Below are 72,089 nucleotides of genomic sequence, written 5' to 3'. Positions count from 1 at the left end.
TCTCCTGTGTGGGTCAATGTATGCATTGTGAGAGAATTCTCTTTTGAGAAAGCCGAATCGCACAGGTTGCATTGGAAAGGCGTCTCTTCTGTGTGGGTCCTCATATGCTGTATGAGATATTATTTTTGTGAAAAAGCAGAATTACACAGGTTACATTGGAAAGGCTTCTCTCCTGTGTGGGTCCTCATGTGCTGTGTGAGATGCTCCTTTCGTGAGAAACAAAATTCCACTGGTCACATCGGAAAGGCTTCTCTCCTGTAGGGGTCCTCATATGCTGTGAGAGAACTTGTTTGTGGGAAACCAGAATCATACAGGTCACACTGAAAAGGCATCTCTCCTGTGTGGGTCATCATGTGATCTTTGAGGAAACACTTTTGTGTGAAAGATTTATTGCAAAGGCAACACTAGAATGACCTCTCTCCCGTGTGGGTGATCATATGAAATTTGAGGTGATTCTTTCATGAAAAAGCTGCATTGCACAGGTCACATTGGTAAGGCTTCTCTACTGTGTGGGTCTTCATAGGCTGTATGAGAGAACTCTTTTGTGAGAAAGTAGAATTGCACAGGTCACACTGGAAAGTCTCCTGTGAGGGTCACCACATGACCTCTTAAGTGACTTTTGTACCATTTGAGATCATGCATTTGTGAGAAAGCAGAATTACACAGGTCACACTTGAAAGGCTTCTCTCCAGTGGGTCATCACATGATGACTAAGATAGTTCATGATATAGATGTGCCGTAGATGTCACTCTGGATCCTCTTCATTGTGTGACACATATGGATTCTATGGATAGCTCTTCCAAAGAAATGGTGATAGTTACCCTCTTCCTGGAAAAAATGGAATCTTAAGAATGAAATTGTGTAATACACTAATATGATTGTGAATGTTGTGTACACAAACCATTTCATATCCAAGTCCCTTTGTACCTAAACAGACCCTTTGTACTTGCCATAATGTAACATAAAATAGAATAATAACAGATATGGTTCTATCATATATTGCATTCTACTTTTTCATTAGAAATGTCCTGAAAACCATCCAATAGCTACATGTGAGAATAAACACCGTGTGAGATCTAAACCTTTATTGTTACGACGTTTTGCTTGTTACAGCTTTTTCAAGTACAGACATGGCAAACACTCTGAGTATATATAGGCCAACGGGGAAGGAACTGGGAGAGGTTGGCCTATATATACTCAGAGTATTTGCCATGTCTGTACTTGAAAAAGCTGTAACAAGCGAAACGTCGTAACAATAAAGGTTTCGATCTCACACGGTGTTTATTCTCACAGTCTTGTCTGCGTTTGCCATTGTGTTTCAATAGCTACATGCATACTCTCCCCACCACAACCTGAATGACTCAAATTTTGCTCTGGCCTTTTTCATCATGTCTCATGATTTGGAAGAGAGAAATGGCCCAGTTGGCCAAAGCAGTCATATTTTAACATAACTCCACAACAATCCATGTTTGAGCTCACAAGACCAGAATCTAAATATGACTAACTCTAAGAAGGTTTATTCAGTTCATCTCATCTGACCCAAATAAGTGATGCAAGTCACATCCTTTCAGATACACTGGTAAGTGGTGTACCTGTGTTATTATTTCAGCATAATAAATGAAATTGTAGAGGAACTTTCCATATTTCATCTTGTCACATGAAGTAAAATACCTGTTGGTCCAATAGAAGAAAAATATTAGTTACACCTAAACAATCTCAACAATCAGTATGTAATCAGGAAGTAACTGCTATCAAAGGTGCAATCCCAGTAAATGTGGAAATAGCAAGAAGACAATGTATAATGTGAGAACTAGGGCTTTAACATTTTCAACCAACAGGTCATTTAATCACAGAGGCATTATATACACAAACTTGGTCATTTTCTAGGAAGCCTGTGACTCCCTAACTTGTTTTGACAATTGTGTGATAATACTGTAAAAACAAATAAAATAAATAAATAAATAAAATGAATAAGTTCTCTTTGTGGAAACAAAATTAAACACTTAGTAACTAACAATAGAATAAACATGAGAACAAGAAAAAGATTTGTAAAATGTTACAATTGGTCAGTATTATTATATGGATGTGAAACTTGGACAATTAGTAAAAAAATGCATGACATGTTGAGAAAAAGTAGTACCTTTTCTCAACATGTCCTGCATGTAGAGAGCAATCCTGGGCTCACCACAAAATACACATGCCCAACATGCTCTAAACCCATTACCTCGAGCAGACAGACAAAGGGCTCAGTTCAATGCAATATGTGCAAAAACTGGGCCCAAAGGATTGCAAAGGCTGATGACTCTAACTGCAAATGCAGTTCCCCTCCTAGACCACTACTCCACGGAGACAGCCTATTACTCCACTTGTACAACATTTGCCGACACAAACCAATACACAAACACTTGGACATGTTCTACCTGCCCTCCAGTAACCCCACTCCCACCTCCCCAACCACAGCCAGCACCCTTACCCACTCCCAATTTCCCTTTGCCCTTATCCCCAATCAGTACTCCCCTTCCTTTGTCCCCAATCTCTCCTTTCCCCCCCCCCTCTAACCCAGATCCTATACCTTCCCCATTAACACTCCAACCTCAACCCCAAACAGCAACATACAACACATACAGAACACACATAAACATATTACAACACAACACTGATGGTATTAACACGAAAAAACATGGACTCTACCACTTTCTTAAACAACACAACATACACATTGCAATTATACAAGAAACAAAACTAAGACACTCACACAAAACACCATCATTTCATAATTACACCACCATCAGACAAGACCGGACCAACGGCAATGGCGGTGGACTCATCACCTTGATCCACCACTCCATCTCTTTTGTGGACACAAGTGCCACAACCAAAATTCTCTTCCCTACCACAGATAACACTACAGAAATCCAATCCATTCGAATCCGCACAGGCAACAAATCAACACTGACAATAGTTAACATGTACATTCCCCCCCAATCATCCCCCACAGTTCCAAACACCTTCAGGCCTCAATTTAGCCAACTAGCCTCAATTCCCAACCTGATCATGGGTGGTGACTTCAACGCCAAGTCGTCTGCCTGGTATGTCGACAACCCTGACACAGACAGAGGGCTTGATATACAGACTCAGTTTGACTCATTGACTATCATGAACAACACACATAATCATACACATATCCCACACCAAGCCCTATACACTCCCTCCTCTCCTGATATCACCTTCTGCTCCCCCTGCCTAACCCCAACAACATCATGGAGAGTGGTCGGAACCCTTGGTTCTGACCACCTTCCAATCATCATCACCACCAAAACAAGATGCACCCCAGTTGGCCACAGACACACATACACCAATTACAAGAGAGCTAACTGGGAAGCTTTTACTGAAGAGACAGAACAACATTTTGAAACACTTAACAGTACACCAATCACAAACATAAACAATGCTGTGCACACTTTTAATACAATCATACAAAATGCAGACAAGAGATACATCCCTAGAGGCAACAAAAAATCACACAACCCCAACTTCACACCAGAAATCCAAGGCCTCATCAGACAACGAGACACACTTAAACACAATACCCCCACACCTATCCCTCAAAACATAGCAGACCAAATACAAACACTAAACATTGTGATTGCCAATAAAATACACAAACAAAAAACACAAAATTGGCAAAACTTTATCAATACACTTGATCACAAAACAAACACCAGCAAATTGTACAAAACACTCAACAGCATTACACTATCCAACAGTAACACAACACGCTCTCACGCAGCAATAATCACAACAACCGACAATCTACCCTCAAACAGACAACAAGCACACACTCACAAATCATTTTGCACAGACAAGCCATCTCACTTCTCACCCTGACGACCGACGCACTATTCGATGTAAGAAAGACTTTCCCACAGACTCAAACTATACACCTTTCATAGACAGTCAGACAAAACACATAATACATAATCTCAAGCACTCATCTGCCTGTGGCCCTGATAATATAAGTAACATCCACTAAAACACATTGGACCACAAGGTATACACGCACTCACAAACATTGGAAACTACAGCTATTCACACAACACTATACCCGACATCTGGAAGCATGGTAAAATAATCACCATTCCAAAACCGAACAAAGACCCAACAATCCCAACATCGCACCGCCCAATCACACTTCTCTGCACCCCCTCTAAATCATTGAACGCCTAATACTTAAACTTGTCACACCACATATTCCCCTTGCTGACTCACAACATGGTTTTAGGCCACTACACTCCACAAACACTCTTCTGATAAACCTCAAAGAATTTTAGATGGCATCAATTCAGATAGGCCCCACCACAGAACACTTCTTATAACATTAAACATTAGTAAAGCTTTTGATGCTATCCCCTGCCACAACCTAACAAATAATATATATAACACATACATGCACAAGAACACCAAAAGATGGCTGGCCAATTATCTGGCAGGTGGGAATGCTTACGTGTCATATAATGGCCAATCATCGCACATCAGAAACATTAAGAATGGAGTACCACAGGGCTCTGTTCTATCCCCCACGCTCTTTAATTTATACATGCATGACTTAGCCACACCAGACACCTCAGAAATACAAATCTCTTCCTACGCAGACGACATAACAATCACATCGTAACACAGACAAAGCTGCAGAAATAATCCAGCCATACCTTGATACACTCAACACATGGTTCATCACAAACAGACTCAAAATAGCTCCAACCAAATCTGCAGCAACACTTCTTACCAACTGGACAAAAGAACACAAATACATACCTCATCTCTACATCAACAACACTCTAATACCACACACAAACACACCGAAAATTCTTGGTGTAACATACGATACATCCATGTCTTTCAAACAACACATCACAAACATAAAAAACAAATGCACACCTAGACTTAACGCACTTAAGTCAATCGCTGGAACAACATTTGGACAAAACAAAGAAACTAATACAACAATATACAAACAATGCATACGTGATGAATTATGCGAGTCCTGCATGGGCTCCTAATCTCAGTGAGACACACCACAGCACCCTTCAAATCATACAAAACAAAGCCCTAAAAAACAATTACAGGCTGCACAAATACAACACCTACAGACCATTTACACCATGAAACAAAAGTCCTCAAAGTCAAGGACCACCTCAACATGAGAGGCACACAAACACTTGCTGCAGCCACCACAAACACATCACATCCACTACACTACATAGCAGAACACCCACACACACACCAAGAAACATTAAAACAACACCCAAAGACCTGTAACACACACAGACACTCTCTTCTCTTCCTCCACAACCACCAAATACCAGCCTCCGGAAACATATTCATAATCATATCACTCACTGCTCCATTAACACACTGAGAGACAACACACTGCTGCATGCCAGACCCCGATATCCACCCTTCTGAATCCTCTCTCCCACGAAAGGACAGAGTCCACCTAGCCAGACTGCGGTGCAGCCACCACCCAGCACTTCTAAGCTACCAGAAGAGGCTGAATAACCACATTGTGAACAGCTGCCCAGGATGTAACACTTCACCCCATACCATACAACACATAATGGAAGACTGCATTATACACAATCATGCATGCAAACAACACAACATACACTCTATAAAAGATTTGTGGGAAAACCCAGTTTCGGCTGTGGCATTCCTTGGGGAGACAGGACTGCTCGGACAGACAGTCTAAGGAACGACAACAACAACAACAATGCAGGACAGGATAAAAGCAGTAGAAATGTGATTTGGAGAAGGATGCTGAAAATTTCATGGACAGAATTTAAAACAAATGAAGAAATACTGCAGCAAATAGGAACACAGAGGGTAATAATAACAACTATCAGGAAAAGTCAGTTACATTTTGTAGGGTACGTAATGAGAAAACAACAATTAGAACATATGTGGCTAACGGGAAAAATAGAAGAAAAGAGGGCAAGAGGAAGACCATGCAGAAAATATGTAGATGGGTTAAGAGCATCTGTAGGAGAAGAAACAACAAATGCCACCTTGTTAAGAAGAGCCATGTGCAGACAGGAACGGAGCTCCATGGTGGCCAATGTCCAAGTTGACACGGCACCCCAATAACATAACATACCAAAATATTTCCCAGTCTTAATTTTCTAAAATTTGCAACCAACAATACTATTATTTTGTGATATCTATATCTGGGGTTTAAAATATTTATTGATAAGAGCTAGAGGTAAGAATTGCAGCAGTGAGACCTGACCTAATCTAGCCCCTTGGTAAATATAAATATGTCCACTCATCTCAATTTGTCCTTAAATAGTACTGAAATTACTATTAGTTTGCAGTACTTATATCTGGGGTTAAAATCACCCATAATGTTAAGAGCTTACCGACTATATAGGCAACTGCAGGTGCCAGGCTGGCAAACATCATAACATGATCTTGATAAATAAATACCGACACATTTACCCCTGTTCAGAATGCCAAATACACTACCAAACGTGAATTGAAGTGTAGCAAATACCAAAAGTAAACACACTACGCATGCACTAAGCTCCTTTACCACTATATGATTTCACTTACGAATTCACGAAGGCATACTTGTTTAGCTTGTACAAAACACAACAACGAACACAAGCTCTTCAAATAAGTGAAAGTGCTACTCAATTTTTGGCTATCACGTCATATGTAAATAAACAATGCCAGGATTTTGAAGAATAATATAGTAAAACGAGTTAAAACTAAATAATGACAATAATGGATTAACGGCAGGGAAATTCTTGTTAGGGGAAAACAAAAATACGTGTTAAAATGGAGAAAATGCACAAACATGAAAATTTAGAGAAAAGTTGAAGGAGGCGGGCGGAGTATAAACGAAGGAAACAAAACAAACGAAACGCTTATAGTCGGGTATGGTAAGAAAAAAACTGTTACATATTCTGATTTGATTTGATTTAATTCGAATTCAATCATATATACAATAAAATACAATACATGTAAGACTCATATTATACATAAGGCGTTTTTATCAGCGCATCAGAATATCAAACGCTATCAAAACTGTTTGATGTTCTTGCTTGTTTTTATCAAACGACTGGGACAGGCGTTTGATAAATACGGCAGCGAATATGCTCGGAATAGCAAACACGCACTCTGATTGGCTGGAAGGTATTGCCATTCCTATCACATTCAATAATTACAATTCTGAGGCCCTAAGGATTATGATAATTGTTTTATATGAAAAGAAGATCAAAGTAGTAACTTGTTCCTGGCATTAGAATTCAAAAGAATTGTCCATAAGACTTGAAATAAATGGTTGTGTTGTCTTGTGATACGTCAACACTGTTCAGACATATGTCTATTGCAGGACGTCCGTGTCAGTTCATGTGGTTGTGACTTCGTCTTCCAGTTATGTGAACTTGGTGTAGTTTATGCTATATTTCCGTATAATACTTGTTGAAAAATAAGAATTAAAGGATTACCTTATTGCTGTATGCTATTGACATCCGTATTAAAGCAAATATATCGGAGAAATGATATTTGTTTTGAAATTCTGCTGAGATAACACGAACATTGCGTACATCATGGACGCTCTACTGCTGTAACTGCTAAGACTACAAGAAGGCAAGTGGGAGGAGAAAGAAGACTGAGCCACGATTTTACAATTTCCTGTCTTCAATTCTGAAGAATCGTCCCCTGTCCCGGCCAGATCTGTGTGTGTTGGAGGGCACAGAAGTGGGTACTAGGAGTGTGGCGGTGTAGTGACGCAGCCACAGGCGGTCACACACTTCCCATAGTTGGCAAGAGGTGAATATGAGCTAGCCAATCAGGAGCCAGCAAATGGTTCTCGAGAGGCTAGCGACCTCTCTTGCCAACTACGCTGAGCCGCGAGCGACCCTTAAATAGGGCAGCGGCGGCCAGTCAAGGCAGAATAGTAATAGCCACGGCAGCAGCAACAACATCTCGTCCAGTCTTGTAGCAGTCCCATCGAGCCTCGCCTTCATCAGCCGCCACCGCCTCTGACGTTAGGCTCACCGTCCAGCTACGACTGATCAGATCCACTAACCAGTGGCTATTACCAAAGAGATTAGAATAAGAGACCAAAGTGAATTTCATTTTCCCTGGCTTGTTCGAACCAAACCACTACAGCAGAAATGGAGGTTGACAACCCTGTGGAAGAAGACCCAGCCACACAAGCCTCACCAGTGTTAAACATTCCAGCCACTCCAGGAGCCACTCAAGCCTCACTACTAGACCCTCAGCATGGTGAAGCCTCGCAATGTGCCCCAACTCCTCCTCAAGTATCACCACCAGATCTTCAGCCTGCTCATGCCTCACAAGCCCCACAGCCTGCTCCAGCCACACGTGAGGAGCCACCTGCAGCCCGAGGGAATGTCCCACCCCCACCCCCAAGAAGAACAAGAACCAGAAGCTTAAGACCCTCTGCAGACAGAAAGGAACTGTTATTGTGCGTGAAAGATATTAAAAATACACTGAAAACATCTAGTGATAAACAACAAAACAGTATGGCAGAACTAAAAGAACTTTTGTCTTGCATTTCGGAACGTGATAGAGAACGCCACGAAATGGACATGGAGATAAAGAGGGAGAGGTTGAATATCCTAAGATTAAAAATAATTGAATTAGAGCGCAGACAAAACAATGAGTGATTTTGTAATAAAATATAATACCAAATAAGTACATGGTGACAAATGACTATAACATAATGTTTTGACTCTCTGAAGTCCTCTTCAGGTGTGATGTGGCACATATAATTGGATGTACTGGTGCTTGCATTGAAATGGTAGAATGGTAGGTTGGAGGGAATGCAGAGGGCAATGGAGGCAGGAAGGGTGTCAGAACCGGTAACTGAAGTCACCCTTGTGGTCTCTGACTTGTCAGAAAGACTTCAGTTACCGGTTCTGACACCCTTCCTGCCTCCATTGCCCTCTGCATTCCCTCCAACCTACCATATGAACACAAGCAAAAGTACATCCAATTATATGTGCCACGTCACACTTGAAGAGGATTTCAGAGTGAGTCAAAACACTTTTACAAAATTTTAGGAGGCACAATCAATAAAAACCATGTACAATTATGTGAATTTTGTATATTTTTGTAACATATAAAGAAATGTAAAAAACAATATATTTTGGCTAATTATTGAAACCCTAAACAGTCATATTCCAGGTTGCTTTTACTTTTTCCTGTCACTCACTGTAGCATTGCCACTATTGCTTGCCTTTTTAGCACACCAGCCTGGTCTCGTGGCAGGGCAGACGACAATGAAGAACTGAAATGCTCAACAGCGTCATCCACCAGCCCTTCCCTCTCGAGGATGTTAATTTCATCAGGCTGAGTTACTGATATGTTGTGAAGAACACAGCATGCTTTTATTATTTTAGGTATCCGAAGAATATCGGCATCTACATGCTTCAATCGTCGAAACCTACCTTTTAAGAAACCAAAAGCATTTTCAATGGTAACTCTTGCTTTGGAGAGTTTAGTATTGAAGAGAATTTGTGCTTGCGATAAGTTTCCAGAGTTCTTAAATGGTACCATTACATGCTTTTGGACTCCAAAGGCAGAGTCTCCTACAATATGATATTGTGGTGATGGGAAATAATTTAGGTCACCGTTTAGGATTTTCTTATAAAGTGAAGTTGACTTTAGCACTCGGCTGTCATGTGCAGATCCCGGGAAGCCCACTTGAATGTAGGAAAAACTTTTATTAGGCAAGCAAACTGCAAGTAAAATGACACTGTGTTTTTGTGTTCTATCAACATAATCGGCCTGCGTGGGTGATGGAGCTTTGATGTTAATGTGGCATCCATCCAGAGCCCCTACCACACCGGGAATTCCTCCCATTTCTTGGAATTCATGTGCAATTTCAGAAATTTTAGGAGGAGTTGGCCACAAAAAGACATCCTTTCCTGCATTGCAAATGACATCAATCAGTCTCTGGACACAATCGAACACTGTACGTTGTGACACACCAAACATCTCTGATATTTCCCTGTACGTACTCTGCGTTCCTAAATACCAGAGTGTAACGTACAAAGCTTTTCTGGGACCCAAATAAAGGCTGGATCCTGAAGGGTTCAGACCGTATGCTTCATGTATGAAGTCCAAGATGAGGTCAAAAGATGTCCTTGTGAGGCGAAGGTTCCGGAAGAAGTCCATCTCGCTCATGTTGTCCAGGATGTCTGCCAGACCCTCCTGTTTTGGATGGTGTTCCCTACAATACAAATGCGAACCAAATTAGTATACTGTACAATTGACCTTAGTAGCAGAATGAGGTTATGCTGAATTTTACAATTAGTATTGGTCGACAATAATTACCTTTCCATGAAGTCACAAGCTTGCTGCTGCTGCTACTGCTACAGCACCCATATCTACCTCTGGCTGCATCTCTGCCACGCTTGCAACTGCCAATTAAGGCATCATAGGTCCTGATAGAAGAGACTGGTTTTCGTCATCTTCCATATAAGTATCAGAGTCGGTGCTGCTGTCCATTGTCTGGTCCCTTGGCTCAATTCTCGTAGTCTGGCTTGATGGTCCCACCACGGCTGCTGTCTGTGTTATGATCCGTACGACACTTTTTCCGAGACGGTGCGAGCGAGGGTCGTCTGGTAGCACAGTAAGTCGTGTTTACCAAAGACCAGCCGGAACATCAAATAGTGTTTGATATTCTCATGCGCTGGTAAAAACGCCTATAGTAAATACAATTGTACATCCGAGGATGACACAGAAAGTCAAAAGACTTTCACTGTGGTCCTCACAAAAAATGACATTATAACTAGGAAAAGATTGTCATAATACAAGCTAGATTGACTAGAAAAAAGACTTCAAAATTGACTAACATGAAAAATAGGACTGTACTGACTAGAAAAAAAATACATACATACATACATATACCAAGGCTTTTTCCCCCTTACCAGGGGGGTAGCCAAAAAGGACAAGGCACAAAAACATTCCCACCAATTTCATCCCTAAAAACACTCCACACCCCTCCACCCTCCCTCCCATCTCAGCACCTCCTAGATGACGGGCCATCCCTGCACCCTGTCCACTGCCCTGGGGCAGAAGCAGTGTCGCAGGACACAGCACATCCACAGCAAGGCCGCTTCATTAAAGCGGCGATCCCCCCTCTCCGTCCCCCCATATAAAGGAGAGGACGGGGAGAAATCCCTTCGGGCTGCGTCAAAAAGAAAGTTTTGCTCACACACTACCTCACCCCCACTCCCCCGTCCAATCCACCTCATGCATCACAACATTTTCCATATACAACCAATCTACATTCACCCCTGTCTTCTGTCCTCTCCCGTCCTTCCTCAACAGACATTCCCCTCTTCCCCAAAGCCCCCTTCACCCCATCCATCCATCTCATCCTAGGACGTCCCCTCATGTTCACTCCCTCCACATCTGCCTTCCATACCTCCTTTACTAGTCTTTCTTCACTCATTCTTTCCATGTGTCCAAACCATCCTAATACTCTTTCATCCACCAGAAGAACCAAGAGATAACACCGATAAGGTAAGAAAACAATGATGCATCACGTTGGCTATGTAGATCGCATACCATATGTTGCATTTAGGTAAGTTTTGTCTTCACGCTCAATATTTGCTTTTATGCAGTAAATTTGAAAAAAAATCCATGTTAGCGGCTTCCCTAGTGACCGACCTAAATAGACCAGAATCTGAAAATCCATGTGAATAAGTTCCATAAACACGACAAAGGAAACATGGAGGACTGGAAGTGAAGAGTTTATTCCTGACATTTCGTCTATTGACTTTCTCAAAGGAATGAGCATACTGGATACGTGCAGAGTTTATATACATGCTTTGCGGCTCAAGGGGGTATGCGAGCGTAGAACGCTGTGTTCTGATTGGCCCGCTGAGACAGCCAATCGTGAAGCGCTATACTCGCCGAGGATTTAGCCCAGGTGAAGCTCCCAGCCTTACTGTTGATGTTGGGACGAGTAGTGATGTAAGCAGCTTCTATGGATTTCCTGGTCTTATTATCCATACCTTTGTGCAATACCTCGGCATGGAACCAGGATGAGGGGGAGTGAGGACAGCGTCGTGTATAAGATCCCATTCACATCATGCGATAAAGCATACTATGGAGAGACGAAGAGGGGGCTTAACACAAGGATCAGGGAACACAAGGCCGACCTCCGTCACCATAGGCTCACCAACGCAATGGTGATGCATGTAAACGAATCTGGGCACCTCCCACAATGGAACCGAGCCGAGGTATTGAACAAAGGTATGGATAAGAAGACCAGGAATTCCATAGGAGCTGCTTACATAACTTGCAGTTTGTTTTCACTTGACACCCTTTGCTTTCTTCCAATTTGGCATGGTACATCGGTTATTTGCAATTTTGTTATTTGAAGAATGTTTTTCTTTTTGTAAATTCACAATTGGCTACAGAATGCAGACTATGTGTGCACTACGAAATGTGGTTGTCACATTTTTTCCCCTTGTACCTTTCAAGTCAAGTAGATAGGATAGTCCTTTCTAGTGGCTCTCTTTTAATTAATTTCTGACTTCCAATTTTTGCTCTGATCCTGTTCCTTTTTTGTTAATATTTCTACTATTCCAAGGGTCTTTTAGCAATCTTTTTTTCATCAGTATCTTCTTTGTTCATGGTGTTATTCCTTAACATTAGGTCTTTGTGGGAAACTCTATTGATTTTTTCTCTTTTCCAAGAACAATTTGATACATTAGAAAAAAACAACACTGGAATTGTATAAAATATTTAAAAATTTCAGGCCAACAAGTACTAATTGAGGGGGCGAAATTGATAACATGTTTCTTGTTTTGTTTTATTTCACTTGACTGAACAAGTACTGGTGATGGATAACCACCAAAAAGAGTACAAACGACCTCAAAATTATCAATTTGAATGATTCCATCTTACAGGTCATTGACATATTCTCAAAATAACATCTGTTTTAATTCATTATTATGAAATTATACAATTTGACAAATTCCATTTCATTGTGAAAACCTTGAGTACATTTTTTCCCTTTGTGCACTAGTTCTAAAACATGTGTGCATGCATGCTGGTGCACAGTTTAGAAGGAACACTGTTCATCGCACAAATCATACTGGAATGGATTCTCAACAGTGTGAGTCACCATGTGACTCTCGAAGAGGCCTGTGTGGATCCTCATATGCTTTGTGAGAGACTCCTTTTGTGAGAGAGATACATCACACAGGTTGTGGTGAAAGTAGAGTGTCTTCCACCACACATGGTCCACAGATACAGAGGCTCCCATTCGCCTCCAATGGCCGGAACCCTAGTAAAGGGCCGAAAAAAGGGAGGCAGAAACAGATGGGAGTTGCAGAGGTCATGGGAAGCTACCAGGTAAAATTCTTAACTAATCTAATATCAACATTAAACAATAATAATTAGAAGGATAGACCCAAGCTGCTTAATAAGAAGAAAAAAGGGACTGTTCAATAGGGATACTACAGAACTGAAATACCTACAAGGTTATCAATGGACAAAGTCAATTCGCTGCACCACCACAACTGCTGGAATGACTACTGCCACGACAACACAGTCTTCTGCTGGGACAGTTACTGCCATGACTATGCGGTCCTCTGCTGGAATTGGTACACTGCAAGTGCTGGAATGCGGATTTTCTTCACTGCATACCTGCTACACATTTCACAAGCTTTGTCAAAGATAATCTTATTGCTACACTTGCTCAATGGGTATTATCTTTACAAAACTTATCTTTATAAATACAAATGAACAACTGGGACAACTACAAATTAGACTGCAACTGGGTCAACTACAAACTGGGCCACAACTACAATAAACTGGCTAAACTATTATGAGTCAAACCCAACTGGCTACAACTAAATCTAAACAGCAACCAGGCAAATCAATGGCTGTAAATAGTTGAGGCAAAGATCGCCACATATGACTAATTAGTCATTTGTATGCATGGATTGCAAATTAATTCAGGTCAATACTCAAGCTTCATGGGATCAAACAGCTTGGGTCTTTACCAGAAGAACAATTAAAAATTTTTGTACATAGAGGACAAATTCCTTATAAATTGAATTACAAGATTGAACTTTGTTAACTTTTGAATGACCTTACAGGTAAAACAAAGGGAATGCCACGCCGGATTGTAAGTGCACAGGCATCACTTGCATAACTGTTTTTCTGCTGGCTTAATGCAAGCCATAAGAAAAGTGTGATCTTTTTATCATACAGGTCATACAGGAATGGTTTTTCTCCAATGTCCACCCTCATATTCCTTGTGAGAGAAGTCTTCTGTGAAAAATCAGAATCAAAAAGGTCACACTGGAAAGACTTCTCTCCTGTGTGAGTCTTCATATGCTGTGTGGGATAACTTTTTTATGAAAAAGCAGAGTTGCACAGGTTACTAGAAAACCTCTTCTGTATGACTCCTCATATGCTTTATGAGAGAATAATTTTTTGAGAAAGCTGCATTGCACAGGTCACACTGGAAAGGCTTCTCTCCTGTGTGGGTTCTCATATGTACTGTGAGATGACCCGCTTGTGAGAAAGCATAACTGCATAGATCACACTTGAAAGGTTTCTCTCCAGTGTGGGTCCTCATATGCACTGTGAGAGAATTCTTATGTGAGAAAGCAGAATTGCACAAAACACATCGGAAAGGCTTCTCTCCTGTGTGGGTCCTCATATGCACTGTGAGACTACTCTTTTGTGAAAAAGCTGCATTGCACAGGTCGCACTGGAAAGACTTCTCTCCTGTATGGATCCTCATATGTATTGTGAGATAACTCTTTTTTGAGAAAGCAGAATTGCACAGGTCACATTGGAAAGGCTTCTCTCCATTGTGGGTCCTCATATGGTTTGCAAGACTAAGCTTGTGTGAGAAAGCAGAACTGCACAGGACACACTGGAAAGGCTTCTCTCCTGTGTGGATCCTCATATGCACTGTGAGGTTACCTTTTTCTGAAAAAGCAGAATTGCACAGGTCACACTGGAAAGGCTTCTCTCCTGTGTGGGTCATCATATGCTTTGCAAGATGACCCTTACGTGAGAAAGCAGAATTGCATAGGCCACACTGGAAAGGCTTCTCTCCTGTGTGGGTCCTCATATGGTTTGCAAGATGAACCTTTTGTGAGAAAGCAGAACTGCACAGGTCACACTGGAAAGGCTTCTCTCCAGTGTGGGTCCTGATATGCACTGTGAATGAACTTTTTTGTGAGAAAGTAGAATCACACAGGTTGCATTGGAAAAGCTTCTCTCCTGTGTGGGTCCTCATATGAATTGTGAGAGATCTCTTTGTTGAATAAGCAGAATTACACAGGTTGCATTGGAATGGCTTTTCTCCTGTGTGGATCAACATATGAAATTTTAGAGGACCCTTTTGTGAGAAAGCAGAACTGCACCGGTCACACTGGAAAGGCTTCTCTCCTGTGTGGGTCCTAATATGCTTATTGAGAGAACTCTTTGATGAGTAAGCAGAATTACACAGGTTGCACTGGAATGGCTTTTCTCCTGTGTGGGTCCTCATATGCACTGTGAGATCACCCTTTTGTGAGAAAGAAGAGTTGCACAGGTCACACTGGAAAGGCTTCTCTCCAGCGTGGATCCTGATATGCATTGTGAGAGAACTCTTTTGTGAGAAAGCGGAATTGCACAGGTTGCATTGGAAAGGCTTCTCTCCTGTGTGGGTCCTCATATGACGTATGAGATGTTCCTTTCGTGAAAAAGGAGAATCACACATGTTACACTGGAAAGACTTCTCTCCTGTGTGGGTCCTCATATGCCGTATGAGATTCTTCTTTCGTGAGAAGGCAGAATTGCACTGGTCACACTGGAAAGGTTTCTCTTCTCCTATGTGGGTCTTCATACACTGTGTGAGAGAATCCATTTGTGAGAAATCAGAATTGCACAGGTCACTTTGGAAAGGCTTCTCTTCTGTGTGGGTCATCATGGGATCTTTGAGGATACACTTTTGTGTGATTTTTATTGCACAGACACTCTGGAATGGCTTCTCTTCAGTGTGGGTGATCATATGAAATTTGAGGCAATTCCTTCATAAGAAAGCTGCATTGCACAGGCCACATAAGCTCTCTACTGTGTGGGTCCTCATAGGCTGTGTGAGAGAACCCTTTTGTGAGAAAGTAGAACTGCACAGGTCACACTGAAAAGTCATTCTCCTGTGAGGATCACCACATGACCTCTTAAGTGACTTTTGTACCATTTGAGATCATACTTTTGCGAGAAAGCAGAATTGCACAGGTCACACTGGAAAGGCTTCTCTCTAGTGTGGGTCATTATGTGATATCTAAGATAATTCACGATATAGATGTGCCGTAGATGTCACACTGGATCCTCTTCATTGTGTGACACATATGGATTCTATGGATAGCTCTTCCAAAAGAATGGTGACAGTTACCCTCTTCCTGGAAAAAATGGAATCATAAGATTGACATATAACTCTCTGAAATTGTAATACACTGTAATAGGATTATGAATGTTGTGTACACAAACCATTTCAAATTAAAGTCCCTTTGTACCTAAACAGACCCTTTGTACTTGCCATAATGTAACATAAAATAGAAATACTAACAAATATGATGCTATTATATACTGCATTTTACTTTTTCGTTAGAAATGTCCTGAAAACCATTCTATAGCTACATGCATGCTCTCCCCACCATGACTGGAATGACTCAAATTTTGCTCTGGCCTTTTTCATCATGTCATGAGATTTGGAAGAGAGAAATGGCCCAGTTGGCCAAAGCAGTCCTATTCTAACATAACTCCACAACAATCCATGTTTGGGCTCACAAGACCAGAATCTAAATATGACCAACTCTAGGAGGGTTTATTCAGTTCATCTCATCTGACCCAAATAAGTGATGCCAGTCACATCCTTTCAGATACATTGGTAAGTGGTGTAAATGTGTTATTATTTCAGTATAACATATTAATTTAATTATAGAGGAACTTTCCATATTTTATCTTGTCACATGAAGTAAATTACTGGTTTGTGTAATAGTAAAAATATTGGATATACCTACTAAAATAATTTCAACAATCATGATGTAATAAGGAAGGAGCTATCAAAGGTGCAATTCCAGTAAATGTAGTAATAACAAAAAGAATATAATGTGAGAATTAGTGATTTTACATGTTCAACCTACAGGTCATTTAAACACAGAGGCATTAAGTACACAAACCTGTGACTCCCTTACTTGTTGTGACACTTGTGAGATAATACTGTCAAAAAAATAAAATAGAATTAAATAAGTTTTCTTTGTGGAACCTTTATTTGATATTAGTATTATCTCAATTTAGGTGTCTCTGCCTATTAATATCAATCAATGTAGAGCTGGATATTATATGAGTTTTGGTCCCTTTTGAGCATTTCCCACCTTGAAAATCTACATCTTTCTGTTTTGTGACATACTATAAGGGAAATAGAGGTAAATTTATCCATGTTGCTAAGTACCTAGAGAGAGAGACTGGAGTGTTCCCTACAAATTACCTAAAAAAATATGGTATAAAGATGATCTGAGGCAAGGATTTAACACCAGCCACAATACTCCTCTATCTACCTTGTTCTTCAGATGGAATTTTCAAATCCATCAAACCACACCAAACATTCAATTACTGCAAACCACATATCTACAGCCAAGACCTACACAAATTCTCAGAAATATCAATTATGCCCCGACAATGTTCACCAAGCAACAAAAATAAGAGAAAATAGTAGCAAGCTCATATTTTATGGTTGATATACCCCTGAGCAAGTAAATATTAGTCCTCTTTCTCTCCTAATAAAAGCTTTCATCAACTGTATTTTACAGTATTACCAGTGTTATGAGTTTTGCCATGGAAGGAAGAATTGTACAAATGGTCCCCAATTTCACCCCTATCACTTTCAGTTCCCGTGTCTCTCTGTAATTACTGGTTTAATTCTGTTTACTGTTCCCTTATATTGTTTTGTATTTGTCCTCTCACTTTTAATTTCTTTCCATCACTTAAGTATGTCTTTTAAAAGTTCTTTCTATAGAAGCAAGTAATATTTCTCAATGGGGTGAATTAAATGTAGTTAAATTTCTTCTTTGTATCTTACGATGCCTGGGATCCTCAATCCACTCACTAAGTCACTTCTGCTCTGACATCACTACCTTATCCATCCAATGATCTTTAATGTTACAAATAAGTGCCTCCCCCATGGGCGTGACTTTTCTCCCGTGTACCAATAATTTTGCTCTCCTCCATCCTTCTCCAATCAGACTGTTACAACGTCTTAAGCAATACTGCTTACACAAGCAATCTGGATATTGAAGCAGAATGGCTTAGTTTACATATTGTCACATCAGCATTAAAATCTGTACCTTAGCAGTTGTTTATAAACTTTAGACGGTGAGCGAGATTATGTAACTCCTTCGCAGCTTATGTTTTACAAACATCCTATACATAAAATGAAATTCTTGCCACCTACCCCTCTATCTACCTTACTTGTCTTCCTTTATCTACAAGCCTCTTACACCCGATGTGGTCATTGCTCTGTCCTTGACTCACACCCTACTCTTGATTGTGAATCAGAACTTCATTGCTTCCATAGCACAGAAACTTGCTTAATACATTCTCAAAAATGCAAGGAGTACTGTCTTGAACATGACATTCTTCAACTGGCTAGTCTTAGTAGTGCCAAGCAAGTTCTTCATTTTAGATAGATGGATGGTGGGGCAAAGATATATGCCTCCTCCCTCCACTCCATCAAATACAGTTATGGCACCTTCCTACCTTTCTCAACCATCAATTGTTCTCTTCCCATCCCCCAATCCTTCTACTGCTATGATAGTCCAGAACAAGTTCTCTATTTTGTAAAATCACACTGTATCATCAACAAATCCCTCCACCTCATCTTTAGCAAAGTATTCCATTGCATCTTCAAAAATAACTCTCTTCTACATCATCAGCAAAATCCTCCACAGTATTCTCAGCAACATCACAGACTCCCAAAACAGAAGTCCAGAAGTCCATCCTCACACAGATGACCTATCAAGATCCCACACTAAGGATTGTAAATCAATACAGACACCTTTTCAACAACAAAATCTGATATGCAGCAATGTGTTACCAGAATTTGTTGCTAGACCCTCTGATATCCATCCCTCCAAATCCTCTCTTCCCACAAGAGGACAGAGTCCACCAGGCCAGACTGCAGTGCTGCCACTATCCAGCACTTCTAATTTACCACAAGAGGTTGGATGACAGTATTGCAGATAATTGTCTGGGGTGTAACACTTCACCCCATACTAGACAACACGTTATGGGAAACTACACTCAATTTAATTTTGAGGAAAGTCTTTTGAGGAGTGAATATAAAGAAATTTTTTATTCACAAGAATATCATAATCAGTGCACATTGAATTTTGAGTGAACTTTATGAATTTTTTATTTTCCTACTGAGGAGGACTAAATGGAGCTCCATTCCCCAATATAAATGTAAGATTAATGTTAACAAATATGATGCACACATTGATATACATAAATATGCTTGCCAATCTTAACTTTTTTAATCTCTACCAATGTTAATATTAATTTGTGGTAGTTATATATGGAGCTCAAAATACTCACAACGATAAAAGCTAGCCAATGATAGAGTTAAAGTTTGCAGCTTTGAGACTGGCAAATATTTTACATAACTATTGCCACTACTACTATCAGTTTCCAGTACTTATATCTATGGTTAAAAACACTAAGAATGATAAGAGCTAACTGACAATGTAGGTAATTGCAGCTGCCAAGCTGGCAAACATCTTGATAAATACCCACACATTTGCCCCTGCTCAGAATGGTGAATAGAGAATACCCCAACAGACAAAACCCCAATTGGTAGGTTAGGTTACGTCCATAACCCCAATTTTCCTGTTGGGGTTTTGCCTGCTATGCAGATAGGAGTTTTATCGTTTGGGGTTTTGTCACGTATTCGCTCAAAATGCCAAATACACTACCAAATGGGAATTGAAGAGTAGCAAACCCCAAAAGTAAACGCACAACGCATGCACTAAGCTACTTTACTACTATATTATTTCACGAATTCAAGAAGGTACACTTGTTTAGGCTGTACAAAACACAGCTACGAAAACAAGCTCTTCAAATAGCTGAAGGAGTACAACTGAAGGTTTGACGGTCTATGGTGTCATATGTAAATAAACAATGCCAGGGACTTCAAGAATAATGGAGTAAAACATGAGTTACAAGTAGGTATTGGCAATGATGAATTAACGGCTGGGAATTTTTTATTCAGGAAAACAAAAATAGATGTTAATAAGGAGAAATTACACAAACTATGGAATGCAAGAGAAAAGATTAGGTAGGCGGGCGGAGTCTAAACGAAGGAAGCAAAACAAAAACAGGAAAGGAAAGTTTTACATATTCTCGCGGTCGGAATATAAACGAAGGATAACCAATCACAAACGAAACGTTTTATCTAGAACAACTCGTCCACGGAAAGTGGTCCACAAAATTACAAACCTGGACAACTAGTGGTGTGCAGGTACCGGTAAAGTTACCGGTAAAACCGGTAACAACCTTAACGATACTTTACCGGTAAAAATTCTGGTACTGTTAAGGTTCCATTAACCAAAATGCTATACCATAACATTCAGCGGCAGCAGCAGCAGCAAGGCGGCAACCAGAAAGCGGTAAGCGCGTCTCGGCTTGGTTATATATATATATATATATATATATATCCTTTACATTTTGCCTATAGTACCGGTTTCAGATTTTGCTCTTTAATCATATATGCTGTATGTTGCAGCTGATAATTACTTAGATCCATCACATCTTTAAACTTCTCTTTAGTCAGCTTGATTGGCTTCGTATACGGTTGCTGAAGAGGTACATAATATTTTTAATATTTTAAAAACATTAAACAGCTGTCATATTAAGATACTATAAGTATTATATGAAGCAATATATGATAATGCTAAAAATGCTTATCACACCTTCCTTACCTTCTCCAACTTTCATCATAAGGTGCTTATCACGCCTCTTAAAGCTGATTCACACCTCAGATGTAGTCCACTACTTCAGATGTACTCCAATTTTACTCAAAAAGTTCTTATAACACCTTCCTGACACACCCATTAGCTGGATCAGACCTGAGGTCGAGGGGTGGAGCAACAAGCTTGCCAGACTGTTAGGGCATACCCATCCCACTATTTGGAAGCTCATCGAGAGCCTCCAGGCGGAGGCATCCACCGTAGATGCCATTCTCCTTCGGGATGAGCGTGGCATCCGTCAAAACAAGCGAGGTAAGGAGTGCTACGCCGAGCTCCAGGTTCGCTTCCACAACCTGGGAGTTGACTACAAAGAGGGGAAGAAGACACTCCCCGAGCTCCTCCGTAGCATCAGCTGCACTTTACGAGGAGGACAATCCCACATCTGAGCCACAGCTTCATTGTGATATGTATTTATTTTTATCTAAATATATAGTATCTGTGATATGTATTTCATGTGACTTATTGTGATATGTAATAAAGTGATAACAACCCAAAGTGTATTATTCTTGTCATATTTTTCCTTAATTATATGGCCTAATATATCAAATTTTTGTCATATTTTCCTTTAATTGTGTGGCCTAATACAGAGAAATGTAGGTAAAATGTATAACAGATAAAATTACATATCACTAAAAAAAAGATGTCCGTGGACGAGTTGTCCACATTTCTCTGGACGAGTTGTCTAGGTTCGCAGTTTTGTGGACAAGTTGTCCGTGGACGAGTTGTCTGTTCCGTGACCTCTAATAGTGACAATTGATTGTGCTGTGCTTTTGTAATTGTATATGTATAGCGCTTTACAGTTACGGGTATAAGATAAAGTGTAGCGTTCTAGTAATTTATAATCAAAACAGTAGCCTGTTACTGTACTTCAAAGGTAGTAATATCATAATGTAACAGTAAGCTCCGTATATTTAGTTTATTTAGTGACCGCTTTTGTTTTCTTTTGTTGTTTTAGATTTTCTCTTTGCCGTTTGCATTGCCGAAGGAGGAGCGAAATGGCTTGTGAAGGTTGTGTGAACCTGGAGGACCGTCTTAGGAAGTGTGAGGAGGAAATTCGTCTTCTTAAGGTGTGCGCTCCGTGAGAAGAGTGAATCCTCCCCACAACCCAAAGAGCGTACCACCTCTTCTACTTCTGCCACTGCTGTTAGCGAGTGGCGCTCCGTAGGGTCACGTTTGTCGAGCCTGCGTTCGGTAAGCGGGTGCCATACGGAGCAACCATTGGCTCTAGCCAATCGTTTTGCTCTGCTGAAGAGGATGAGGTGGCTGAAAATCAGGAGTTCTTGGTGCTGGAGGACTCTATGGTGCGAGGCTATGACGACATCCTGCACAGGAAACGTGGAATCATTAAACTATTTCTTTAGTACCAGCCAGAAAATTACGATATTCAATACAAGGTGCATTAAAATGTTCATTTCCAAATTAGAACTCACAATGTGAAATAGAGGAGATGTCGAGCACTGATATCTTTTATCGCATCCTCAAGTATCTCCTCCACTATGTGGGCATAGTATTTTTCATTATTTCATCCAGACATTCACTGGCAGTTCGTTTTTACTTGACACCCTTTCCTTCCTTCGAATTTGAGATGGTACATCAGTTATTTACACAAGAACATAAGAATGAAGGAGACTGCAAGAGACCATAAGGCCTACACTAGGCAGCTCCATATCCATCACTACCTGTCATCCCCATCCAAAAAGTTGTCTAACCGTTTCTTAAAACAATTGATAGTTTCAGCGCTCACTACATGGTTACTAAGTCTATTCCATTCGTTGACCACCCTATTAGAAAACAAATTCTTGCCTATTTTCTTCCTAAATCTAAATTTGTCCAGTTTAAATCCATTACTGCGAGTCCTGCCCTGTTTTAATATGACCTTGTTTGCATCACCCTTGTTAAAGCCTTTAATTTACTTGAACACTTCTATTAGATCACCCCACACTCTGCGTCTTTCCAGAGAGTGTAAGTTAAGGTGCCTAAGCCTCTCTTCGTAAGGCAAATTTCTGAGTCCATGTATAATTTTGATCATTCTTCGTACTGATTCTAGTAAATTGATGTCCATTCTGTAGGACGGAGACCACAATTATACCGCATAGTCAAGGATGGGTCTAACTATCGCTAGAGTTTGGTAATTACCTCTGCACTTCTATTCTTTACCGTCCTATCAATGAAACCTAATGCTCTGTTAGCTTTATTCCTGGTGCTAATGCACTGTTTCCTGGTTTTAATGTCCGGACTCACTAGAACTCCTAAGTCTCTCGTACTCAGTTTTCTCTAAAAGCGTTTTATCTAAGCTGTATCTATTTTCATTTGCCATTTCACCGACCACGTGAACAGAATCTCTGCGTCGCCTCCTGATCTAATTAGGCGTCCTATTTTAGTGTCGTCCGCAAACTTACTAACATCACTATTTATCCCATCGTCTAAGTCGTTTGCTCGTGACCCCAGCTAGAGAGCTCGTTTTTCTGCACAGACACCAGCTAGCGAATACCTGTGAAATTTATATCTCCGAATAGTGTTAAGTGATTGTGTTGTGTTTTTGTAATTGTATACGTATAGCGCTATACAGTTACAGATATAAGGTAAAGTGTAGTGTTCTATTTAAATTCAAAACAGTATTCTGTTACTGTACTCCAAAGGTAGGAGAAATAGTATAAGATAAGCAGAGTAAGTTTCGTGTATTTAGTTTATTAGAGATAGCTTTTTTTTTTCTTTGCCGTTTGTATTGCTAAAGGAGCTAAATGGCTTGTGAAGGTTGTGTGAACCTGGAGGTCCGTCTCAGGATGTGTGAGGAGGAAATTCGTCTTCCCAGGAGTGCGCTCCGTGAGAAGAGCAAACCCTCCCCACAACCCAAAGAGCGTTCCACTTCTTCCCCTACTGTCACTGCCATGAGCGAGTGGCGCTCCGCGGAGTGCCGTTTGTCGAGCCCGCGTTCGGTAGACGTGTGCCCTGTGTAGCAACCGCTGGCTCTAGCCAATCGCTTTGCTCTACTGGAGGATTAAGTGGCTGAGAACCAGGAGTTCTTGGTGATGAGTGACTCCATGGTTCGAGGCTATGACGACATCCTGCAGCAGAAGACTAAGCGACGTTGCAAGCTTGTATGTCAACCGGGCCGTGGGATCGCCGATTGTACCCAGTCCATCAGGGAACAAGGACGGACGAACACGGTTACGATTGTTCATACGGGAAGTACCAATGTAGGTAGGGTGAGATCAGAGGAACTTGTTCGGAATTACAGGGTCCTCCTTCAGGAGATGAAGGAACGTGGGAGCCGTCACGTAGTCTGTGGGATCCTCCCGAGGATCTACGCAGGCTCGTGTTGGAACAGTAGAGCCATAGGGATCAATGATAGGATATCGCAGTTGTGCACACAATTGGGATACCACTTGATCCTTGGTATCTCTTTTCTAGGCGCCATGACATTTACGCTTCTGATGGGATCCACCTTACCCGCAGAGGTAAAGATGTTCTTACAAACCTCATTGTGGGAGTCTGTAATGAACTAGTTCCTGGGGAAAACAGTGTAGAGTATAGCATTAATGTAGAACAATATGCCAGTATAGGACAAAATATAATTTTAGGATATAATGTCGGTAGAGGACGAAATGTTACATTAGGATGTAATGTCAAAGGACAAAATGTCACGATGGGATGTAATGACAGTGGAGAACAAAAGATCACGATGGGATGTAATGATAGTGGAGGACAAAATATCACGATAGGATGTAATGATACTGGAGGAGAAAATATCACGGTAGGATATAATGTCAGTGGAGGACAAAATATAATTTTAGGAAGGGATGCCGGACAGAATGTCAATGAAGGCCAAAATATTACGATGGGATGTAATGACAGTGGAAGACAAAATATCACGATGGGATGCAATTATAGTGGAGGAAAAAATATCACGGTAGGATATAATGTCATTGGAGGACAAAATATGATTTTAGGAATGGATGCCGGACATAATGTCAATGAACGACGGGAGGCCGGTGTGAATCACGGTGACGTAAGGGGACAAAGTGTACATAAGAGATCGGATGACCGTGATCGACCAGGTGTCCGTGATGGGGGAAATGTTACTCTTGATGGGAGAAATGTTAATGAGGCAGTGAATGTCAATGAGGGACCAAATAATGATATAGAGCAAGGTATAAATAAAAAACAAAATGATAATGTACGACATGATATTGAAACTCAAAATGTGTCAAAAAGAAATAATCACGAGTTTCTTAAAACCATGTACTTTAATGCTCGTGGTATTAGGAACAAATTTCAGGAAATACAGGCGTATGTCAAAAGCGAAAATCTCGATATGATAGGAATAACCGAGACATGGTTAAGTGGTACAGAGTTCGAAGCTGAATTTAATATTGTGGGATTTAAACACTTTCATCAGGATAGAAACCACAAGAAAGGTGGGGGTGTTCTGTTGTACGTTAAAAACAATGCTCATGCTTGTGTTTTAGAGAAAATGAAATAGGATGCATATGATAGTTTGTGGGTTGAGTTAACCCAAACAAATGGACAAAAAATGAATGTAGGTGTAATATATAGGCCAAAGACATTATCATTAGCAGACGACAAACTGTTATTTCAAGAACTGTCTAGTTTCTGCAACTGGGATTTATTGATAATGGGTGATTTCAATTTTACTGACATTGATTGGATGACCCTTGAACATGGCCATATAGGTAGTCGCTTGATTGATTTTCTTGGTGACAATTACTTAATTCAGCATGTAAAAGAGCCCACAAGATATGGAAACTTACTTGATCTATTGATCACTAGCCGCGAAAGTATGCTAACTGATGTAGAAGTCGGTGAAACTGTTGCAAATAGCGATCACAACTTAATTAGATTCAAACTCCTAATTTTTTTTTGAATAGGTACTTGTGTTTCTAAAATACCCGATTTCAGTAAAGCTCAGTTCATAGGACTACGTCAGGAGCTTCAGCTTACAGATTGGGAGGCAAAATTAAGCGAAAAACCTGTAGATCAGATGTGGGAAATATTTCAAAATACGCTCACTGAGATGATTCATACTTACATTCCTTTTAAGGACAGACGTCCCCCCAAATCAGGCTCGCCCAAAGTGGCTCGACAAAGAAACTGAAAAAAGTATTGCTAAAAAGAGACAGGTTTATAAGAAATATAAGTGCTTGGGTGCATCTAATGACTATGAAAGTTGTGTATCAATACAGATTTAAAAAAGACAATACAAAAAGGAAAACGACAATACGAAATGAACACTGCTGATAAATCCAAAGAGAATCCCAAAGAATTCTATAGTTACATTAGAGATAAAAAGGTTGTTAGGAATCACATTGGTCCACTATTATCTGCGGACGGTCAACTTGAATATTCAAATGAACATACATACATACATATAACAAGGCTTTTTCCCCCTTCCAAGGGAGGTAGCCAAAAAGGGAAAGGCATAAAAACACTCCCACCCATTTCATCCCTAAATACACTCCACACCCCTCCCACCCTCCCTCTCATCTGAGCACCTCCTGGATGACGGGTCATCCCTGCACCCTGCCCACCGCCCTGGGTCAGAAGCAGTGTCGCAAGATACAGTATATCCACAACAAGGCCGCTTCATTTAATCGGCGACGCCCCCTCTCCGTCCCCCTTTGCATATAAGGCGAGGACGGGGAGAAATCCCTTCGGGCTGCGTCAAAATTTACTCACACATACTACCCCACCCCCCCGCCTATTCCTCCTCATGCAGTCACAACATCATCCATATACAACCATTCTCCACTCACCTCTGTCTTCCGTCCTCTCCCTTCCTTCCTCAACAGACATTCCCCTCTTCCCCAAAGCCCCCTTCACCCCATCCATCCACCTCATCCTAGGACGTCCCCTCATGTTCACCCCCTCCACATCTGCCTTCCATACCTCTTTTACTAGTCTTTCTTCACTCATTCTTTCCATGTGTCCAAACCATCCTAATATTCTTTCATCAACCCTATCTCCCAAATCCTTTTTCACCCCTGTTCTCCTCCTCACCTCCTCATTTCTCACTCTATCCAGCCTAGTAACCCCCACCATACTTCTCAGACACCTCATCTCAAATACATTCAAACTCCTTCTCTCTTCCTCTCTTATATTCCACGTTTCTGCCCCATACAGTGCTGTTGGCACAATCACTCCTTCATACAGTCTCCTCTTCGCATCCATTCCCAAATGTCTATTCCTCATTACACTCTTTAAACCACCAAGGCATTTACTCGCTTCTCTCAATCTACATTTTACCTCCACCTTCACTCCACCTTTTCCTGCTACACTTGCACCCAAGTATCTAAAACTATCCACTTCCTCCAGTCGCTCTCCCTTAATGTTCACTTCCAGTCTACTGCCACTTTCACCCCTTGTACATCTCATCACCTTACTTTTACCCACATTTATCTTTAGCTTTCTTCTATCACATACTCTCCCAAACTCTGCCACCAGCTTCCTCAATCCCTCCTCTGACCCTGCCACAAGCGCAGTGTCGTCCGCAAACAACAGCTGGCTCACCTCCCACTTTTCTCCATTTTCTTTAACCATCTCCAATCCCTGACCCACTACCCTAGCATTCACCTCTCGCACCACCCCATCCATGTATAAGTTGAACAGCCAGGGCGACATAACGCATCCTTGACGAAGTCCCACCTTTACTTCAAACCACTCACTCTCTCCATTTCTAATCCTGACACATGCTCTACTACTCTCATAAAACCTCTTGACAGCTCCCAAAAGCTTTCCTCCTATCCCATAAATTTGCATAACCTCCCACAGTGCCTTTCTGTCTACCCTATCATAAGCCTTTTCCAGATCCATAAAAGCCCAAAAAAATCCTTCCCCTTTCCTATAGCTTTCTCACATATCTGTCTTACCACAAAGATCTGATCTACACAAATGAAGGAATGTGTAATATTCTAAACAATTATTTTAGCTCAGTATTTGTAAACGAAACACCTCAAAGTGAACTCTGATCTGAAACCTGTGAAAAGTCTAGGGTAAACTTACTACGGTAAATATAACAAAAGAAAAAATTAAAAGGTGTATAGACAAACTCAAAGTTAATCAAACACCAGGGCCTGATGGTTGGCATCCAAGAATCTTAAAGGAAATGAAAAATGAGATTGTTGTTCCATTAGAAATTATTTTCAAGAAATCCATCATATCCGGAGATGTCCTAAGAGAATGGAAGCTAGCTAACGTTACTCCCATATTCAAAAAAGGTGACAAAAGAAACCAAATAACTATAGGCCTATAAGTTTGACTTCAATCATAGGAAAATTAATGGAAACTATCATCAGAGATGCTATTGAACATCATTTAGAAAGTAACCTTTTGATAAATGATAGCCAGCATGGTTTCAGATGGAAACGTTCTTGCATGACTAACTTATTGTCAAAGTTGGTTCTCCTGAAATCTGGTACTTGGACGTTATTCATACTTTTTAATTCTTCCCAATATCAAATCTTATTTCTTGATGATTGCTACAGCCTAGACAATCTCCCACCTTGACGTTACTCATTATTAATTAAAAGTAAGTCCAGCGTAATTTCTCCCCTCGTAGGATCGGTAATCATTTTAGGAAATTGTCCTGCACCACATCTAAGAATTTTTTCGTTTCCTGATCTCCTACTAAATTTTCTCAGTGTTTCTATAATTAAAATTTCCCTTGATCACAACGTTTTTGTAATGGGACGCTCTGTGAATTTCATGAATCAGGGGATCAGTCTGCTTAATGCTGAGGTTAGGTCTATACAGGATGCCAATAATTATTTATTCTTGCCTCTAATCTCTACCCAAATAGATTCTATACTGTCCTCTTCCTAACGAAAAATGCTACTCCTCTCACACTCCTGCCAACCCTACAATTTTGTTATCTGAAGAATGTTTTTCTTTTATTTTGGAAATTTACAAATGGCTACAGAATGCAGACCATGTCTGTATGCACTACCTACCAAACGTGGTTGTCACCTTTTTCTTCCATTTACCTTTCAAGTCGGGTAGAAATATAGGATGGTCCTTTCTAGTGGCTCCCTTTTCTTTAAACATAATTTCTGACCTCCAATTTTTGCTCTGACTCAGTTCCTTTTTTGTTAATATTTCTAATATTCCAAGGCTCTTTTAGCAATCTTTCTTTCATCAGTATCTTCTTTGTTCATGGTGTTATTCCTTAACAGTAGGTCTTTGTGAGAAACTCTATTGATTTTTTTCTCTTTTCCAAAAAGAATTTGATACATTATGAAAAAAAAAAAACATTGGAATTGTATCAAGTATTCACACTTGTCAGGCCAATAAGTACTATTTGAGAGGGTGAAATCGATAACATGCTTCTTGTTTTACTTTATTACACTTGACCAAACAAGTCCTGGGGATGAATAACCACCAAAAAGAGTACAAACGATCTCAAAACATGTGAAATTATAAATTTGTACAATTCCATCTTGGAGGTCATTGACATATTCTCAAAATAACATCTATGTTTTAATTCATTACTATGAAATTATAAAATTTATTTGACAAATTCAATTTCATGAAAATTTTGTGTACATTTTTTTTTCTTCATGCACTAGTTGTAAAACGTGTGTGTGTGTGCATGCTGGTGCAAAGTTTAGAAGGAACACTGTTCATCGCAGAAATCACACTGGAATAGATTCTCAACAGTGTGAGTCACCATGTGACACTCAAAGAGACCTGTGTGGATCCTCATATGCTTTGTGAGAGACTCCTTTTGTGAGAAAGCTGCATCACACAGGTTGTGGTGAAAGCAGAGTGTCCTCCACCACACATGGTCCACAGGCACAGAAGCTCCTGTCCTCCTACAATCGCTACCAGGTAAAATTCTTAACTAATCTAATATCAACATTAAACATTAATAAGAAGAAAAGAGGGACTGTTTGATTGGTATACTACAGAAACATAACAGCTAAAAGGACAAAGTCAACAGACAAAGTCAATCCACTGCTCCACCACAAATGGTGGATTGACTACTGCCACAAATACACAGTCTTCTGCTGGGATGATTACTGCCACGACTATGCGGTCCTCTGCTGGAACTGGTACACTGCAAGTGCTGGAATGGCACAGCCATGATTATGTGGACTTCCTTCACTACATGACTGCTGCACATTTCACAAGGTTTGTCAAAGATAACCTTTTTGCTACACTTGCTCAATGGGCACTATCTTTATCAAGCAATTACAAATGGAACAACTACAAATTAGACTACAATTGGGTCAACTACAAACTGGGGTGCAACTAGAAGTAAAGAGGCCAAACTGTATTACAAATCAAACCCAACTAGCTACAACTAAATCTAAACAGCAACCAGGCAAATGAATGGCTTTAAATAGATGAGGCAAAGATCACCATCAACAACTAGTCATTTCCATGCATGGACTGCAAATCAAATCAGGTAAATAATCAAGCTTCATGGGATCAAACAGCTTGGGTCTTTATTAGGAGAACAATTAAAAAAAATTGTACACAGAGTAGAAATTCTTTTTAAATTGAATTGTAAGAATGAATTCTGTTCACACTTGAATGACCTTACGGGTAAAACAAAGGGAATGCCACGCCAGATTCTAAGTGCATAGGCATTGCTTGTGTAATTACTTTTCTGCTGGTTTATTGCAAGCCATGGGAAAAGTGTGATCTTTTCATCATACAGGTCACAAAGGAATGGCTTTTCTCCAATGTCCATCCTCATATGCCTTGTGAGAGAAGTCTTCTGTGAAAAACCAGAATCAAAGAGGTCATACTGGAGAGGCTTCTCTCCTATGTGGGTCCTCATATGCTGTGTGGGATAACTATTTTGAGAAAAAGCAGAGTTGCACAGGTCACACTAGAAAACCTCTCCTGTGTGGCTCCTCATATGCTTTGAGAGTGAATACATTTTGGAGAAAGCTGCATTGCACAGGTCACATTGGAAAGACTTCTCTCCTGTATGGGTCCTCATATGACGTGTGAGATTACACTTTTGTGAGAAAGCAGAATTGCACAGGTCACACTGGAAAGGCTTCTCTCCAGTGTGGGTCCTCATATGCATTGTGAGAGAAATCTTATGTGAGAAAGCAGAATTGCACAGGTCACACTGGAAAGCTTTCTCTCCTGTGTGGGACAACATATGCTTTGTGAGATTGCCTTTTAGTGAGAAAGCAGAATCACACAGGTCACATTGGAAAGGCTTCTCTCCTGTGTGGGTCATCATATGCTTTGCGAGATTACCCTTTTGTGAGAAAGCTGAATCACATAGGCTACACTGGAAAGGCTTCTCTCCTGTGTGGGTCCTCATATGGCTTGCAAGATGACCCTTTTCTGAGAAAGCAGATTCGCACAGGTCACACTGGAAAGGCTTCTCTCCTGTGTGGGTCCTCATATGGCTTGTGAGACAACTCTTATGTGAGAAAGCAGAATTACACAGGTTGCATTGGAAAGGCTTCTCTCCTGTGTGGGTCCTCTTATGCATCATGAGAGAACTCTTTGCTGAGTAAGCAGAATTGCATAGGTTACATTGGAATGGCTTTTCTCCTGCGTGGTTCAACATATGCACTGTGAGATGACCCTTTTGTGAGAAAGCAGAACTGCACAGGTCACACTGGAAAGGCTTCTCTCCTGTGTGGGTCCTCATATGCCTTGTGAGAGAATTCTTTGCCGAGTAAGCAGAATCACACAGGTTACATTGGAATGGCTTCTCTCCTGTGTGGGTCCTCATATGATGTATGAGACATTCCTTTCGAGAAAAAGGAGAATCACACAGGTTACATTGGAAAGGCTTCTCTCCTGTGTGGGTCCTCATATGCTGTGTGAGATGCTTCTTTCGTGAGAAAACAGAATCACAATGGTCACATTGGAAAGGCTTCTCTCCTGTGTGGGTCCTCATATGCTGTGTGAGAGAACCCATTTGTGAGAAACCAGAATCACACAGGTCACTCTGGAAAAGCTTCTCTCCTGTGTGGGTCATCACGTAATCTTTGAGGAAACACTTTTGTGTGAAAGTTTTATTGCACAGGCCACACTGGAATGGCTTCTCTTCAGTGTGGGTGATCATATGAAATTTGAGGTGAGTCTTTCATAAGAAAGCTGCATTGCACAGGTCATATTGGTAAGGCTTCTCTACTGTGTGGGTCCTCATATGCTGTATAAGAGAACCCTTTTGTGAGAAAGTAGAATTGCACAGGTCACACTGGAAAGTCTTTCTCCTGTGAGGGTCACCACATGATCTTTGAAGTGACTTTTGTACCATTTGAGATTATGCTTTTGTGAGAAAGCAGAATTGCACAGGTCACACTGGATAGGCTTCTCTTCAGTGTGGGTCATCATGTGATATCTAAGATAATTCATGATATAGATGTGCCATAGATGTCACACCAGATCTTCTTCTTTGTGTGACACATAAGGATTCTATGGATAGTTCTAAAGGAATGGTGATAATTACTCTCTGGAAAAAAGGTAATCATAATATTGACATCTAATCCTTTGAAATTGTGTAATACACTGTAATAGGATTGTGAATATTGTGTACACAAACCATTCCATATTCAAGTCCCTTTGTACTTGTCATAATGTAAAATAAAACAGAAATACTAACAGATATGGTGCTATCATATATTGCATTCTGCTCTTTCACTAGAAATGTCCTGAAAACCATCCAATAGCTACTGATGCATACTCTCCCCACCATGACTGGTGCTGAAAACCATCCAATAGCTACATGCATACTCTCCCCCACCATGACTGGAATGACTCAAATTTTGCTCTGGCCTTTTTCATCATGTCACAAGATTTGGAAGATAGAAATGGCCCAGCTGGCCGCCACAGTAGTCATATTCTAACATAACTCCACAACATTCCACATTTGGCTTCACAAGACCAAAATCTAAATACGACTAACTCTAGGAAGGTTTATTCAGTTCATCTCATCTGACCCAAATAAGTGATGCAAGTCACATCCTTTCAGATACATTGGTAAGTGGTGTACCTGTGTTATCATTTCAGCACAACATAATAAATGAAATTGTACAGGAACTTTCCATATTTTTTCTTGTGATGTTAAAATGCCTGTTTGTTTAATAGAAAAAAAAAAAAATATTGGATATACCTACTAAAACAATCTCAACAATCATGATAGAGCTGCTATCAAAAGGTGCAATCCCAGTAAATGTGGAAATAGCAAGAAGACAATGTATAATGTGAGAATCAGTGCTTTAACATTTTCAACCTATAGGTCATTTAAACACAGAGGCATCATATACACAAACCTGGTCATCTTCCAGGAAGCCGGTGACTCCCTTACTGGTTCTGACACTTGTGTGATAATACTGTCAAAAAAATAAAATTAAATAAGTTCTCTTTGTGGAACCTTTATTTGATATTATCATCTCCATTTAGAAGATGTCCCTGCCTATTAATATTAATCAATGTAAAGTTGGATATTATACAAGTTTTGGTTCTACTTGAGCATTTCCCACCTTGATTATGACAGCCTAATTGCTGAGATCATTCAATCAAGCAATGTAGTTAACAGCAAGAATGGTTACTGTCCCAACCTCTTTGATGCTGCTGAAGAAAATGCTTCTAAATTCACCACACCCCTACATCTTACTGGTTTGTGACATACTATAAGGAAAATAGAGGTAACTTTATCCATGCTGCTAAGTATTGAGAGAGGGAGTCTGGAGTGTTTCCTATAAATAACATAAAAAGATATGGTAAAGATGATCCCAGGTAAGGATTTAATACCAGCAATGATGCTCCTCCATCTACCTTGTTTTTCAGGTGGAATTTTCAAATCCATCAAACCACAATGAACATTCAGTTACTGTAAAGTACACATCTACAATTAACATACATACATACATACATACATACACCAAGGCTTTTTCCCCCTTACAAGGGAGGTAGCCAAAAAGGAAAAGGCATAAAATCATTCCCATCCATTCCATCCCTGAATACACTCCACACCCCTCCAACCTCCCTCTTATCATAACACCTCCTGGATGACGGGTCATCCCTGCACCTTCACCACTCCCCTGGGTCAGAAGCAGTGTTGCAAGGCACAGCACATCCACAGCAAGGCCATTTCATTAAATCGGCGACCCCCCCTCTCCATCCCCCTATACATAAAAGGAGAAGACGGGGAGAAATCTCTTCAGGCTGCGTCAAATTTTGCTCACACATACTACCTCATCCCCCATCCCCCCGCCCATTAACACCTACATAAATTCTCAGAAATATCAATCATGCCCTGACAATGTTAAATGAGCAACAAAAATAAGAGAAAATAGTAGCATGCTCACATTTCATTGTTCATATTTTCCCGAGTGAATAAATATAGGTCCTCTTTGTCTCCCAATAAAAGCTTTCATCAACTGTCTTATACAGTATATACCTAGTTGTATTTTGTGGGACAAAAGGTAGAGAGGTGCTTAGAGTGAACTCCTTAAATGAAAAGGAAAAGGAAAAGGAGTACAAGAAGAAGCTGAGGGAGGAGTGGGAGGTAGTGAAGGATAGAGTAGAGCTAGGAGTGGAGGAGGAATGGGGATGGTTCAAGGAGGAAGTCACAAAGTGTGCAAAGATGGTGTGTGGAACAAGAAGGACAGGAGGAAATAGAAGAAAGGGTAGTGAATGGTGGAATGAGGAAACAAAGAAGGTTGTAGAAGAGAAGAAGCAAGCTTTCACAGATTGGTTACAAAATAGGATGAGGGAGTCATATGAGAGGTACAAAGAAAAGAAAAGAGAAGTAAAGCAAAAGGTAAAGGAGGCAAAAAGGAGAGCAGATATTAAAGTGGGGTAAGAGTATGACAGAAAATTTTGAAAGTGATAAAAAAAATGTTTTGGAAAGAAATTAAGAGAGGAAGAGGAGGCGAATCAAGTAGAGAAGAAAAGGTAAAAGGTGCAGATGGAGAGATGATAATGGAAGAGAAGGCAGTAAGGGGAAGATGGGCAGAGTATTTTAGGGAGTTGCTAAATGTGAAGGAGGATAGGGAGGGAAAGATAGCTGCAGTGGGAAATGCTAAGAAAATGACCGTGGTGAGTGAAGAAAATGGAGGAGAAATAAGGAAGGATGAAGTGAAAGCAGTTGTTAAGATGATGAAAGCAGGTAAGGCACCTGGTCTGGATGGATGCCATGCAGAATGTCTAAAAAAAGGAGGTACAGTGATGGTGGACTGGCTGGTGAGGTTATTTAATGTTTGCTGGAGAGAGAGTAGAGTGCCGGAGGACTGGAGGAGTACCTGTATAGTTCTACTTTACAAGGGGAAAGGGGACAAGTGTGAATGTAGTAGTTTCAGAGGGATTAGCTTGTTAAGTGTAGTTGGGAAGGCTTATGGGAGGATCTTGATTGAGAGGATTAGGAGAGGAACAGAGGGAGTAATTGGTGAGGAACAATGTGCAGGATGGGTAGAGGTTGTGTAGATCAGATTTTTGTGGTAAGACAGATATGTGAGAAAGCTATAGGAAAGGGAAGGATGTTTTTTGGGCTTTTATGGATCTGGAAAAGGCTTACAACAGGGTAGACAGAAAGGCACTGTGGGAGGTTTTGTGGATATACGGGATAGAAGGAAAGCTTCTAGGAGCTGTCAAGAGTTTTTATGAGAGTAGTAGAGGTTGTGTCAGGATAAGAAATGGAGAGAGTGAGTGGTTCGAGGTCAAGGTGGGACTTCGTCAGGGATGCATTATGTCGCCCTGGCTGTTCAACTTGTACATGGATGGGGTAGTGCGAGAGGTAAATGCAAGGGTGGTGGGTCAGGGATTGGAGATGGTTAAAGAAAATGGAGAAAAGTGGGAGGTGAGCCAGCTGTTGTTTGCAGAAGACACTGCACATGTGGCAGTATCGGAGGAGGGATTGAGGAAGTTGGTGACAGAGTTTGGGAGAGTGTGTGGTAGAAAGCTGAAGATAAATGTGGGTAAAAGTAAGGTGATGAGATGCACAAGGGGTGAAAGTGGCAGCAGACTGGAAGTGAGCATTAAGGGAGAGCGACTGGAGGAAGTGGATAGTTTTAGATACTTGGGTGCAAATGTGGCAGGAAAGGGTGGAGTAGAGGTGGAGGTAGAATGTAGATTGAGAGAAGCGAGTAAATGCCTTGGTGGATTAAAAAGTGTAATGAGGAATAGACATTTGGGAATGGATGCTAAGAGGAGACTGCATGAAGGAGTGATTATGCCAACAGCACTGTATGGGGCAGAAACATGGAACATAAAAGAGGAAGAGAGAAGATGTTTGAATGTGTTTGAGATGAGGTGTCTGAGAAGTATGATGGGTGTTACTAGGCTAGATAGAATGAGAAATGAGGAGGTGAGGAGGAGAACAGGGGTGGAAAGGGAGTTGGAAGATAGGGTTGATGAAAGAGTATTAGGATGGTTTGGACACATGGAAAGAATGAGTGAAGAAAGACTAGTAAAAGAGGTATGAAAGGCAGATGTGGAGGGAGTGAACATGAGGGGATGTCCTAGGATGAGGTGGATGGATGGGGTGAAGGGGGCTTTGGGGAAGAGGGGAATGTCTGTTGAGGAAGGACGGGAGAGGACAGAAGACAGGAGTGAATGGAGAATGTTTGTATATGGATGATGTAATGCATGAGGTGGAATGGGGAGTGAGGTAGTATGTGTGAGCAAAATTTGATGCCACCCAAAGGGATTTCTCTCTGTCTTCTCCTTTTATGCATGGGATGACGGAGAGGGGGGGGTCGTCGATTTAATGAAGCGGCCTTGCTGTGGATGTGCTGTGTCTTGCGACACTGCTTCTGACCCAGGGCGGTGGAGAAGGTGCAGGGATGACCCGTCATCCAGGAGGTGCTAAGATAAGAGGGAGGGTGGAGGGGTGTGGAGTGTATTCAGGGATGGAATAGGTGGGAATGATTTTATGCCTTTTCCTTTTTGACTACCTCCCTTGTAAGGGGGAAAAAGCCTTGGTGTATGTATGTATGTATTTTGCGGGAGGAGAGCTATGCGTGTAGTGACCTGCTGTTGTGCCTTTCTGCATCCAGTTTTTTCTTAAAATCATGTATAGTTTTAGCACTCGCTGTTTCCTCTTCCGATTTGTTCCGTGTATCTATTAATCAGTGTGGAAAGCTATTCTTTTTCAGATCTCGTCTGTAACTTTCTTCCTTATGTTTCTTCTTGTGTCATCTTGTATTTTTTCTATCCCACTTTAGTAGGTCATCCCTATCAAGAATTTCCATCCCTTTCATAATTCTATAAATGGTTATCAAATCAGCTCTTTCTCTTCTTTGATTAAGGGTTGGTAAATTTAGTTTGTCCAATCTTTGTATGTCAAATTGGAAAGTGTTGGTGCCATTTTTGTCACTGCTCCTTGAATTCTTTCTAGTTTATGATATTTTTGGTACTAGGTGTCCAAAGAGACACTGCGTATTCCAATTTTAGTCTTATCAGTGTAACTAGAGGTTTCTTTAACATTTCTTCATCCACGTAATTAAAGGCCAGTTTCATTGATCTTAATAAGCAAAAAGTTTCTCCAACTAATTTGTTGACATGTCTGTCTGGTATCATGTTATTTGAGATAGATAGATACTCCTAGGTCCTTTTCTGAGTTTACTTTTTTACTTCCTTTGTACCAATTTTATATTGACCTGAGATTCTATTTTTGCTTTTTCCAAATTCCATTATACTACATTTCTTGATGTTGAAATTCACTTCATTCTTTTGACTCCATTTCCAGACTTTGTCCAGGTCTTCCTGAAAAGATTTACAATCTTCCTCTGTACTTACTCTCTTTAATAGTTTCGCATCATCTACAAAGAAGTTCATATAACATTCCACGCCTTCATCCATATCATTTATCTAAATAGCAAACTAATTGGAGCCAATACAAAGCTTTGGGGGACTCCACTTATCATATCTTCCCAATTTGAGTTCTTGTCTCTAAGTACCACCATCATTTTTCTTCTGTTCAGGAAATCTTTCATCCATTCCAATAATTTTCCTTGTATTCCACCCATAATTTCAATTTTTCTTAGAAGCTTTTTGTGAGGTATTTTTTTCAAAAGCCTTTTGTAAGTCCAAGAAAGCACAATCTGCCCATCTGTCTCTTTCTTGCATTATTTCTATTAATATTGAGTAAAAGCATATTAAGTTTGTAGTGCATGATCTTCCACTTCTAAATCCAAATCATTTAGGGTTTTCTATATTGTTCTCTTCCAAGTGTTTCATCCATTTATTTCTAATAACTTTTTCGCATATTTATGCAACTGTACTTGTGAGGGATACTGGTCTATAGTTTGTTGGATTTTCTTTGTCTCCTTCTTTATATATTGGTAAATTATTTGCATTTTTTCAATCTTGTGGTACTTTTCATTCTTTGAGTGAGAAGTCAATTATCTTGTGCATTTTGTCTATAAGTTCATCTATATATTCTTTCAATATCCAGTTTACTATTCCATTGGGCCCATATGACTTTCTGATGTCAAGGTTCTTTATTTGGTCCCCTATTTCTTTCTGTGTCACCATTATTTCTTTCATTTTGGGGGATCCTTCTCATTGTCCTTCATCCCAAATTTGTGAGCTTTCAATTGTAAATATAGACCTAAAATGCCTGATCATTACTTCAGCCATTTCTACTTCTTCTATTTATTCTTTGTTTCCTTCGAGCAGTTTCACTATTTCATGTTTGTCTTTTAGTTCGTCATTTACATATCTATACAATAGTTTAGGTTGGTCTTTGCATTTGTCTATTATATCTTTTTTCCTCTCTACATGTATCTACATAGTCATTTCTCAGTTTGATGTATGTTTGCCATTTGGTCTTTTTTTTTTTCATCTTTTCCAAGTTTTGTCTCTTCTATCTTTAGTATCACTACACTTTTTGTTATACCAACACTTTATGTAAACCCTTTTTTGTTTCTTCTTAGGTACATGTTTATCTGTTCCCTCTTTGTTTTTTTCTTTAGATATGTTCCATTTCTCTTCCATCTTTGTTTTGTTTGAAAATTTTTCCCAATTTGCGTTTTGAAACTTTTATCTTAGTTTTACAAAGTCAGTTTTGTTGTACATTAAACTTCCTTCTCTGTGTTTCTCATTTCTTATCACATAATTTTGTTCCTTAAGTTCGAACTCTATTAGTATGTGGTCACTCTTCCTAAATGGTGTCTTATAATTCATTTTGTCCATGATTTCAGGCTCAGAAGTGAATATCAAGTCTAGCCTCGATGGTTCTTCATTGTTTCTATATCTAGTGTTTTCCTTGACCCACTGAGTCAATGTATAATCAATGGTCAAATCCAGTAGAATGTTGCCCCAGAGTTCCTCTACACCTTTTATTGTCAATTCTTCCCAATTTATTTTCTTTGCGTTAAAGTCACCCATAACTACTGTTTCCTCCATCTATCAGTATCTCAAATAATTCATTCTTTGTGTCTGCCAGTAATTTTCAGTGATCGCTATCAGACCAAGCCTTTGTTTTTGGGAGCACATATAGTACTATAAACTTTCTACTTTTCATACTGCTGTTTTCAATTTTAATTGTGATCATTTCCACATTTTCCTTACCTTCCATTATCTTGATCACACTTAAGCCCTTTCTAGTCAATAACATGACTCCCCCTCATTTATCCATTCTATTTTTCAACCAAAGGTTGCATAAACCTTGTCCCACCATACTTGATTGTATAGGACTTTTCAATTTTGTCTACACAATTCCTATTATGTCTGGTTTCTCTATTAATAGTCATTTAATTTATTTATTCCAGAAATCATACATCCATGTTTGTGTATGCCACTTTTAATTTTTCTTTTCTTCTCTTATTTGGTTTATGTTTCCATTTTTCTGATGTACCATTTTCTCATTCTCAGATCCAGTAATCTCCAAAACACTCATTGTTTTCAGTCTCTAATGTTCTCGCATTTTTTTCCTTAGCTTCATTTCTTAGTGCCCTATCTTTCTCTATTTCTTCATCATTCATTTCCTTTTTTATCCACACATTTTTGTAATTTTCACTGTTTGCCAGCTTTGCCTCCTTTGATAGTATCTCTTCAGCTATAATTTGAATCCTTAGTTTGATTTTCACTGGCCTATAGTTTTTTCTTTAGAGTATGTACCCACCTATGCACATAATTAATTTTCTTCTCCAATTCTTGACCCTTGTCCTGAATGGCTTTCAGTATTTCCTTCGCAATTTCTTTCTCTTCTTTTTCTCTTTGGTATTTGTTTACATTATGTTTTTCTTTGACACCATGAACCACAATGCATTTCTTTTTATCCACTGTATCTCTCAACCATTTTCCTTTCCTTTGATTACCTTGATCACTGTTTCCTTTGCATTCTCTTCTACCTGCTATTGTACTATTTCTTTGAAAGAAATGTTTTGATTTTCATGTTCCTGTTTCCACTGATTTTTTATCTCAATAAGATCTCTCTTTGATTGATTCTTCCATCTTTTCGGTCACTGCTTGTAATTGTTCTTCGACCTCTTTCTTTAGTTCTTTGTTTTTGTTTCTATCCTCGTTTTCCTCTCATTTTCTCTTTTAATCATACTTAGTTCACCTTTTAGATCATTTAATTATCTGATTATTTCGTTGTTGGTTCTACGTAAATTTGACACCTCTATTTGCAAAGCTCTATGGTCTATTTCTAAATCAATTAATTCATCTACCCTCTGAAATCCCCCCAAAAAACTTTACTTTCATACCTCTGAGTTGTCTTCGGAGTGAATACATGTTCTCTCAGGGATTACTCCCAGCGGTGACTCCACTCTACTCATATCTAATCCTCTCTTTGTTGGTTTATTGATTATTTTTTCTTCCCTATTTTCCTCCATTTTGTGCTAAAAACTATACTTTTTCAAGTACTGGATTAGATACCTTACCGGTCACTCAAGAAAACAAAGCTATATCCAGAACAAGGCATTTTTCTTGATTCAAACAACAAAGTGCTAAGTCAATGATGAGTGTGTGTGTGACATATGTGTGTATATATACATACAACACTACAGTGCTCGACAAGGAAGTACGAACAGTTAGTGAGAATGAGTGATGAGGAGAATGAATGAGTCATAAATCAATAAACAAAAGCTCACTTCGTACCTCTAATACTTTGATGGGTGGCCTTTACGTGCAATGATCTCATGAAGGCGGTTTGGAATGGAAGTGGCGTACTTGGCAAGATGCGCAGGGGTTATACTAGCCCAGGATTTGCGAATGACTGCCTTGAGCTTGGGCACAGAGCTCGTATCTTTACCCTGCAGGTCTTGTTTAATGTGGTTCCACAGGTTTTCTATTGAGTTTATGTTAGGACTATTGCCTGGCCAGTCTGCTATGTAAGGTATATGACAGTCTTTAAGCCAGTGAGTAACACTACAAGCAGTGTGGGCTGGGGCGTGATCTTGTTGAAAGATGTTAGCACCTGAGCTATTAAAAGAATCCTCCAGGTGGTCATCTAAGAGTTCATAATAAACATATTGGTTCATTTTTACATTTTTCGGTAGTGCAACAAGGCTCCCAAGTCCTCTTCCACTAAAACTTCCCCATACCATGAATCAGGGCGTTTCACTGTTTGTTGAATGTACCAGGGGTCAAGAGGGTCAGTGTTTTTTGCAGAGGTGCTTTCTAGCCTTAATATGGACAAGAACAAGTATTTATCACGAGACAATAACCCAGATCATAGCTTTACATAAATCTGGTCACCAAACAAAGGAAATAATATAGCAGGTTGGGGTTGGCAAGACATCTGTGTGCAAGTGGGTTGCCATTTTTAAGAAGGAAGGTGGCTGTGACACACCCTTACAAACCAAGGAAAACGTACCCCAAAAAGACATCCCCTCGTGCTACTAATGTTATCAAGAGACAGTTAGAGCATGATCCACGTGTTACCGCCAGAAAAATAAAATAAAATAACCCAGGACTCTTTGGGGAGGTTAGTGTGTGAACAGTTAGCCACCGCATTCACGACCTTGGGTACAGAAGCCACCGCCCGGTGAAGAAGCCTCTTCTCACTCTTAACCAGAGGCGCCGTAGGGTCAAGTTTTGCAAGAAATATCTTCAGTGGGATGATGACAAGTGGCTGGATATTCTCTGGACCGATGAGTCCACCTTTACTGTCACTGGCAATAGGGGTGGAAACGTGTCATCCCTATTTCCCTCCCACTGCTCTGGGTCAAAAGCAATGCAGCAAGACACAGTACATCCATGGCAAAGCTGCTTCACTTAACCCATTCAACTCCGATGACAAGATGTCTTGTCATTTGGTCAAATAAAACAAAAAATCATAATAAAACAACAAAATGTTTGATGATCAAACAGCACCAGAAAAATATGATGTCATCAGTCCTCCTCCTCCTCGAGGAGGAGGACTGATGACGTCATATTTTTCTGGTGCTGTTTGATCATCAAACATTTTGTTGTTTTATTATGATTTTTTGTTTTATTTGACCAAATGACAAGACATCTTGTCATCGGAGTTGAATGGGTTAATTAGTGAGGCCCCCTTTCCATCCCCCTTATGCAGAAAACAAGAAGACCTTAAATTGAGCTTCTACTGATATACAATACAGAAAGAAACAATCAACTTTGGGCCAATCAGGAGACTAAATTTAATTTGGAGGAAAGTCTTTTACCTGGTCAAGGTCAATTGGGAGAGGACACAAATCAGTTGCCTGACCTGCCTGCCCAAGATGAAAGTGATCTGGACATGTAGGTCACATGACCTGCATCCAGTATCTATGTAAGGGAAGATATAACTGCTCATAAGATAATGCAATGGCTTCTAATTAATATGACATGAACATGTGGAGTGAATATCAAGAAAGATTTTACTCACAAGAATATCATAATCAGTGCACACTGAATTCTGAAGGAATTTAATTACTTTTTTATTTTCCTCCCCAGGAAGACCGAATGGAGCCCCATCCCCCAATATGAATGTAAGAACAATGTAAGCAAACAGGATACACACATTGATAAACATAAAGATACTTGCTAGTATTAACTTTTTTAATTGATACCGTTAATATTAATTTGTTGTAGTTACATATGGGTTGTGTATAGACGATGCTGTGATGCATGAGGGGAAGTGGGTGGGGGATGGGGGGTGAGGAAATATGTATGAGAAAAAAAAAGTTGACACAGCCCGAAGGGATTTCTCCCCGTCTTCTCCTTTATGCATGGGGGACGGAGAGGGGGGGTCGCGAATTTATGAAGCGGCCTTGCTGTGGATGTGCTGTGTCCTGCGACACTGCTTCTGACCCAGGGCAGTGGACAGGATGCAGGGATGACCCGTCATCCAGGAGGTGCCAAGATAAGAGGGAGAGAGGAGGGTGGAGGGGAGTGGAATATATAGGAAATGGAATGGGTGGGAGTGGTTTCTATGCCTTTTTCTTTTTGGCTACCCCCCATGTAGGGGGAAAAAGCCTTTGGTATATGTATGTATGTACATATGGAGCTCAAAATATTCACAGTGATAAGAGCTAGCCATTGATACAGTTAAAGTTTGCAGCTGTGAGACTGGCAAATATCTTTATAATATACCAAAATATTTGCCAGTCTCAATTTTTTAAAGATCGCGACCTTAATCTTTGATACTTATATATGGGGTTTAAAATACTTATCAATAAGAGCTAGATGTAAGAATTGCAGCAGTGAGAGCTAAACTGACCTAATCTATGCCCTTGGTAAATATAAAGATGGCCATTCACCTCATTTTTTTTCTTAACAGCTATTAACACTACTATTAGTTTGCAGAAGTTATATCTGGGGTTAAGAATATTCAGAATGATAACAGCTAACCGACTATATAGGTAATTGCAGGTGCCAGGCTGGCAAACATGATCTTGATAAATACCCACACATTTACCCCTGCTCAGAATGCCAAATTACACACTACCAAACGGGAATTGAAGTGTAGCAAATGTACTAGGCTAATTTACCACTACATGATTTCACTTACGAATTCAAGAATGGCACACTAGTTTAGCCATAAAAACAAGCTCTTCAAACAGCCGAAAGAGTGCAACTCAAGGCTTGGCTGTCTATGACGTCATATGTAAATAAACATTGCCAGGTACTTCAAGAATGAATCCATGTCATAATCCCAGTTACAAAATCCCATATGTCGAAAACCCACAATCAAAATCCCATAATTCATAATCCCATATATCATTGATCAAAATCCCATACTATCTTATCATACATAACTATAATATAAAAATATATATATTATTGTCATATAGATGTGGAACTGATCAATGTTTTGTAGGTATGTTTATAACATCAAAGAATTGGAAATAATTAATTAAAATTGACTTCAGGTAGCTGGGCTTTTAGAAATTATTGTTAATTTGTTGGAATTCAACAAGTTAGATAGATTAAAGGGTATGGCACGAGTTAAAGCTAGATAGTGACAATATTGAACTGACGGCAGGAAAATTCTTACTCGGGAAAGCAAAAATAGATGTTCAAAAGGAGAAACTGCACAAACTATGAAATGCAAGAGAAAAGATGAAGTTAGAGGGCAGAGTATAAATGAAAGAAACAAAACAAAAAGAGGATAGGAATGTTTTACATATTATTATTCTCGCAGTCCGAGTATAAATGAAGGAAAAAAAATACAAACGAAGCGTTTATAGTCTATTCAATCAATCAAATCAGCCATCCTGAGTCCACTGCTGAACAAAGGCCTCCTTTATAGCATCCATGATTCGCACGACCGCGCCAACGTTTGCCACGTCATTCCTGCAAACTTCTTAATCTCGTCTTTCTATCTTCTGTCTGGTCTTCCACGCTTACCATCTCTCGGCGTCCACTCAGTAACATACCAGCTCCATCGCTTATCAGTCGTTCGCACTAACTTACCTGCCCAATTCCACATCCTCTCTTTTAACAATTCAACAATATGTGAATATCTTCCACTCTGGTCTGCTCTCTTTCGGTCTCTCGACATTATTCCCATCATTGATCTCTCAATTCTCCTCTGTGCAGTCCTCAGTTTTGTTTCCATCGCCTTCTTCAGTTTCCAAGTCTCCCACCCGGAGATTATTGCTGGCAGAATGCACTGATTGCAAACTTTATGTTTCAAACATAAAGAGAGAGAGCCTCTCAATATTTTATTATACTTGCCAAACACTTTCCAACCAATTGTGATGCGTCTTTCTATTTCATCATGATCTTTGGTCACTTTCACCATCTGGTCTAAATAATTATACTCAACTTCTTCTAGACTCTCGCCATCGATTATAACCTCTTTACTTTGAACTTTCGTGTTGGACATTACTTTGGTTTTATCTTTAGTAATTTTTAAACCGTTGAGACTTCTTTTTCAGATCACTCAGCATATTTTGCAAGTCTTCTGCTCTTTCTGAAATAAGAATAATATCATCCGCAAATCTTAGATGGTTCAAATATTTGCCATTAATCTTCAAAACTTTATCTTCCCAACTCAACCTTCTCTATTTCTCTAATCTCTGCCTTATGTTGATAATCTTGTTTAGTTCTACTCTTCCTATTTCGTCTCTCCTGCTTTTAATCTGCATGGTCTTTCTTCTTTTAATTTGGTCATTTGTGGCTTTGGGGTATTTGTTTTCTTTAATACTTTTTGTACTTCCCACTTTCTCTGCCTATTCCCTAATGATATTCAATAAATTCGAATTAATATCTTCGACGGTCCTCGCAAGTTCTTAGAGCTTCGAATCTATTCTTAATTTCTAACTTAAATTCGTTCTTATTATCCTTAACCTTTGCAAGGCGTATTTTCTTTCTTAAAATTAGTATATTTCTCTCGGCTCTGGAACTGAATTTAGCTGTGCAACCTACCATTCTATGGTCACTACCTATGTTGACTTTATGACCGTAACATTTCTAACGCTCTTGCTCTCATCTCCTGATATAAAGTCTACTTCGTTCTTTGTTGTTCCATTTGGGCTTCTCCAGGTCCATTTACGACCTACACACTTTTGGAAGAAAGTGTTCATTATCTTCATGTTGTAGTTCGCTGCAAAATTGACTAACATCTCGCATCTATCATTTCTTTCACCTACTCCAAAATTCCCAACGCATGGCTGATCTCCCACCTTCTTCCCCACTTTAGCATTAAAGTTGCCTATTGCCAACTTTTCATGATCCATTACCTGACTTAAATCATCATAGAAGGATTTAATTTCATTTTCTGAACTCTGTGAAGTTGGTGCATAAACCTGAACTATTTTTAGAGTGTGACACAAATTCCTGGACAGTGGAAGAAGGTGGTGGATGAGGTGGTGTGGGTAACACGTACCTTAAGTAATTGATGAAGGGAGGGGGAAGATAGCTGCAGTTGGGAAACCGAAGTCCAGGAGATTTGTATCACATCTCGGGACCACTCGCCTTCCCTCCAAGGCAAGCGTGAGAGTAGATCAAAGAGGGGGGGGGGGGTATGATGGGACAACTCATTAAGTGAACCGTCCTAGGCTAATGAAACCCAGAACTCCTATTGTGAGTTTTAATGAATTAAATAATTAAACACTAGAAATATGCTACTTGACATTACATAAGGGTTTTAACAGTTGGATTTCACACATACATCCTATCTATTCCCTGCTTGTGGAGACGTCTTCAATTAGCGCGGTCTCCTGCTGAGCTCCGACCGGCGCGGCTCTGCTTCTGGTGGGGGCGGGGGGTGACGGCCTGGGCGGGCGCTGAGATGGGCTTGCAAGTAACCCACTTCACCGACGTAGTCTTAGTCAATCGTACTGCACTCTTAGAGTTCTTGCGGGAGGGGTTTGTACCCAAATAATCGACACTCGATTGGCTCTCAAGGATGAAAATCCCCAACAGTCACATGAGGGAGGAAAGGACACGATTGGACTTCCGAGAATGAGCGGTCCGACCTCCCTTGTTGAACTCGATGTGTAGACTGACCTCTGTCCCGCGGCATGTGAGGTCAAAATGCCCGCTAGCCGGCTTCCGACGTTGCCAATAGTTCTACGTCTCCGTCCCTAGTTGTGAAGGGTACTACGAATAATGTTTATGCGAAAGATGACACAGTTCCAATTGTTCCTTGAGGTAGACACTGTTCACGAGCGTGTTAGATACGATCCTAATTATTCTAATTGCCTAGCTTAAAACAAATATGTGGCAGAGCGCAGGGGGGGGGGGAGGAGGGGGTGTGTTCGCACTAAGCGGGAGATGGACAAGGCCGCTTTGTTACTTTGGCCGATGAAAATCCGTTGGCCTAAGTCGTGTGAGAACACTTGAATCTAAAGGGGGGGGGGGTGTTCTCTAAATAATTAGAAGTCTCTCACTTCGTTAAGGCACTTTAATTGATTGCCAAAATGGCACAACAGTTGATGAGGATAAGGAGAAGGAGAAAGGACAGGATGTAGCTACTAGAAGTCTTAAGGACTCTGGTAATTCCCCCGAGTATAGGGAATGAAGGGCCGAAACGGTGAGAAATCAGACGAGAGAAAATGGGAAGGGGAGACAGCGAGCTGGGTGTCACGATTTCAAAAATTGTGACAGAGTGTACCTTTTACACAGCCTAATCACAATTCAAGCTACTCTGTCTGATAAACTACTGAATTTGACTACGTTACCAGCAACCTCTCGGTTTATCAAGAATCTTACTCCATTAGATCTTTCTTTGTCCTTACTTCTATAGTAGAGCAGGTGGTGACCCTTTTGTAATTGTATTAGCTTTTCTTCCGCTATTCGGAATTCGCTGAGTCCTACGATGTCTCACTTGTTGTCTAGTTGTCAAGTAGAAAGCTGGTGTGGGCCTTTACAGTGGCTCCCTTTCCCTTACACATAATTTTTGACTTCAAATTTTTGCTTTGATTCTATTCCTCTTTGATGTTGATATTTCTGCTATTCAGGCAGTTCACTCTAAGCACCTCCCTACCTTCTGTTCTTTTCCTCTTTCTCCATTTATCCTCCATTTTTACCTTACCTTCCACTAAAAAAATATCTGATATTCCTCCAATCTCTCCCCTTAGAACATGTACATCCTTAACTCTTAACCCTGGATTACTAGACATGTGCCACTTGCGATCACGTAATGCGCAGTTATATATTCGCGGGCTGTGGTGTCCACCTAAATTGACATTTGGCAACTTTTATTGTTTATTGCATCAGTAATGATTGTGCCGCCTGTGTGGAGACTGAAATCCGTGCTCTGCATTTGTATACAGCCTAGGTAAGTTTTAGTGTATCCATATGGCACATGTCGGGTCATTACGTTAGATTATTGGAGGGAAAAAAGTCATGTCATAAAGTCTGTTTATGTGATGATGTATGAAAAGTTTTGAGAGTGCTTTCAAGTCATAATGAACACTCTGTTCTTAAACATGACTCACATGATACAATATGAAGTGCTACATTTTTTTTTTTTTTTTTTTTTGGGGCAGCCATGAAACGAACAAAATTCTATACAGATGAACAGCTGGTGTTGCTTGTGAACTCTGAAGAGTTCGAATGATGTGGAGATAACATGGTAGACTCAATAAGTGAAGCCGATATCACCACTGGGACTGTGGAAGAGGGTGCTGTGTAAGGTGGCCAACTCGGCCTTCTAGGGGACCATGTGACAGCATCACCATCCATTGTGTTGCCATCCTCTGGGACTCCTGAATCGCCAGACATTGATTGAGTGCACAACAGGACCTAGTGGTGGTGTGAGTGCAGTGGTCACACCACACAAGGAGCAGGAGCCAACTGAGGCGGTGGTTCAGCCTCCAGCCGTCCCGTTGTCACAGACCTGCTAGACGAGCCCCCTTCACCTCCCCCCAAAAATACAAGAGGCGTCGTATTGTACTTACTGATGAGCCCAGTGATGACTCTGACCCAGATTATATACCAGACGACTGGAATGAACCCCGACCCCACAGTTATAGAGAGTGGAGCCAAACAAGATAAACGAACATCAAAGGAAATGTTTGATCCTCTGCATGTGTCACTTTTGTACCGTGCTGGGCTAAGTGAATCAAGATTCACTTTACTTTTACGGGCCATATGTTTTGATGACCACACCACACGGGAAGAATGAACCAGGACTGACAAAATGGTGCATTTAGGCACATTTGGGAAAGGATGTTAAGGGATTGTATGAAGGAGTGATTGTGCCAACAGCACTGTATGGGGGCAGAGACATGGGACATAAGAGAGAAAGAGAGGAGGAGTTTGAATGTGTTTGAGAAGAGGTGCCTGAGAAGTATGATAAGGATTACTATGCTGGATAGAATGAGACATAAGGTGGGGAGGAGAAAGGGGGTGGAAAGGGGGTTGGGAGATTGGGTTGATGAAAGACTATTGGGATGGTTTAGACACATGGAAAGAATGAGTGAAAAAAAGATTAGTGAAAGAGGTGTGGAAGGAGTGAATGTGAGGGGGTGACCTAGGATGAGATGAAGTGAACGGGGCATTGGGAAAGAGGGGAATGTTTGTTGAGGAAGGACAGGAGAGGACAAAAGATAGGGGTGAATGGACAATGGTTTTATACATATTTTGCTGTCGTGCATGGGGGATGAGGGTGATGGGATTTGTGTGAAAAATAAATTGACGTAGCCCAAAGGAATTTCTCGTCTTTTTATTTTTCTGCACGAGGGGATAGAGAGGGGGGATTGCTGATTTAATGAAGCGTACTTGCTGTAGATGTGCCGTCATACGACACTGTCGCAAATCTCTGGACAGTCGAAAGGAGAGGATGTGGGGTGGAACGGGTGAGGGTAGATAGCTACAGTGGGAGCCGAAGTCCAGAAAATTTGCACCACCGACGGGGACTACACACGCTTCCCTCTGAGTGGCGTGTATAAATTTCAGTATTTAAAGGGGATACGGAATGATTCAACTCATTTAGCTAATCACAACCCTAGGGTAATTAAATAAACTAGAAGAAATCGATTTAATAGAATAAATTCCACAGTGAATACACTTAGAAAACATGTGACACAACACTTTAATAATTCACATTAAGTAAATATCATTTGAAGTCAAACCAGACTGAATTCCACCGTGAATACATTTAGAAAACATGCGACACATCACTTTAATAATTCACATTAAGTAAACATCATTTGAAGTCAAAACAGACTGAATTCCACAGTGAATACACTTAGAAAACATGTGACACAACACTTTAATAATTCACATTAAGTAAACATCATTTGAAGTCAAAACAGACTGAATTCCACAGTGAATACATTTAGAAAACATGAAACACAACACTTTAATAATTCACATAGCTTCCAATCTTAACCCATTAAACTCCGATGACAAGATGTCTTGTCATTTGGTCAAATAAAACAAAAAATCATAATAAAACAACAAAATGTTTGATGATCAAACAGCACCAGAAAAATATGACGTCGTCAGTCCTCCTCCTCTTCGAGGAGGAGGAGGACTGACGACGTCATATTTTTCTGGTGCTGTTTGATCATCAAACATTTTGTTGTTTTATTATGATTTTTTGTTTTATTTGACCAAATGACAAGACATCTTGTCATCGGAGTTTAATGGGTTAACGGATGTGTTCGATAAAGCCGGATACATGAGAACACCTCATCATGGTGGGTACGATCGGTGGGACCAGACTCACAGCTCACAGGATGACGTTACCACAGTTAATTTACTCAAAGAGACCGATCAAGTTCGATTCACACGCCATAAGCACACCACTTCCAATAGTTCATTTGTATAATTTTCACGTGAGTTAGAAAGGTAATGGAAAGTTCTAATAACCACTCCATGTGGTTAATGCGAGTTTCTTCGCGGAATACCTAAGACACACTTTACCTCTTGCCAGCTTCTTGTAGAACTGATGCTTCAGTGGTGGGCACGGCGGGAAATCGCGCAATGTTGCCAAGTTTTATAGTTTTAAATCATTGTCTCCGAAGGGTACGGTGTGTAATGTGCCTGTAGGAGTCAATCCATCTCTAGCAATCCCTTCAAGACAATCACTAGAGAGAAAATTATAAATCCTAATTAGCCTAAGCAGTTAACCTAATTACATAACTTATATGAGAGGTGGCAAGTGCGCAGGGATTGAAATTTCAAACCGTTGAAACAAATTCACAAGGTGATGCTTAGTTGAAATGTTAATTTGTACACAAGACACCAATTTATAATTACACGGTGGAACAACAAATTCACAAGGTTGACATACTCCAGGTTCAACCATTAAACATTCGTGACATCTCTGTATTTCGTCATCAATGGGTACCGTGTACAAAGGGTGGGAAATTCCTATGAATAGACAATTCTTTAAACTCGTTAATGGTCCAAAACTAATGGCCAAATTGGTGTTACAGACAATAAGAATAATGGCGAGTAAAATAACAAGTAGTTGTTAAAGATTCTAAGAATTCTGGCAATTTCACAGAATAGAGGAAATAACAACTTATAGGAACGAAAGTACAAATATAAAGCCTACTATATCGGCTAGGTCCTTGAACGAAAGTATTTGCAAATTATGGTTTGACAACAGACGTGGAATTTGGAAATGGATGGTGTCACAACCCCGAAAGTTGTGACAGACACTGCTTCTGATCCAAGTCAGTGAGCGAGGTGCAGGGATGACCCATCATTCAGGAACTGCAGGATACGAGAGAGGGAAGAGGGTATAAGGCTCTTTTAGCATTTTCTTTTATCAATATTGTCTTTCTTCATGGTATTCCTTAACAGTAGGTCTTTGTGGGAAACTCTATTGATTTGTTCCCTTTTCCTTATAGAATTTGATACATTAGGTAAATAATAAACATTGAAATTGTATCAAGTATTCAAATTTATTGGGCCAACAAGGACTATTTGAGGGGGAAATTGATAAGATACTTATTATCTTATTTCACTAGTTATAAAATGTGTGCACGCACGCAGGCGCATAGATTAGAAGGAACAATGTTCATCACACAAATCACTCTGGAATAGATCCTTACCAGTGTGAGTCACCATGTGACATTTGAGAGACCTGAGTGAGTCCTCATATGCTTTGTGAGACTGCTTTTTGAGAAAGCTCTATGGCACAGGTTGTGGAGAAAATAGTGTCCTCCACCACATGTGGTCCACAGGTCCTCCAATGGCTGGGGCTCTTGTAAAGAGCGGAAAAAAAAGGTGGACACAGATGGACGTCACAGAGGTCATGGGAGACTACCAGGTAAAATTCTTAATGAATCTAATATCAATATTAAACAATTAGAAGAATAGACCCAAGCTGTTTAATAAGTAGAAAAACAAGAGGAGGGAGGGGGGGTTGGAAGAAGTAACGCTAACAATCCTCCAAGGCTGTTTGATTGGGATACAACAGAACCGAAACAGCTATAAGGTTATCACTGGGCAGTCAATCTGCTGTTCCACTGTGACTTCAGGAACGACTACTGCCATGACTACAGTCTTCTGCTGGGACGGTTACTGCCACAACTATGTGGTCCTCTGCTGGAACTGGTACACTGCAAGTGCTGTAACACACAACCACAGCTATGTGGACTTCCTTTCATTCCATGGCTGCTACACATTTCACGAGGTTTGTCAAAGATAACCTAATTGCTACACTTGCTGAACGGCTTCTACCTTCATCAAACAACTACAACTGGAAATGAACAACTGGGACAACTACAAATTAGACTGAAACTGGGGTGCAAATAGAAGTAAACTGGCAAACTGTACTATGAATCAAACCCAACTGGCTACAAGTAAATCTATACTGCAACCAGGTCAGTGAACGGATTTGAATAGATGAGGTGAAGAGCGCCATCTATGACTAATTAGTCGTACACATACATGGACTGCAAAATGATTCAGGTACTCATGCTTCATGGGATCAAACAGCTTGGGTCTTTACCAGGAAAACAATAAACATTTTTTGTACATAAACAGATGACAAATTCTTTATAAATTGAACTGTAGGAATGAAGTGTGTTCACTCCTGAATGACCTTATAGGTAAAACAAAGGGAATACCATGCTGGACTCTATGTGTGTAGGTATCAATTGTGTAATTGCCTTTCTGCTGGCTTAATGCAAAACATCAGAAAAGTGTGATCTTTTCATCATAAAGGTCATACAGGAATGGCCTCTCTCCAATGTCCATCCTCATATGACTTGTAAGAGAAGTCTTATGTGAAAAACCAGAATCAAAGAGGTCACACTGGAAAGAGGCTTCTCATATGTGTGTCTTCATATGCTGTGTAGTATAACCCTTTTGTGAAAAAGCAAAGCCACACAGGTCAAACTAAAAAATCTCTCCTGTGTGGCTCCTCATATGCTTTGCGAGATAATTCTTTCTTGAGAAAGCTGCATTGCATAGGTCACACTGGAAAGGTTTCTCTCCTGTGTGGGTCCTCATATGTTGTGTGAGAGCACCCTTTCGTGAGAAAACAGAATTGCACAGGTCACACTGGAAAGGCTTCTCTCCTGTGTGAGTCCTCATATGCTTTGTGAGATTACCCTTTTGTGAAAAAGCAGAATCACACAGGTCACACTGGAAAGGCTTCTCTCCTGTGTGAGTCCTCATATGCTCAGTAAGATTACTCCTTTGTGAAAAAGCAGAATCACACAGGTCACATTGGAAATGCTTCTCTCCTGTGTGGCTCCTCATATGCCTTGTGAGAGCGACCTTAAAGGAGAAAGCAGAATAACACAGGACACATTGGAAAGGCTTCTCTCCTGTGTGGGACCTCATATGCTTTTTGAGATATGGCTTTCGTGAAAAGGCAGAATCACACAGGTCACAGTGAAAAGGCTTCTCTCCTGTGTGGGTCATCATATGCCTTGTGAGAGAGACCTTTAGTGAGAAAGCAGAATCACACAGAGCACACTGGAAAGGCTTCTCTCCTGTATGGGTCCTCATATGCTTTGCGAGAGTATCCTTGTGTAAGAAAGCAGAATCACACACATCACATTGGAAATGCTTCTCTCCTGTGTGGGTCCTCATATGCCTTGTGAGACCACCCTTTAGTGAGAAAGCAGAATCACACAGAGCACACTGGAAAGGCTTCTCTCCTGAGTGGGTCTTCATATGCTGTATAATGTGTTCCTTTCGTGAGAAAGCAGAATCACACAGGTCACATTGGAAAGGCTTCTCTTCTGCGTGAGTCCTCATATGCATTGTGAGATCATACTTTTGTGAGAAAGCAGAATCACACACGTCACACTGGAAAGGCTTCTCTCCTGTATGGGTCCTCATATGCCTTGTGAGAGAGATCTTTAGTGAGAAAGCAGAATAACACACGTCACACTGGAAAGGTTTCTCTCCTGAGTGGGTCCTCATGTGATTTACGAAATGTTGTTTTTGTGAAAAAGCAGAATCACACAGGTTACACAGGAAAGGCTTCTCTCCTGTGTGGGTCCTCATATGCCTTGTGAGAGAACTCTTTCGTGAGAAAGCAGAATCACACAGAGCACACTGGAAAGGCTTCTCTCCTGAGTGGGTCTTCATATGCTGTATAAGGTGTTCATTTCGTGAAAAAGCAGAATCACACAGGTCACATTGGAAAGGCTTCTCTCCTGTGTGAGTCCTTGTATGCTTTGTGAGATCACCCTTTTCTGAAAAACCAGAATTGTACAGGTCACACTGGAAAGGATTCTCTCCTGTGTGGGTCATCATGTGATCTTTTTGGAAACACTTTTGTGTGAAAGTTTTACTGCACAGGCCAACCTGGAATGGCTTCTCTCTAGTGTGGGAGATCATATGGAATTAGAGATGATTCTTTCATAAGATAGCTGCATTGTACAGGTCACATTGGTAAGGCTACTGTGTGGGTTCTCATATACTGTGTGAGAGAACCCTTTTGTGAGAAAGTAGAACTGCACAGGTCACACTGGAAAGTTTTTCTCCTGTGAGGATCCCCACATGATCTTTGAAGTGACTTTTGTACCATTTGAGATCATGCTTTTGTGAGGAAGCAGAATTGCACAGATTACACTAGAAAAGCTTCTCTCCAGTGTGGATCATCACGTGATATCTAAGATAATTCATGATATAGCTGTGCTGTAGATGTCACATCAGATCCTCTTCATCATGTCACACACATAGATTCTATGGTTAGCTCTTCTAAAGGATTGATGATAGTTACTCTCTTCCTGGAAAGAATGTAATCATATGTTTGACATCTAATATTTTGAGATTGTGTGATACACTACAAACCATTTAATATTCAAGAAACAGACCCTTTGTACTTGCCATAACTTGAAATAGATAGAAATACTAACAGATGAGCTGTTATTATATATTGCATTCTACTTTTTCATTGGAAATGTACTGAAAACCATCCAGTAACTACATGCATACTCACCCCATGACAACCGGAATGAATCAAATTTTGCTCTGGCTTTTTCATCATGTTACAATTTTTGGATGTGGATTCCCCACATCCAAAAATTGTAACATGATGAAAAAGCCAGAGCAAAATTTGATTCATTCCGGTTGTCATGGGGTGAGTATGCATGTAGTTACTGGATGGTTTTCAGTACATTTCCAATGAAAAAGTAGAATGCAATATATAATAACAGCTCATATATAATAACTGCTCAGTTGGCCACAGCAGTCCTATTTTAACATAACTCCACAACAATCTATGTTTGGGGTCTCATGACCAGACTCTACATATGACCAATACTAGGAGGGCTTATTGAGTTCATCTCATCTGACCCATATAGGTGATGCAAGTCTTGTCATATTAAGTAAAACAACTGTTTGTCTAATGGAAAATAAACAGTGGGTATATCTACTAAAACAATCTCAACAATCATGATGTAATCAGAAAGGACCTGTTATCTATAATCACGACAATCTGAATAAACAGCCTTACTTCAACAGCTCATATCTGTTATCACCCTGAAACCAAGAGGAAAATTTAAGTCTAACCTCTAGACCTCTACTAGTTTTGAGACTTCTCGTGGTTATGGACATGGTCCATGACATGGAATACTGACCATATTACTAATAGTTATTTCATATGCTTGCTCTCATAGCCACAGCTGACTGTGTAATAGGTATAACATAGCCTATCTTAACCCATTCAACTCCGACGACAAGATGTCTTGTCATATGGTCAAATAAAACAAAAAATCATAAAACACCAAAATGTTTGATCAAACACCAGAAAAATATGACGTCAGTCCTCGCTTCGCTGCGAGCGTAGCGAGGACTGACGTCATATTTTTCTGGTGTTTGATCAAACATTTTGGTGTTTTATGATTTTTTGTTTTATTTGACCAAATGACAAGACATCTTGTCGTCGGTGGTGAATGGGTTAAGCTTCATACTATAACAATTTAAGTATTATTTGTGAACAACACCCTCTACGAATACTACGCGTAGTATCTCTGACATGTCATGCTTTACCAAACGCGACTAAGTAACGGTGCACATGCCTACACGTTGATGATTGAGGTACAGCTGTTTCATTACCAACGATCTTAACATTTTTCATTTCCAAGAGAAAATAGGCTAACCAAATACGAATATCATATTAAAATATTCATATACAGGTGTCTCATCTTTAAATTTTTACTTGAAAAACTAATTTGCGTTTAAATAATTTTTTTTTAATAATTTCGCATAAACTTGCAGAACAGCAAGACAATTTTATAATTCTGCTCATCCACCTAACGCTATAAGCATTCAAATTGACATGTACCCATTTGAATGGGATGCAAAAGGATGGCGATGTAAACATTACATCCCCCAATGGTGGCGCCGATTTTAAGTTGCTCATTTCCTAGAAAAAAATGAGGCTATAAAACATGAATATAACATTAAAATATTTATATACAGATGCCTTACCTTTAGATTTTTACTTGGAAAACTAATTTGTTAATAACCAAATTTGCATTCAAATCGGTGAAAATTTATTTAATTTTGAAGACTTGGGCATACACTTGCAGAACAACAAGACAATTTGAATATCATGCGCATGCGCCGAACGCCCCAAGCATTCAAACTAAGCCAAATAAATTACAACGGGCCGCAGAGGATGGCAATGTAAACAGCCAACCGCGATGGTGGCGCCGTGCGTGGTTTGACGTGTAACAAATACCTTTATGATATACCAAAATTCGCTAAAACAAACACCGCTAGAGGCACCACTGTCTATGATGTCCGCCCATAGCACGTCATTTTATGCTCATGCCATTCAAATGGCCAAATTTACATTTCACGGGAAATTTAATTGATAAAAATGTCGCGCGAGTGTATTTTACTATGATCATAGTAAATTTCAACCAATCACATCATTAGTTACATATCGGTACATAGAAACATGAAAAAAATGTCAGCCTGCATTCAGCAGTAAATCAAAAATTTGTTTAGGATTTAATGAGAAAAATGAGCTAGACAAATCCAATCAACGGGCAACAGCCCCAAATAAACGGAGGCTACTATTACCACAAATTATTCTGATACCAAAACCAGGGCAGGGTATTATGGGAGAGCTGAGAAATCATAAGTAGAAAATGAGTTTTTTCTATCAGGTCGGGTAACGACAAGTTAAACGTATTTTGGCATCTCAGCTGCTGATGCAGACGTGTCCATCGAATCATCTTTGCATGCTTTATCATGATCTATACTGGTAATCTAACCTAATGTAAGGTAGTACAACCCAGTTATATCCTGCTATTGAACATTGTGTGAATAACTGCACTTGTTGATATGTTATTCCTTGGGCCGCCATATTGGATTTCCGCCACAGTGGCTAATCAAGGTAATAGTTCTCCCAACCTTCCAATGCTTGAAAAACGATGTCTAGGGCAGGCACTTCCAACCTCTCAGGTTAATTTAGCACTACGTTTCCAAAAGTGTTTTTATAATGTTATGTATATGGACACGACTGCACACTTTTTGGCCCGATTTCCTGGGACAAAATAGACCGGATTTGGTACCTTTGAAAATGCAATATCTTGGGAAATAGGACATCTAGATGGATAATTCAAATTGCATTGTACTCAGAGTAATTTTCTGCATCCCATAGAACTACTTCAGCTCAAATATCAGGAATTCTATTTTCATGTTGATCTACCTACCAAAATGTTTGCCACTCTCAATTTTCTAAAAATTGCTACCAACATTACTATCATTTTGTGATACTTGTTTATGGGGATTAAAATACTTATTGATAAAGAGCTGGAAGTAAGAATTGCAGCAGTGAGACCTTACCTGACCTAACCTATCCCCTTGGTAAATATAAAGATGTCCACTCATCTTAATTTTTTTCTTAAATAGCTATTGATACCACTATTAGTTTACAGTAGTTATATCTGGGGTTAAGAATATTCACAATGATAACACCTAACCGACTATGTAGGTAATTGCAGGTGCCAGGCTGGCAAACATGATCTTGATAAATACCCACACATTTACCCCTGCTCAGAATGCCAAATTACACACTACCAAACGGGAATTGAAGTGTAGCAAATGCCAAAAGTAAACACACTACGCATGCACTGGGCTAATTTACCACTACATGATTTCACTTACGAATTCAAGATAGGCACACTAGTTCACCCACAAAAACAAGCTCTTCAAACAGCCGAAAGAGTGCAACTCAAGGCTTGGCTGTCTATGACGTCATATGTAAATAAACATTGCCAGGTACTTCAAGAAGAATGGAGTAAAACGAGTTAAAGCTAGATAGTGACAATATTGAACTAACGGCAGGGAAATTCTTATTCGGGAAAGCAAAAATAGATGTTCAAAAGGAGAAACTGCACAAACTATGAAATGCAGGAAAAAAGATGAAGGTACAAGGCAGAGTATAAATGAAGAAAAGAAAACAAAAACAGGATAGGAATCTTTTACATATTGTTATTCTCGCGGTCGGAGTATAAAGGAAGGAAAGAAAATACAAACGAAGTGCTATATAGTCGGTTCAATCAATCAATTCACCCATCCTGAGTCCACTGCTGAACAAAGGCCTCCTTTAAAGCATTCCATGACTGCGCCAACATTTGCCACGTCACTCCTTCAAACTTTTCAACCTCGTCTCTCTATCTTCTGTCTGGTCTTCCACGCTTGCCATATCGCGGCGTCCACTCAGTAACATACCTGCTCCATCGCTTTTCAGTCGTTCGAACTAACATACCTGCCCAATTCCACTTCCTCTCTTTTAATGCCTCCACAATACCTTCCACTCTAGTTTGCTCTCTCACCCAACTTGCTCTCTTTCGGCGTTATTCCCATCATTGATCTCTCAATTCTCTGTGCAGTGCTCAGCTTTGTTTCCATCGCCTTCGTCAGTTTCCAAGTCTCACACCCGGAGATTATTGCTGGCAGAAGGCAATGATTGCAGACTTTATGTTTCAAACATAAAGAGAGAGCCTCTCAATATTTTATTATACTTGCCAAACAATTTCCAACCAATTGTAACGCGTCTTTTTATTTCATTATCATGATATTTTGTCACTTTCACCATCTGGTCTAAATAATCATACTCAACTTCTTCAAGACTCTCACCATCGATTATAATCTCTTTACATTGAAATTTCGTGTTGAACATTACTTTGGTTTTATCTTTAGTAATTTTCAAACCTTTGATACTTCTTGTTCAGTTCACTCAGCATATCTTGCAAGTCTTCTGCTCTTTCTGAAATTAGAATAATATCATCCGCAAATCTTAGGTGTAGGAAAGAGGCCAAACGCAGAGTATGAGAGTCCAATATATTTTACGTTTCGCCCAGCGGGGCTTCTTCAGAAATAACATCGATGAAAAACATTTTACTCCTTATATAGCCCGAGCCTTGAGGGGAGAAACAAACATTAAAATGGTGTACACACAATTTGCGCAAATTGCTTGTTACTCGTAATTAAAATTGCCAATGGTTTGTTTATTGTAAAAAATCCATTATTCTGATTTATATTTTCTATGAGGGATATAAACGCCGATTCTAAACATCTACGTTTCATAGTATGGTTTTCATATCTTATAATCTTGGAATTATTCCAATCAGCATTGTGGCCGGTATCGAATCTATGTTTAACAATGGCATTATTCATATTGTATGTTTTCATATCATATTTATGTTCTAATATTCTCTTATCAATACCACGGAAACTTTCACCAATGTAAACCTTTTCACAACCTAGACATGGCTCACAATAAATACCTGCTTGACGAATATTTTCCCTGCTCTTATTTCGGCTTTTAATGAGATTGCCAACTGTTACTGATCTGGTTTTAACAACATTCACACCAGCCTTGTTTAATAATGGGGAAATATTGTCTGCAACTGAGGAATTAGGTAATATGATCCTCTTTGTATATTCTTCTTTTATTTTTCCTACTCTTTTATAAATAATTCCAGCTTTCTTCTTGGCTTTTAGAATAAAATAAGGAGGGTATTTTAGTTCAGTAAAAGCGTTAAAAATTTAATTAAATTCTTCATCCAGATACTCCTCTGAACATATTCTTAAGCCTCGAAGATAAAAACCTATGATAATTCCCATTTTGGTTTTCTTATCCGTAGCAGAGTAAAAGTGTACATAATCATTATTATTTGTCTTTTTTCTAAAAACTTTAAACTTTACATTGTTTCCGTCTCTTATTAAAAGGGTATCAAGATAGGGCAACATGTTGTTAGTTTCATATTTTGCTGTAAACTTGATACTATCTACAAGATTTAACTGATTTAAAATTCTACTCAAATCTAACCTACGAGGAGCTATTATAAGTACATCGTCGACGTATCTAAGCCAGACTAACTCTCTAGGAATAATGTTGCTAAAACTGGTATTTTCTAAATGTTCTAAAAACAAGTTCGCCAGCACTGGGCTTAGTGGTGATCCCATTGGTAAACCTGCTGTCCGTCTGTAATAATCATCATTAAAAGTAAAACAACAGTTTGAAATACAAAGGTTTACTAGTCTGATAAAATCACAAACAGGTACAGGCAACTCATCATGTTCAGACAATACATTGTTTAACACTTCGATGGCTTTTTTAGTTGGTATAAACTAAAAAAGCCATCGAAGTGTTAACCAATGTGACTTCCAAGTTTTGCTTTGATTCTGTCCCTCTTTGATGTTAATATTTCTACTATTTAAGCAGTTCACTCTAAGCACCTCCCTCCCTTCTGTCCGTTTCCTCTTTCTCCATTTATCCTCCACTCTCAACTTACCTTCCTGTAAGAGGCTGGTAGACAGAGGTAGACATTAAAGTAGATAGAGGGGTAGGTGAAACGATATGTAGATTTTATATTAATTCTATATTCGGTTGTTATGAAATAATGGGCGACTGTAAGTTGCAGAGTTGCAGATTTCGCTTACCGCCTAAAGTTTGTAAAGATTGGTTGGAGTGGCGATCAAAGGTCCTGATGTGACAGAATGTGAACACAAAGCTTGTTCTACTTGTGTCACAAGTGCTTGCGTAAACAGTATTGCTTGAGACAGTATAACAGTCTTTCGGATTGGATAAAAAGGGTGGAGGAGGTAAAGTCACGCCCTAAAAAGGTGGTACTTGTTTGTAACGTTGAAAGTTATTGGATGAATTAAATTGTGACGTCGGGGTAGACTTGGCTTGGTGGGTGTAGGAGTATCCCAGGTGGGAGTTCTCTGGTGTACCTTATTTAAAGCGATGTAGAGAATTAGTGAAGAAAATCAAGAAGATTTAAGACAAGTTTGCTTACTCCATCCAGAAATATCATTAACTTGTTAGAAAATATATAGTGGAAAAATAATTAAAGAGAAGGACAAGCATGGGACCTACAGAAGAAAAATTTGCAGTGTTAGTGTCAACGAAACTAACATTCCACTAAAAAATTATCTGATATTCCTCCAATCTCTCCCCTTAGAACATGTACATCCTTAACTCTTAACCCTGGATTACTAGACATGCGTCACTTGGAATCACGTAATGCGTAGTTATAATTTCGCGGGCTGTGGTGTCCGCATAAATTGACATTTGGCAACTTTTAATGTTTACGGCGTCAGTAATGAATGTGTTGCCACTGTGAGGAGACTGAAATCCGTGCTCTGCATTTGTATACAGCCCAGGTAAGTCTTAGTGTATCCATATGGCACATGTGTTATTACTTTAGATTATTGGGGGGAAAAGTAACCTCATAATGTCGGTTTATGTGATGACAAGTTTTGAGAGGGTTCTCAAGTCATAATGAACATTGCGTTCGTCAACATGACTCACATGTTACAATATGAAGTACTACATGTTTTTTTTTTTTTTTTTTTTTGCAGCCATGAAACGAACAAAATACTATACAGATGAACAGCTGGTGTTGCTTGTGAACTCTGAAGAGTTCGAATGATGTGGAGATAACACGGTAGACTCAATAAGTGAAGCCGATATCACCACTGGGACTGTGGAAGAGGGTGCTGTGGGAGGTGGCCAACTCGGCCCTACAGTGGACCATGTGACAGCATCACCATCCATTGTGTTGCCATCCTCTGGGACTCCTGAATCGCCACAGACATTGATTGAGTGCACAGCAGGACCTAGTGGTGGTGTGAGTGCAGTGGTCACACCACACAAGGAGCAGAAGCCAACTGAGGCGGTGGTTCAGCCTCCAGCCGTCCCGTTGTCACAGCCTGCTACACGTGTCCCCCACACCTCCACCCCAAAACACAAGAGGCGTCGTACTGTACTTACTGATGAGCCCAGTGATGACTCTGACCCAGATTATATACCAGGCGACTGGAATGAACCCCGACCCCATAGTTATAGAGAGTGGAGCCAAACAAGATAATAAACGAACATCAAAGGAAATGTTTGATCCTCTGCATGTGTCACTTTTGTACCGTGCTGGGCTAAGTGAATCAAGATTCACTTTGCTTTTACGGACCATCTGTTTTGATGACCACACCACATGGGAAGAACGAACCAGGACTGACAAAATGGCTGCATTTAGGCACATTTGGGAAAGGATGAGAGATTGTATGAAAGAGTGATTGTGCCAACAGCACCATATGGGGCAAAAACATGGAACATAAGACAGGAAGAGAGGAGGAGTTTGAATGTGTTTGAGAACAGGTGCCTGAGAAGTATGATAAGGGTTACTATGCTGGATAGAACGAGACATAAGGTGGGGAGGAGAAAGGGAGTGGAGAGGGAGTTGGGAGATAGGGTTGATGAAAGAGTATTGGGATGGTCTGGACACATGGAAAGAATGAGTGAAGAAAGATTAGTGAAAGAGGTACGGAAGGCAGGGGTGGAAGGAGTGAACTTGAGGGGTGACCTAGGATGAGATGGATGAAGTAAAAGGGGCATTGAGAAAGAGGGAAATGTCTGTTGAGGAAGGACAGAAGATAGGGGTGAATGGAGAATGGTTATATATAGATTTTGCTGTCATGCATGAGGGGGAGTGGATGGGGGAAGCGGGTGATGGGTTATGTGTGAAAAATAAATTGACGTAGCTCAAAGGAATTTCTCCTCGTCTTTTTCCTTTTCTGCATGAGGGGAAGGGGAGGGGGATTGCTGATTTAATGAAGCGGCCTTGCAGTGGATGTGCTGTCATACAACACTGCTTCTGATCCAAGTCAGTGGGCGAGGTGCAGGGAAGACCCATCATCCAGGAAATGCAAGATACGAGGGAGGGAAGGGGGTGTAAGGCTATTTTAGTTTTTTTTTTATCAATATTTTCTTTGTTCATGTTATTCCTTAACAGTAGGTCTTTGTGGGAAACTCTATTGATTTGTTCCCTTTTCCTTATAGAATTTGATACATTAGGTAAATAATAAACATTGAAATTGTATCAAGTATTCAAATTTATTAGGCCAACAAGGACCATTGGAGGGGGGAATTGATAAGATACATATTATTTTATTTCACTAGTTGTAAAATGTGTGCACGCACGCAGGCGCACAGCTCAGAAGGAACAGTGTTCATCATACAAATCACACTGGAATAGATTGTTACCAGTGTGAGTCACCATGTGACATTTGAGAGACCTGAGTGGGTCCTCATCTGCTTTGTGAGACTCATTTTGTGAGAAAGCTGCATCACACAGGAGATGGTAAAAATAGAGTGTCCTCCACCACATGTGGTCCACAGGTACGGAGGCTCCCGTCTTCCAATGGCTGGGACCCTTGTAAAGAGCGGGGGAAAAAAAAAAGGTGGACACAGATGGACATCACAGAGGTCATGGGAAAATACCAGGTAAAATTCTTAATGAACCTAATATCAACATTAAACATCAATAATAAGAAGGATAGACCTGAGCTGTTGAATAATGAGAAAAACAAGGGGAGGGGGTTGGAAGAAATAATGCTAATAATCCTCTAAGGCTGTTCGATTGGGATACTACAGAACCGAAACAGCTATAAGGTTATCACTGGACAGTCAATCTGCTGTTCCACCACGATTACAGGAATGACTACTGTCATGACTATACAGTCTTCTGCTGGCATGGTTACTGCCCTATGTGGTCCTCTGCAAGTGCTGTAACACACAGCCACAACTATGTGGACTTCCTTCACTGCATGGTTGCTACACATTTCACGAGGTTTGTCAAAGATAACCTAATTGCTACACTTGCTCAACGGCTTCTACCTTCATCAAACAAGTACAACTGGAAATGAACAACTGGGACAACTACAAATTAGATTGCAACTGGGTCAACTACAAACTGGGGCGCAAATAGAAGTAAACTGGCAAACTGTACTACGAATCAAACCCAACTGGCTACAAGTAAATCTATACTGCAACCAGGTCAGTGAGCGGATTTGAATAGATGAGGTGAAGAGCGCCGTCTACGACTAGTTAGTCATTCACATACATGGACTGCAAAATTATTCAGGTACTCATGCTTCATGGGATCAAACAGCTTGGGTCTTTACCAGGAGAACAATTAAAAATTTTTGTACATAAATTGAGGACAAATTCCTTATACTGTGAACTGTAAGAATGAATTTTGTTCACTCTTGAATGACCCTACAGGTAAAACAAAGGGAATGCCATGCTGGATTCTTAGTGTGTAGGTATCGTTTGTGTAATTGCCTTTCTGCTGGCTTAATCCAAGACACCAGAAAAGTGTGGTCTTTTCATCATAGTCATACAGGAATGGCTTCTCTCCAATGTCCATCCTATGTCTTGTGAGAGAAGTCTTATGTGAAAAACCAGAATCAAAGAGGTCACACTGGAAAGGTTTCTCTTTTGTGTGGGTCCTCATATGCTGTGTGGGATAACCCTTTTGTGAAAAAGCAAAGCTGCACAGGTCACACTAACAAATCTCTCCTGTGTGGCTCCTCATATGCTTTGTGAGACAATCCTTTCTTGAGAAAGCTGCATTGCATAGGTCACACTGAAAAGGTTTCTCTTTTGTGTGGGTCCTCATATGTTTTGTGAGATCACCCTTTTGTGAGAAAGCAGAATTGCATAGGCTACACCGGAAAGGCTTCTCCCCAGTGTGGGTCCTCATATGCTTTCTAAGATTACCCTTGTCTGAGAAAGCAGAATCACACAGGTCACATTGGAAAGGCTTCTCTCCTGTGTGGGTCCTGATGTGCATTGTGAGATGACCCTTTAGTGAGAACGTAGAATCACACAGAGCACACTGGAAAGGCTTCTCTCCTGAGTGGATCCTCATATGCTGTACGAGATGTTCCTTTCGCGAAAAAGCAGAATCACACAGATCACATTGGAAAGGCTTCTCTCCTGTGTGAGTCCTCGTATGCTTTGTGAGATCACCTTTTTGTGGGAAAGCAGAATCACACAGGTCACATTGGAAAGGCTTCTCTCCTGTGTGGGTCCTCATATGCCTTGTGAGAGAACTCTTTAGTGAGAAAGCAGAATAACACAGGACACATTGGAAAGGCTTCTCTCCTGTGTGGCTCCTCCTATGCTGTATGAGATGTTCCTTTCGTGAAAAAGCAGAATCACACACGTCACATTGGAAAGGCTTCTCTCCTGTGTGAGTCCTCATATGCTTTGTGAGATCATACTTTTGTGAGAAAGCAGAATCACACACGTCACACTGGAAAGGCTTCTCTCCTGTGTGGGTCCTCTTATGCTGTATGAGATGTTCCTTTTGTGAAAAAGCAGAATTGCACTGGTCACATTGGAAATGCTTCTCTCCTGTGTGGGTCCTCATATGCCTTGTGAGAGAGATCTTTAGTGAGAAAGCAGAATAACACTGGTCACACTGGAAAGGCTTCTCTCCTGTGTGGGTCCTCATGTGATGTACGAGATGTTGCTTTCGTGAAAAAGCAGAATCACACAGGTCACACTGGAAAGGCTTCTCTCCTGTGTGGGTCCTCATATGCATTGTGAGACCACCCTTTAGTGAAAAAGCAGAATCACACAGAGCACACTGGAAAGGCTTTTCTCCTGAGTGGGTCCTCATATGCTGTATAAGATGTTCATTTCGTGAAAAAGCAGAATCACACAGGTCACATTGGAAAGGCTTCTCTCCTGTGTGAGTCCTCGTATGCTTTGTGAGATCACCCTTTTGTGAGAAACCACAATCATACAGGTCACACTGGAAAGGATTCTCTCCTGTGTGGGTCATCATGTGATCTTTGAGGAAACACCTTTATGTGAAAGTTTTATTGCATAGGCCAACCTGGAATGGCTTCTCTCCAGTGTGGGTGATCATATGAAATTTGAGATGATTCTTTCATAAGAAAGCTGCATTGCACAGGTCACATTGGTAAGGCTACTGTGTGGGTTCTCATATACTGTGTGAGAGAACCCTTTTGTGAGAAAGTAGAACTGCACAGGTCACACTGGAAAGTTTTTCTCCTGTGAGGATCCCCACATGATCTTTGAAGTGACTTTTGTACCATTTGAGATCATGCTTTTGTGGGAAGGCAGAATTGCACAGATTACACTAGAAAAGCTTCTCTCCAGTGTGGATCATCACGTGATATCTAAGATAATTCATGATATAGCTGTGCTGTAGATGTCACATCAGATCCTCTTCATCATGTCACACATAAGGATTCTATGGATAGCTCTTCCAAAGGAATGGTCATAGTTACCCTCTTCCTGGAAAAAAAAAGTAATCATATGTTTGACATCTAATTCTTTGAGATTGTGTAATACACTATAATAGGATTGTGAATGTTGTGTACACAAACCATTTAATATTCAAGTCCCTTTGTACCTAAACAGACCCTTTGTATTTGCCATAACATAAAATAGATGGAAATACTAACAGATGTGCTGTTACTATATTACATTCTACTTTTTCATTAGAAATGTACTGAAAACCATCCAGTAACTACATGCATACTCACCCCATAACAACTGGAATGAATCAAATTTTGCTCTGGCCTTTTCATCATGTTACAATTTTTGGATGTGGGGAATGGCTCAGTTGGCCACAGCAGTCATATTTTAACATAATTTCACAACATTCTATGGTTGGGTTCACATGACCAGACTCTAAATATGACCAATAATAGGAAGTTTTATTCAGTTCATCTCATCTGACCCAAATAAGTGATGCAAGTCACATCCTTTCAGATACACTGGTAAGTGGTGTACATGTGTTATTATATCAGCACAATAAATAAAATTGCAGAGGAACTTTCCACATTTTATCTTGTCATATTAAGTAAAACACCTGTTTGTCTAATGGAAAATAAATATTGGATATACCTACTAAAACAATCATGATGTAATCAGGAAGGAACTGTTATCTATAATCATAACAATCTGAATAAACAGCCTTACTTCAACAGGTCATATCTGTTTTCCCCATGAAACCAGGAGGAAAATTTAAGTCTAACCTCTAGACCTCTACTAGTCTTGAGACTTGTCATGGTCATGGACATGGTCCATGACATGGAATACTGACCATATTACTAATAGTTACTTCATATGCTTGCTATCATAGCCATAGCCAACTATATAATAGGTATAGCATAGCCTGTCTATCATAAAATTCATACCATAACAATTTAAGTATCATTTGTGAACAACACCCTCTATGACCACTATGCGTAGTATCTCCGACATGTCATGCTTTACCAAACGGGACTAAGTAATGATGAAGATGCCTACACGCTGATGATTGAGGCACAGCTGTTTCATTACCAATCATCTTAAAAAATTTCATTTCCAAGAGACAATAGGCTGAAAAATACGAATATTACATTAAAATATTTATATATAGGTGTCTCATCTTTAAATTTTTACTCAAAAAACTAATTTGCAATGGCTAATAGCCAAATTTGCGTTTAAAAAATATTTTATTCAATCATTTTGGCATAAACTTGCAGAACAGCAAGACAATTTGATAATTCTGAGCATGCACTGAACACTATAAGCATTCAAATTGACAAGTACCCATTTGAATAGGTTGCAAAAAGATAGCGGTGTAAACATTACATCCCTATTGGTGGCGCCGACCGCAGATTTGCGTGTACCTACAGTGAGACTTCTCATTAACAGAATAGAAGGGGGGTAACAGTGTCCGTTGATGTGAATAATCTGTTGATTTGGAGTGTTTTTTGGGTGGCATAGTGATTGCATGCACTAAACAACAGCACCAAAAACACAGCAAAAACAGCGCAAACACAGCTGTGTTTGTGCTGTTTTTGCTGTGTTTTCGGTGCTGTTGTTTAGTGCATGCAATCACTATACCACCCAAAAAACACTCCAAATCAACGGATTATTCACATCGATGGACACCGTTACCCCCCTTTTAGTCCGTCAATGAGAGGCAGTACTGTATCTACATATTACCCCTTTAAGCTCACTTGTGCAAATTTCCAATGATTTTAAGTGGCCCATTTCCAAGAAAAAATAAGGCTATAAAACATGAATATAACATTAGAATATTTATATATAGATGCCGTACCTTTAGATTTATACCCAGAAACTAATTTGCCAAGGTTAATAACCAAATTTGCATTTAAATCAGTGAAAATTTGTTTACTTTTGAAGAATTGGGCATACACTTGCAGAACAACAAGACAATTTGAATATCATGCACATGTGCCAAACGCTCCAAGCATTTAAACTAAGCCAAACAAATCACAACGGGCCACAAAAGATGGCAATGTAAACAGTCAACCGTGACGGTGGCGCCGTGCATGGTTTGGCGTGTAATGAACAAATATCTTTATGATATACCAAAAATCAAAATGTTTGCCACTCTCAATTTTCTAAAAATTGCTACCAACATTACTATTATTTTGTGATACTTGTTTATGGGGATTAAAATGCTTATTGATAAGAGCTGGAAGTAAGAATTGCAGCAGTGAGACCTTACCTGACCTAACCTATCCCCTTGGTAAATATAAAGATGTCCACTCATCTTAATATTTTTCTTAAATAGCTATTGATACCACTATTAGTTTACAGTAGTTATATCTGGGGTTAACAATATTCACAATGATAACACCTAACCGACTATGTAGGTAATTGCAGGTGCCAGGCTGGCCAACATGATCTTGATAAATACCCACACATTTACCCCTGCTCAGAATGCCAATTACACACTACCATACGGGAATTGAAGTGTAGCAAATGCCAAAAGTAAACACACTACGCATGCACTGGGCTAATTTACCACTACATGATTTCACTTACGAATTCAAGATAGGCACACTAGTCCACCCACAAAAACAAGCTCTTCAAACAGCCGAAAGAGTGCAACTCAAGGCTTGGCTGTCTATGACGTCATATGTAAATAAACATTGCCAGGTACTTCACGAAGAATGGAGTAAAACGAGTTAAAGCTAGATAGTGACAATAATGAACTAACGGCAGGGAAATTCTTACTCGGGAAAGCAAAAATAGATATTCCAAAGGAGAAACTACACACACTGTGAAAAGCAAGAGAAAAGATAAAGGTACAAGGCAGAGTATAAATGAAGGAAACAAATCAAAAACAGTATAGGAATCTTTTACATATTATTATTCTCGCGGTCGGAGTATAAAGGAAGGAAAGAATAAACAAACGAAGCGCTTTATAGTCGGTTCAATCAATCAATTCACCCATCCTGAGTCCACTGCTGAACAAAGGACTCCTTTAAAGCATTCCATGACCGCGCCAACCTTTGCCACGTCACCCCTGCAAACTTCTCAACCTCGTCTCTCTATCTTCTGTCTGGTCTTCCACGCTTACCATCTCGCGGCGTCCACTCAGTAATATACCAGCTCCATCGCTTATCAGTCGTTCGCACTAACTTACCTGCCCAATTCCACTTCCTCTCTTTTAACGCCTCCACAATACCTTTCACTCTAGTCTGCTCTCTCACCCAACTTGCTCTCTTTCGGCGTTATTCCCATCATTGATCTCTCAATTCTCCTCTGTGCAGTCCTCAGCTTTGTTTCCATCGCCTTCGCCGGTTTCCAAGTCTCACACCCGGAGATTATTGCTGGCAGAAGGCAATGATTGCAAACTTTATGTTTCAAACATAAAGAGTGAGCCTCTCAAGATTTTATTATAATCTCCAAACACTTTCCAGCCAATTGCAATGGGTCTTTTTATTTCATTATCATAATATTTTGTCACTTTCACCATCTGGTCTAAATAATTAAACTCAACTTCTCCAAGACTCTCACCATCGATTATAATCTCTTTACATTGAAATTTCGTGTTGAACATTACTTTGGTTTTATCTTTATTAATTTCTAAACCTTTGAGACTTCTTGTTCAGATCACTCAGCATATCTTGCAAGTCTTCTGCTCTTTCTGAAATAAGAATAATATCATCCGCAAATCTTAGGTGGTTCAAATATTTGCCATAAATCTTCAAGAATTCCTCCTCCCAACTCAATCTTCCGAAAATTTCTTCAGCAAGCTCCTAAAGCCAGCATGTTCTCTCGGTTGGTTTCCATCTAAAACTTGACTTAGTCTATTTGTAAGGATCATGGAGAATACTTTATATACAGTTGATAGCAAGCTAATTGGTCGATAGTTACTGAGGTCCTTTTGGTCTACTTTTTTATGAAGCAAAATCACTATAGCATTGTATCACGATTCAGGAACGCTCTCTTAACGTAAGCATCAAGTGTACAACTGCGCTAATTTAATATGAACTTCTTTCCCTGCGTCTTTCAACAGATCTATCGATTTACGATCTTCCCCAGGTGCTTTTCCTCATTTCATATTCTTCAGAGCAAATTCTACTTCTTCCTTTGTAATCACTGGTACACTATTAACGTCTACAGATGAATTTAATGACTCAACTATGGTCTTGGACGGGTAAAGCTCTGGGTAAAGTTCTTCTACTCTTTTTACCATTCTGTCTCTGCATATAATGATTTCTCCATTACCATCTTTCAAACATATAATTCGCTGTCTTCCTAAAGCATGTCCACTCTCGGTCCCTTTAATACTTCTACCTTTCCGAATAATTTCTTCTATTTCTCTAATCTCTGCCTTATGTTGATAATCTTGTTTAATTCTACTCTTCCTATTTCGTCTCTTTTAATTTGCATGGTCCTTCTTCTTTTAATTTGGTCATTTGTGGCTTTGGGGTATTTGTTTTCTTTAATACTTTTTGTACTTCCCACTTTCTCTGCCTATTCCCTAATGATATTCAATAAATTCGAATTAATATCTTCCACGGTGTCCTCGCTAGTTCTTAGAGCTTCGAATCTATCTTTAATTTGTAACTGATATTCCTTCTTATCATCCTTAACCTTTGCAAGGCGTATTTTTTTTTTTTTAACTAGTGTATTTCTCTCGGCTCTGAAACTGAATTTAGCTGTGCAGCCTACCATTCTATGGCCACTACCTATGTTGACTTCATGACCGTAACATTTTTAACGCTCTTGCTCTCATCTCCTGATATAAAGTCTACTTCGTTCTTTGTTGTTCCATTTGGACTTCTCCAGGTCCATTTACGACCTACACGCTTTTGGAAGAAAGTGTTCATTATCTTCATGTTGCAGTTCTCTGCAAAATTGACTAGCATCTCGCCTTTATCATTTCTTTCACCTACTCCAAAATTTCCAACGTACGACTCATCCCCCACCTTCTTCCCCACTTTAGCATTAAAGTTGCCTATTACCAACGTGTACTTACTTTTCTTGATCCATTACCTTACTTAAATCATCATAGAAGGATTTAGTTTCATTGTCTGAACTCTGTGAATTTGGCGCATAAACCTGAACTATTTTTAGATTGTTCCTTTTACACAGCCTAATCACAATCCAAGCTACCCTGTCTGATAAGCTACTGAATTTGACTA

General features: G+C 40.0%; 3 protein-coding genes across 6 annotated transcripts; all 3 read right to left on the bottom strand.

The window, feature by feature from the left end:
• Positions 1-12,657: 12,657 nt before the first annotated feature.
• On the bottom strand, positions 12,658-20,698 carry LOC143031627 (uncharacterized). Its single transcript, XM_076195728.1, has 2 exons — positions 20,551-20,698; positions 12,658-16,457 (listed from the first exon to the last, which is right to left on the bottom strand). The coding sequence occupies exon 2, from the start codon at positions 16,064-16,066 to the stop codon at positions 14,441-14,443; it is 1,626 nt and encodes a 541-aa protein (XP_076051843.1). The 5' UTR covers positions 16,067-16,457; positions 20,551-20,698; the 3' UTR covers positions 12,658-14,440.
• An 8,765-nt stretch (positions 20,699-29,463) lies between these two features.
• Positions 29,464-44,098, bottom strand: LOC143030739 (uncharacterized). Of its 2 annotated transcripts, XM_076193940.1 has the most exons (3): positions 43,984-44,095; positions 33,350-33,409; positions 29,464-32,529 (listed from the first exon to the last, which is right to left on the bottom strand). In XM_076193940.1, exon 3 carries the CDS (start codon positions 32,137-32,139, stop codon positions 30,934-30,936), a length of 1,206 nt encoding a protein of 401 aa, XP_076050055.1. In that variant the 5' UTR covers positions 32,140-32,529; positions 33,350-33,409; positions 43,984-44,095; the 3' UTR covers positions 29,464-30,933. The 2 variants fall into 2 exon arrangements, with proteins under 2 accessions (XP_076050055.1, XP_076050056.1); XM_076193941.1 differs by lacking the exon at positions 33,350-33,409 and having other exon boundaries at positions 43,984-44,098.
• Positions 44,099-51,615: 7,517 nt separating this feature from the next.
• LOC143031626 (uncharacterized) lies at positions 51,616-69,592 on the bottom strand. Of its 3 annotated transcripts, XM_076195726.1 has the most exons (3): positions 69,478-69,536; positions 56,635-56,715; positions 51,616-55,075 (listed from the first exon to the last, which is right to left on the bottom strand). In XM_076195726.1, exon 3 carries the CDS (start codon positions 54,681-54,683, stop codon positions 53,226-53,228), a length of 1,458 nt encoding a protein of 485 aa, XP_076051841.1. In that variant the 5' UTR covers positions 54,684-55,075; positions 56,635-56,715; positions 69,478-69,536; the 3' UTR covers positions 51,616-53,225. The 3 variants fall into 3 exon arrangements, with proteins under 3 accessions (XP_076051841.1, XP_076051840.1, XP_076051842.1); XM_076195725.1 differs by lacking the exons at positions 56,635-56,715; positions 69,478-69,536 and adding an exon at positions 58,470-58,762; XM_076195727.1 differs by lacking the exons at positions 51,616-55,075; positions 56,635-56,715 and adding an exon at positions 63,681-66,924 and having other exon boundaries at positions 69,478-69,592.
• Between the last annotated feature and the right edge of the window lie 2,497 nt (positions 69,593-72,089).

Source organism: Oratosquilla oratoria, chromosome 12 (genome assembly GCF_046742065.1).
Source record: "Oratosquilla oratoria isolate Oo_2021 chromosome 12, ASM4674206v1, whole genome shotgun sequence".
In the NCBI taxonomy this organism is placed as follows: Eukaryota; Metazoa; Arthropoda; class Malacostraca; order Stomatopoda; family Squillidae; genus Oratosquilla; species Oratosquilla oratoria.
Note: the sequence above shows the minus strand (reverse complement) of the source record. Positions and strands in the feature narration are given on the sequence as shown.

What these genes read in the sequence shown, in the direction of transcription:
- LOC143031627 (XM_076195728.1), bottom strand. Translation starts at nt 16,066, where the DNA reads ATGATCACCCACACTGAAGAGAAGCCATTCCAGAGTGTCTGTGCAATA.
- LOC143030739 (XM_076193941.1), bottom strand. Translation starts at nt 32,139, where the DNA reads ATGATCACCCACACTGAAGAGAAGCCATTCCAGTGTGGCCTGTGCAAT.
- LOC143031626 (XM_076195726.1), bottom strand. Translation starts at nt 54,683, where the DNA reads ATGATCTCCCACACTAGAGAGAAGCCATTCCAGGTTGGCCTGTGCAGT.